This window comes from Cryptomeria japonica, chromosome 11 (genome assembly GCF_030272615.1).
Source record: "Cryptomeria japonica chromosome 11, Sugi_1.0, whole genome shotgun sequence".
In the NCBI taxonomy this organism is placed as follows: domain Eukaryota; kingdom Viridiplantae; phylum Streptophyta; class Pinopsida; order Cupressales; family Cupressaceae; genus Cryptomeria; species Cryptomeria japonica.
The window spans coordinates 20,090,038-20,162,126 of NC_081415.1; the positions used below are offsets into that span (position 1 = coordinate 20,090,038).

The 72,089-nt window shown below is 36.9% G+C and overlaps 1 pseudogene; it reads left to right on the top strand.

Moving 5' to 3' along the window:
* Positions 1-9,051: 9,051 nt before the first annotated feature.
* On the top strand, positions 9,052-53,780 carry LOC131049535 (probable indole-3-pyruvate monooxygenase YUCCA5; annotated as a pseudogene).
* The last annotated feature ends 18,309 nt before the right edge of the window (positions 53,781-72,089 follow it).

Below are 72,089 nucleotides of genomic sequence, written 5' to 3' on the forward strand. Positions count from 1 at the left end.
CCTTTTGCAGCCTAGAAATCCAACTGACTGCAGTTCCCCCTATAGTAAAAACATACCCTGTAGTACTCCTCCGTGAATCAATATCACCCGCCAGATCAGAGTCAACAAATCCACTTAGAGCAGCATTAGATCCTTTGAAACATAATGCCTTCGTAGTAGTTCATTTCAAATACCGAAGAATCCATTTCACAGCATTCCAATGTTCCATACCCGGATTACTCATAAACCTGTTCACAACTCCCACTGCATGTGCAATATCTGGCCTTGTGCATACCATTGCATACATCAGACTGCCAACAGCTGATGAATACAGGATGTTAGACATTTTATTAACCTCTTCATGTGCCTTTGGGCACATCTCCTTAGTCAATTTGAAATGACTAGCCAAAGGTGTACTAACTGCTTTTGCATCTTGCATGTTAAATCTTTTCAACACCTTCTTTATATACTCACTTTGGGACAAATTCAAGGTTTTATTTTTCCTGTCCCGTGTAATCCTCATACCGAGAATTTGCTTAGCTGCACCCAAATCCTTCATAGCAAATTACCTGGCTAATTTCTGTTTAAGATCATTTATATGTTGCATGTTAGACCCAGCAACAAGCATGTCATCAACATAAAGCAACAGGATAATATAACTGCCATTATCAAATCTCTTAAAATATACACAATGATCAGAATGACATCTATGATAACCGTGTTCATCCATGAAACTATCAAATTTTAAATACCATTGTCGGGGTGCTTGCTTTAGGCCATACAGACTTTTCTTCAACCTGCACACCAAGTTCTCCTTACCTTTGACCTCATATCCCTGTGGTTGCAACATGTAAATTTCCTCCTCCAAATCTCCATGGAGAAAAGCTGTTTTGACATCTAATTGTTCAAGATGTAAATCATCTGCAGCCACAAGACTAAGTACAGTTCTAATTGAAGTCATTTTTACAACTGGAGAAAATATTTCATCATAATCTATACCCTTTTTCTGTGCAAAACCTTTTACCACAAGTCTGGCCTTATATCTTTTCTGACCTCCTTCCTCCTCCTTCAGTCGATAAACCCATTTGTTAGGCAAGGCTCTTTTTTCTGCAGGTAAAGGAACTAAGTCCCAAGTCTTATTTTTCATCAAGGAGTCCATCTCCTCTTTCATGCCTAGCTACCACTGTTGTTTGACATCCACCTGCATTGCTTCTTCATATTCTTCTGGTTCACCAGAATCTGTTAATAAAATAGAATACAAAGAAGGAGAAAATCTTTCAGGGGGTCTACTTGTCCTCGTAGAACGTCTAACACTTGTAGGAGTTTGTGGGACAATCTGTTGTTGCTGAGCATCAGGTACCTGTGGCATTTCATTTTCAAGAATCTCATCCAACACCACATATTCTTGTTTGTCCTGTTCATGCTTCTTTTCCTGCATCTGTTCTTTATACATAACCTTCTCATTGAATATAACATCTCTACTTCTAATTATTTTCTTATTTTCAAAATCCCATAACCGATAGCCATATTCATCTATCCCATATCCAATGAAGGTACATTTCTGAGATTTAGCATCAAGCTTGGTTATGTTTTCTTTATCAACATGGACAAAAGCTTCGCAACCAAAAGTTTTTAAAAAAGAGTAATTTACCTTTTTACCAGTCCATGCCTCCTCTGGAATACCATCATCCAAAGGGGTTGAAGGTCCTCTATTTATCAAATAGACAGCAGTATGTACAACATCTGCCCAAAAATGTAAGGGCAATCCAGCATGCAATCTCATGCTCCTCACACGTTCCATGATGGTCCTATTCATTCTCTCTGACACACCATTTTCCTGTGGAGTTCCTGGAACTGTCTTCTGCTTTCGAATCCCATTTAAGGAACAGTAATCTTCTAATGCTTTGCTGCAATACTCACCTCCATTATCCGATCTGAGACACTTCAACTTTTTTCCTGTCTCATTCTCAACCAAAGCTTTCCATTTCTTAAAAGTTTCAAAAACATCTGATTTTTGTTTTAGGAAATATACCCATGTTTTTTCTGGTTGAGTCATCAATAAAAATAACATAATAACAGGAGCCACCAAGAGATGATACCTGAGCTGGTCCCCATACATCTGAATGTACAAGCTCTAACTTCTCACTCTTCTTCTCTTTCCCAACCTTGAGAAATCTGACTCTTTTCTGTTTACCATAAACACAGTTTTCACAGAACTCTAAATCAATCTTCTTTAGTCCTGGCAATAGATTTTTGGAGTGAAGGATTTTCATCCCTTTCTCACTCATGTGCCCAAGCCTATGGTGCCACATTATCGAATCTGTTCTTGCAACATTTATTGTTGTTGTCCCTGCAGTAACTTTATCTGTAGCAGCTAAGGTAGAGTAAGTGTTACCAGTACATAGATATAATGTGCCTACCTTCGCACCTTTAGCTACTACTAATGATCCTTTAGTGACCTTCCACATACTGTCTGAGAAGGTAACTATGCAACCTTCACTACCTAGTTGCCCTGCAGAAATTAAATTTCTTCTTAAATTAGGAACATGTCTTACCTCCTGCAGAAACCAGTCATTACCATTCTACAACTTGATCTTTATCTTTCCTTTTCCAACAATTTGATAGGGCTCATCATCACCCAAATATACCTGTCCAAAATCACCTTGAACATAATCTAGAAAATATTTTCTATGGGGTGTAGCATGAAATGAAGCCCCAGAATCTATTACCCAGGAATCATTAACATTATCCAAACATAAGATTAAAGCATCTTGTAAAGTATTACTTGCAATATTAGCTTCCTTACTGTCATTTTCATTTTTGTCTCCTTCTTTGCTTTTCCGAGACCAACAATCTTTCTTTAGATGACCAGGCTTTCCGCAGTACCAGCAATCTTTCTTTCCTCTAGATTGAGAGCGTCCTTTCTTTGACTTCCCTCGTGACTTCTCATTCCCAGGGCCTTTTCCTCTTTCCTTTGATCTTCCTCTGTTCTCCACATTCAAAACACTACCCGATGATGTTGGAGTCTCACCTGTGCTTTTCCTTCGCATTTCCTCGCTTAGGATAACACCAACAATATCATCAAATACCAAAGTATTTTTACTAAAGACAGAGTTACTTACAGCCATAACCAAGCTATTCTAGCTTTCTGGCAAAGAACATAAAATCAAGAGAGCCCTAACCTCTTCTGCAAAGGTAATTTTTACCGAAGACAATTGACTGGTAATTGTATTAAATTCATTTAAGTGCTCCGCTACAGATCCTCCCTCACTCATTTTCAAATTAAACAAACGCTTCATAAGAAATACCTTATTCGAAGCCGAGGGTTTCTCATACAGCTTAGCCAATGTTGCCATCAAATCTACAGTCGTTTTTGCTTCTGTTATATTGAATGCTACAGACGCTGCAAGACACAATCGAATGGATCCCAGTGTCTTTCTATCTAAAATGTCCCACTCTTCATCTGATATTGTGGTTGGTTTCTTTGCCTTTCCTTCCAATGGCCGCCACAAATCCTTTTGATACAGATAATCCTCCATCTGCATTTTCCATAACTGATAATTCTGGCCGTTAAACTTTTCGACCTTGAATTTGGAATCCTCCATTGCTCCCACTCAAATCTGAAAGTCCTGCCAATTTACAAAAAACCTCGCTCTGATACCAATTGTTAGGGTTTCAAGCAGATCCGAAGCAAATATGAACTAACAATTACATGCAAATTTAAATACAAAAGATAAAGAAATAAACAGGACACAGATAACACAGAGATTTAACGTGGTTCACCCAGAATGGGTTACGTCCACCATACACAACCGTCCAATCTTTCTTATTATCCAGCAAAAACAGTACATCAACCTTACAATGCCTTGAGCATCCCAGCCGCTTATAACATGCGTTTTTAGGGCAACAAACAAAGTCGGCCTTTTTTAGGGTTTTATTACAATGTCAGTTTTCATCAACAAAAAACGGCAAAATTTTTTTTCTCAGGGGCTGCCGCCCTCGAACCCCTGCCCGGAGCCCGGCCCGGCCCCGGACCTTGGCGAGGATACATGCTGAGTGTACAGTACTTTGCTGATCAGTCGCCACATTTCAACAAAGCCATCCATAGAGGACATGGTTAGTCGTATGTCACTTCACCGCCACGTCTCACTCCAGAGGACGTGCTTCAAGCTGTCTTTTCATCGACCAAAAAAAAAAGGTTAGTAGGATGTGGTTGTTGGTATGTCAATTGATCGCCACGTATCACTCCAACACATCAGTAATCGATCGGAAAACAGAGGTTTGTCAGGAAGTTGCTAGAAATTAAACGATCACCGAAAGGATGACACTTTGGTAGGAAAAAGCCTGCACAGATAGCCTATTGGCTAAGTAATTATAATAAACATGTATATCTATTATTGTGTAAACATGTATCTCTTTGCAAGCGTGCATCTCTTTTTAAATTATACATTTAGTATTATAATTATATATTTATCTTAATTATATATATAGTAATAAATAAAATATATTTGAAATAATGTGTAATAATATGAGTATTTTTAATAAGTATAAATATGATATTGGTGTTTGATTGTTGTAAGGACTCAACTGTATAGCTTTTGAGTCAAACTCATTGACCCATGTTTAATGAGTAGTTGTCCATCTCTCATGAGAATGAATGACACACTTAGCACTCATTAACATCTAGGTGATGCTAACAGAGGTGAAGCATTGGGCCTTCCTCATAGGTCATCCATCCCAATTTTACTCCAACTCAAGCGCACTTAGCCACAATTCAACTCTAGGTTTTGAGTCAAACTTATTGACCTGCGTTTAATGAGTAGTGGTTGATCGCTCATGAGAATGAATGGTACACTTAGCACTCGTTGCATCTAGGTGATGCTCACAAAGACGAAGCATTGGGTCTTCCTGGGCGGTCATCCATCCCAGTGCTAATCACACTCAAGCACGCTTAGCCATGGATTCTCCCCCAATGTTTAGCCCACTTAGCATGCTACCCCATTTAACTTGCCATAGAAAATATCTCTTGCTTATCAAACATAAATATCGTAAATGTATCTAATTTAAAAATGACATCTTTTGTATCTTTTAGATATAACTATTTAATACATTTATACTAATGATAATGAAAGCCACAAAGTAAAGTCCTAACATTCACCACTATAACCTATATGAACTGTCCTTCACCGAACATTATAAACTATATTCAATCAATCGTAGAAAAGAATCTACACAAAATCATAACAGTAATGCCACATTCAGCTAATAATTCTTAATGTACGATTGAACTAATAACTTCCATTTATATGAACTGTCCACCCAAATAAAGATAATTTCGAAAGGACTGTCTGATTGATCAACCACCTCGAGACATTAAAAATCCAAATTCATTATATTCATTTAATTGCTCAATGTTTTCCTCTACTATTAATGTCATATTTAACTAGTAATTCTTAATGTAAGATTTAACTGATAATTTCCAATGTAATTTTTTTACAGTCCATGAAATATTATAGGCACTTTCAAACTCTCAACTCTGTATGTTTTGTTTTTTGTTGTCTTCATCAGAATATAGGCAGGTAAATCCAAAAACTTCTGAAACATATAAAATATATATAATTTGGAATGAAAAAACAGTTCACGTAAATAACAAATAAAAAACTCAGCCATGATAAACTTCTGTTCCCATGGTTGCCTCTCTGCGAAATGATTACCTACTACATGATTACCACTTACTAAACAAGATTACTTTTTATGATGAATAACATGATTTCTAAAGCTTTCCAATAAAAAAATACACAAAACCCATGTGATTAGTCATTTCAAATCATGAAATTGTGCTCTGGTTAGGACATCAATGGTTCTTTAAGTGAAAATCACAAGCAATCAGAAAAAGTTTAAACAAACTCGGGGTCCCTTCCCATTAGGGAATAATTTCATGGCGTAATCGGTGAAATTTCAGTGTTTGATGATTCTCTGGCATATAAAAATCATATTTTTTTATGCAAGTGTTGATGGATTCAGCAAACAAGATCAAATTTTTAGTGTGCAAAAGGGAATAAAAATTTCATGGAGTGGGCACTTAGTGCTTCCACATCTTGTCTCTGTCAGAGGGAGGAGTCATTCAGTCTTTCATGAAGATTGAAGAAAATGTTCAATCATTTTCACCGCTATACGCACCAAACAGAGGAGCCTATCAAGTTTGCGCATCTGAAATGTTCCCCACCGCCTTGCAAATGCCTCCTGACTCATTTAAATTTCTTGTGTACATCTTTCGTCTCCCACTACCATCGTCAGATAGCATAAATCTTGGTTTTCCTTTGATCTTGTTCATATGGGTCCTCCCACAGTGGTATTAAATAAAGAAAAGCTAACCACCTTTCAGAAATTCTATTGGAGTTCATTAGTTGCTGTGTTGTCTAGAATCCATTCCCTCAGAGTGGTGTCAAATCAAGAAAAGCTAACCACCTTTCAGAAATTCTATTGGAGTTCATAAGTTGCTGTGTTGTCTAGATTCCTGGTGGGTCTTCCCCCCTGTCCCTCTCTGTTCTTGTCCTGCCTCTGCATCTTCAGGGTCTATAATACATGGAGGATTGTGAATCAGAGGGAGCATCCCAAATCTGCTTTCTGGAGGAAGCTCTTGCTTAGTTTAGTTTCTGCATATCAATGGGGATGGAGTTGTTTGAGAAGCAAAGCCCTTTATTGCAATGACTTCCATTAAAAAAAGAATGCTTATGTAGTACATATAGACTGCTTCTGTGAGCAAGTTGGGAAGGAGGCAAACGATGACTACCTGAACAGGAAGAGGCGTTTTTGGGTAAATGGCCCTGTAATTGTTGGAGCAGGTTCTTCTGGTCTTGCTACTGCAGCCTCTTTGAAAGAGCAAGTATAGCCCTCAATCATACTAGAAATGCTGATTGTATAGCCTCTTTGTGGTAACATAGCTTCTCCAAGCATGATTGAGGGCACTCCTTGTTCTTTTAAAAGTCAGTCCAGATCTTGCTAATCACAATGCAAATTTTTTAATGGTTGTATGCAGTTAGGTAAAGTTCTTCCATTCATTCATTTATTATTTCAATTCTTTAAAATGTATCATGTCAGTTTTATTGGTCACATTAAAAAAATTTATCTAGCACATTGCAGTTTGTAGGAAACCATCCAATTCCTACAATCTTTATTCATTCATTCATGTTTCAAATCTTTTAAAAATGTTGTACTGACATTAAAAATTTACTTAACACAATGTAGTTTATAAGAGACTACCAATTCCTACAATCTTAAGAAGGTGCATTTTATGAGATGGTCATCAAAGCTTACTAACAGTTCACATGTTTTAGTAACATCAATAAGCTGCGAAAGTTTGAAGTCTTAGAACAAACTCTCAAGCATTTCTTCTCAAATCTTGGTTTTTCAATTTTATAATTCAACATTTTTACATCTATTTTGTAAGGAATATATTTTTTTCATCTTTCTTGAATTCTTTTTGTTCTACATGTTTTTCAATTGAATTTGTTGTGAAAATTGATCCTTAGGTACTTGTACTCATTCACCACTTCTAACAGATTACTCTAAAAAGAAAGTTATTTTGAGTCTTCTATTTCTTTTCAAAGAAAAGATCGTCACTTTAGTTTAGTTAGTCTTCACTTGCATCCCAACCTCATGACAGAGGGTTTCAAGTGCTCTCTCAAATCATAAGCAGTTTTTGCAATTAAAATGAGGTCATTTGCATATAGAAGTAATTTTTTTTTACGTAACTAGCCAGTTGTAATCCTCAGTTTTTGCAATTAAAATGAGGTCATCTGCATATAGAAGTAATTTTATTACGTAACTAGCCAGTTGTAATCCTCCACTACTCTTGTTTAACCATTCTTCTAACTTGTCAATATATGATTCAAACAAAGTTGGGGAAAGCAGACAACCTCGCTTTACATCAATATCACTGCCAAAACACTCTGACATCCCATTCATAGTTCTGATTTTAGTCTTGACATGTTCATAAAGCCTATGAACCACTGCTCTAAGCTCATTTGAAACTCCTAGTTCCTCCATTCTATACCAAAGTTTGTTGTGTCGCACCTTTTCAAAGACTTTTTTGAAGTCTACAAAGCACCAAAAGCCCTTATCACCTTGTGTATCCCATATTTACTCAACCAAAAATCTAAGATTAACGCCATAGTCAATAGTAGAATACTTTGATTTAAAACTAACCTGGCCTTTAGCTCTATTTCCTTCTTTTTCTACCAACTGCTAATCTTAACATGCTTCCAAAATGTTTTCCCAAAAAGAGGTTAACCATAATAGTGCCCTAGTTTGATGGGTTGTTTATATCTCCAGTATTGGGGCCGTAAGTACTGAGTACTAAATTGGAGTTGTAAATTGTAAACTAACAAGTGGGTATGTTCATTTTTGTATGCAGAAATGTGATTTTTTTTTCCCTAAAAGTGGAATGCCCGAGACATCCTTTCCTAATGGATGGAAAGGAGGATGTGGTCTGTATGCAGTGAGGTTCATGAGAAGAGGATTGCTAGGCACATCGCTAGGTGCAAGGTGTATAGCCAAAAATAGAGGAACGACATGGAAGGAAGACAATATGCAGACCAAGACCAATCAGTTCAAATCTTGTCATAGAAGATGCATCTCCCAGTTGTTGGCAACTGACAACATCTGTTTGACAATTCCTGAATGCCGATTGCCATCTCTCCAATTTCTATTTTGGTAGCATTCAGAAATTCCCAGAAGTCTCTTAAATGGGCATAGTAATAATCTCTATTTTCAATTTAATAGTTTAGAATGTTTCCATTGTTGCATAGAGATAAGACTTTATTTCTGTTATAGCTTACTGTGATGGCAGAGATCTCCTTTTATCTATCTATGTGTTTTTTATGTGTTGCAAGCATTCTATTGAACACTGCCTTTATGAAGCTGGCTCTGTTGTGTGTTCATATTTTAAAGATACAATTGCGTGATTTTTGGGTTAAGAGTCAAGGATTTAGGAGTATTCATTTGTCAAAGTAGTTAAGGCATAATCTCAATTGCATTTCTTATATCATACCTTTAGAGGTTTGAACTTTGATGGATGGGGTAATTAAGAAACATACCATCATCTTCATCAATTGTGCTCACTTACAACCTTACGCTAAGAATGCCTCGTTCGATTGCCATATTATCATACAATCTTAATAAATTTTGAAATGTTTATATTAATTTGAAAGTCTATGACATGCTTTATGACTTTCATTACATTTAAATTTTATTAAAATATTACTTCTTTTATTTCTAAAAAACTAAAGATGTAAAGTTTATTTGGTCCACTTTTATGATTTATTTATATTTATCATTTTTAAAGATAATTCATTTTAATAAAAGTAGCTTTCCTATTATTGGTTTATTTGATTCTAACATTATTATTTTAATAGCTTGCTAGCTATCCCTCAGCTGCTGATTTCCCTGCGTTAAATTCATTGGAGTGGCAAGATGAGGCTGCTAAAGTTGAAGATGGCTGGATAACGGTAAAAGGTAAACGGTCTAAGAGGTCCTCACCTTCTTTTGACATGACCCTTTGATCCCACATGAAGGGTCCCAAAGGGAAATCTTAAGTGAGGGGGTTGTCTTAACCCTTGTGGGCAGTTGTGCTCTGTTTGTTTTGGGGTGCCTATAGTTCATCAGACAACTTGTCTCTTTGGGGTTTCTACCCTTTCTTTATCTGGTAGGCTTGCTGATTTTCTATGTCTATTCTTTTTCACAGCTTCGTTGCTTTTGTTGGAAGTTGTTGGGTTAGCTGTACTGGTTTTTGGTTGTGGATTTCATTGTTAATATCTTTGCATGGCCTGCTTTGTTGGGTTCTAGATCCTAGTAAAATCTTTTGGGTTTTGGGTCCCTTCAAAACCTGTTGTATGGGGTTTATGGTCCCCTTAAAACATGTTTTCCCTTATTCAAAAACATTATTATTTTAATAATTATTAAAATAATTTTACCTATAAACCAAATTTAGACATATACTCTCATTCTTTTTAAACATTGACTCTTAATATTTTTACAATATGAAATCATTTAATTTGAAATAACAGCTTTTACTTTAGAAGAGTTTTTTTTAATAATTAAATTAAAATAAAAAGATACAATTCTTAAATTATTTATTTAAAGAAATCAAATTGGAACTATATAAAAGGTCTAGTTCAATAAGGATAGATGGGCACAGTGAGAGTAGATAAAGGAGTCTAGAATTAGGTAGGGGTAGACACACACTGGCCACATGGTCTTGTGATTGGGAAAGAATGGAACGCATGGAACTAGCATTCTTTAGCAAGAAATTAACTCTCATTCTTTTTAAACATTGACTCTTAATATTTTTACAATATGAAATCATTTAATTTGAAATAACAGCTTTTACTTTAGAAGAGTTTTTTTTTAAATAATTAAATTAAAATAAAAAGATACAATTCTTAAATTATTTATTTAAAGAAATCAAATTGGAACTATATAAAAGGTTTAGTTCAATAAGGATAGATGGGCACAGTGAGAGTAGATAAAGGAGTCTAGAATTAGGTAGGGGTAGACACACACTGGCCACATGGTCTTGTGATTGGGAAAGAATAGAACACATGGAACTAGCATTCTTTAGCAAGAAATTATCTCTCATTCTTTTGACCTATTCTTTACATAAGGGCCTAAGTGAGTGAAATATTCTATTTGTATTCATTTGACTTCACTTCCTTTTCATAATTTATTGGAAGTTAAAACTTTATTTAAATTGTATTTCAATCATTACCCTACCAAATAATTATTAATTCTTCTATCTCAACTTCTTAAAGATAGAAAACATAAGCAGTATGTTTTTTTCTCCAATTAAAGAGGTTCTTCTTATGGAAGAATATAGACCAAATATAAAATTATTGATATATAACAAAAGCTAAGTCTCAAAGAATAGGTCATACTCCTTGAATCATAGGTTGACAAAAAATATCTTTGATCCTAGATAGTATAGGAAAAAACTAATTGGCACCTACATGCATGTACTTATAAAACTTGTTATAGGAGGAAATATGGAAATATGGGATTAAAAAGTATAAATTCATGAATATTTGTATCCAATAGAGCATATCTACATAATAATGCATTAGTGTCACAAATTGATGTAGCAGTTTCAGAAGTGGTGGAGAAACTAGTATACAACAACCTAAACTAAACTACTATTGGTGAACATATCTGAAAGCTAAAGAAATAATAATAGAATAAAGATAATATTTAAGTAGAAGTTAATAGAATTTAGGAGATAAAAAAAGCTCATAATAAGAAATGGTAAAGGGTAGTACCAAAATTGTACAATGTTAAAAACTATGGATGGAAATAAGCAAGCACATCACTCTAGAGATGGAGGTGCTTGAGACGGGATCCAAGGCAATGCGGAGATTTTAAATATGACAATAACCCCACTCATCTAGCTATCGAGATCTATATAAATGTACGAGCTAATGAATTGAATTAGAGAATAGAAAATATGAAAATAAGAGAAAATAAAAGGCACTAGGATAGAAGAAATGTTAAGTTTCAAAGTAATACTAGACTTGAAGACAACAATATGCTCAAGGATCGATCGGAAAAGCTATTAAATCTTGTAAATGTTAAGTAGCTTGAGTGGTGTATTTTTAAACAAACCAACCATTGTCCAACAAATACAAAGGTAGACAATGAAAAGGAAAATGTAAAAAAATGAAAGGAATCTAAGAAGCACCCCAAAATATGGAAGAGTGAGAAAAATAGATTTGAAACTGTAGTCACATGGGACCCTCAACCTTAACCTCTCTGGTGGTTCTCTCACCAACAGTTATAACTTTTAGTGTAGTGGCAGATGGTTTGTGTTAACAAAACTAGCGACTTTGCTAGGGAGGATTTGACTCCCACCGACGACAACTTACTCGCCTCATGGTTGATTTCACATCTAATATGGATCTCTCTGCTTGTGGGACCCTCAACTCTCCTCGACACCCTAACCTATCCACTGACTCTCTCACTAATTGTTCAAACTTTTGATGTAGAAGTAGAAAAATTAGACTTACAACAGGTAAATGATAAGTATGATGATCTAGAACAACATGTTAAAGAAAAAGAATTAAGTTCTAATGAGGAGGTTCTAACTATTTTATTTAATTAGCTACCTAGTTATGTTGAACAAGATGATAAGATAATGTTTGATTTATTTCATGAACATCCTTTGTATGTTGTTGATGATGAAGGGAATACATCTATACCAACATCAACAATGAGTTTGGGACAATAATAGAATGCAAATTAGTTTGTTAGGGTGCTAATTCATCAAGAGACAAATGAAGATAGCATGATTTTGAAAGATGATATGGATGAATGTTTAATTCAAGTTGAACAAGATAAAATACAAGATCTTATTTCTCAACAACAAGAGCTCATTTGTCAAGGTAAAAGCTTTAATACATCGTTAATATTCAAGAAAGCAATCAGAAGATTGAAATAGGACATATTATGCTTGAAGAAGCTAATCATGATGAGAATATGTTCTTAGACATAATAGAGGATAATTTATCAAAGATTGATGCAAATTGTGAATAAATTCACATATAAGAGCTTGTGCCTCAAGTTGATATTTTTAATGTCTCATCAAATCTTGAGAAGAGCTATAAGTTGAAAATTAGTCTCATTGTGCAGAATAGTGAAGAAGATTCATTTTGAGATGAGCTGGAAAGATTTTGTTCAACTTTCAACACTATGCCAACTTCTCCTAAAGATATAATTCATGAAAAAAGAAGAAATGGAGAGGTCCTTAATCAGCAAGGGAAAAGTGTGGATGCAACCATGTTTCCATTTGAACCAAATGAGATAAGTGTTCCAGACCAGCAAAATGACCAGCGATTACTTTAGTGGCGAATATTCGCCAATGGCGAATTTTTCACGTCGGCCCTGTCGGAAATGGTGAATATTTTGTACCGTATGGGGGTGGCCATGTCGCCAGAACATTATCAATTTTTGTCAACGTCACGGCACGATCGCCATATGTTTTATGCAATTAAATGTTTCTATGCGATGATTTCGCCAATACAATATATGGTGGACACACGGTAAACTTAATTATTTCGCCTACACTCTCTGAGGTTGCCTTAATAGATGACCTTAATTCGCCTATAGGCATGTGAAGATTTGTTATCTGGGGGGACCCAATTCACCCGACATCTTGCCGACGCGTGTCTCCAGTCACCCCAACTTTCGCCAACTATATTGTATTCGCTATTCGCCTATTATTTGGACGACCTATAATCGCCTCGAAAATTACATAAGTCGTATTTGGACGACCTATAATCGCCTCAAAAATTACATAAGTCATGTTATAATTACATGGGATTCGCCAAATATTTGTATACTGGTAAATTCCCGTGGAATTTGCCATATAAGGATTGGTATAAATACATGCAAAGATCAGATCTATCTCAACACAATCTGGTGGGTTCTAGGCTCTGAATTCTAATCAATAGCGAAGTTTCAGACCAAGGAAAATCATTATTGTTGACTGTATTGGCGATTGCCTGTTACCTAAAGCCTAAAGGTGAGCGATCATATTTTTGATCTGGTATATTATACATTATAGTCTATTATTGCTTCTTCAACAAATTGATATTTTTTTGGCAGCCTTTATTTCGTTGGAGATGTCGAACAGGAAGAGTGGTAGGAAACCTGAATGTGGGGAAGGCCAGGAGAGGCCAACAAAAAGCAGAACGTTGTCTTCATACTTTGGCATTGGAAAAGATTGTGGTACAGGTGAAAATCAGGAAGGTACATCATCACAAGTACAAGTACAAAATTCGCCACCTGCACCGCATGTTGAAGATGGCGGCGAACCTGATATCTTAGATCAGGATGATCTTGAAGAAGATTATTTGGTAGATACCCAAGTTAGCCGGAATGATATAATCGACTTGGGTGATAATTCCATTGATGATAATGCATGGAAGGGGAAAAGAAAAGCCATATCAAAAAACGGTGAACCACAATCAAAAAAGGATCGGGAGTGGGATATATCAGTCAGGAATTTTCAAATTAATTGGGCATCGAAGTATCCATTCATTGAACCAGTGGAGAATCCAATTGAAGGCGAGCCTCCAATATAATGTAGGTGTAAGATTTGCACTTGGAAAAATAAGAAGGAATTTAGGTTGGAGCTAAAATTTGACACCATAGAAAAGCATATGGGTAAAGTTTATGAAAAACAAATGATAGACAGGGTTGAAAAATCAGTGATAAGATGGAAAACAAAGAATGAATGTAAGCATGTGAGGAATGCCGAAGAGTATTATTTTCATGAGAAATTACAGACGAAGCCTGCTGAAGTTAAAGGTTCTATTGAAGCTGTTTTTGGAAAAGCAATGCAAATAGAACAACTAGGAAAAGTTGTTTAGTTAAGCGTTGTTTTTCATATTTTGAGCAGAGGGCGTGCTATGACAGATTTCCCATCAACTAGTGGTTTATTACACTTTTTGAAAGTTCCTAACTATCCTAATAGACACTGGTCAGTAAACAGTGGATGGGAATGGGCAAGTTGTCTTGCTGAGGTTGAAATAGAAGATGTACAGGAAAAAATAAGAGAGTCAAACTTCATTGCATTTTCTTTAGACGAAGTTACGGCAGTAGACAATACTTCATGGGTATGCATGCATGTTTATACTGTAGAGAATCATACCTGCCAACCTCATCTACTATCTGTTGCTAAAATGAAGAAGAGTGTGACAACGGAAAATTTATTTCAACTAGTAAAGAGAAGTTTAATTGAATATGGAGGTATGGATGACATGACGGTAGCCAAAAAATTGGTTTGTGTTGGAGCAGACGGAGCTTCAGTAATGCAAGGTCACAGGAACGGTCTTTGTACAAAGATTGAAACTTCATTTGCACCGTACATTACTGCAATTCACTGCATGGCTCACAGAATGAATCTAGCTTTTGGAATTGTGAGCAAGTTTGCTTCGGTTAAAAAAAATGAAATTTTAATCAGAGAGCTCTACTCACACTTCTGTCGAAGTCCCAAGCGATTTATGGAATTTCAACACTTTGCTGATGGATTAACTGATGGGATCAAGCTTCTCAAGGATAATGATACTAGATGGATCTCTTTGGATGGTCGAGCGCATCGAGTGTTTTTAGAATATCCATCCTTGATTGGACTATTTCACACAACTCGCGACGAATCGGATCAACCAAAATTTCCTGAACTTCTTGGCAGGTTAAGTAATTTAGAGACACTCTTAACTTTAGCGGCTCTTCTGCCCATGCTAGAGGAAATGAGGAATATTATGAAGGCTGCCCAAAAAAGAGCTCTGTATATTGTAGAACATGCTACGTTGCGTAAGATGACATGCATGACCCTCGACAATCTCTATCGAAATGAACCAACACTATCTGATGAAAAATTTGTTAAGTGGCGGACACTCACAGATTTGAACAATCCTGATAACTTTTTACAAATCGGTGTAGACGAGGAGGTATGTGCCAATGTATGGGGAGTTGAGATACCAATGCACTTCTATGCCACGGTTGACCCGAAGGAACCAGGAAAGCGCCCCAGGAAGAAACTAGCAAGAGTTACAAAGGAAGATTTCGACAAGATTGTTGAGACTGTAACTACTTCTGTGAAGAAAATTGCATATGATCTTTCCTCAGAAATTAGAAGCAGATTCCCTCCTGACAACCTACTCGAAGCCATGTCTATTGTGTTTCCTCATTATTGGAGCCTCAACAGTGCATCTGATTTTCGAATTAAGCTACTGACTTTGATAAATTTTTTTTGCACATCTAGAGAATTGAATGGAGTAACTATAAATGGAATATTAGATGAAACTCATCTTCGAGAGAAATCATCTCGTTTTGCATACACTATGAAACAACAATATGCCAAAATGGAGAACCCTTGCGAAGAGGGATCAGTAACAAGGGTTTGGAAATATATAGCTGAGAACGCATCCTTGCGTGATTCAATGCCAGAATATGTGAAGCTTGCTGATTTATGTCTTACCATGATATTGGGTTTGGTGGAAGATGAGAGAGTTTTCAGTGCTTTGGGGTTCCTAAAATCAAAGCTAAGAAACAAACTAGACAAAAATTTGGAAAATTGCTTGAGGCTCTATACATCTAGGTATGATGTCCACACTTGTCCTTACGATAGGGCACTGCAAATCTGGAGGTCCAAATGTGAAAGAAGAGGTTTGGGCAACACTTCAAACCAAAGTGCCAGTGGGACTAGTGGACCTACTAGTAGCATTGAGATGCTGTTCGGCGAAGATATGCAGACTCAGTCTTAGAGTAAAGAAACCACAGACGAGAATCAAGAAAGCACTGAATTTGATGAGGATGAATGGCAACTGTAAGAGATTGGTATTTATTAATCTTATTACTGTATCTCATCATTCATATTACAAAAGCATATTACTTTTTGCAATTAGAATTTAATATTGATTTGTAATTTTATTTTTCAACTTTCTATTTCCAGATTTAAAATAGCATAATAAAAAAAAACCATAATGTGTTTATTGATACAAAGATGTTTATTGTTTATTTATACATGTTTGAGTCTCAAATCTGTGTGATATATTTCAGAACCATATGATAAATTTCATTCAATAGTAATACACATGTCGAGAACTTAGATTTTCATTAATTCTTTCAAAATATAGCCATATGATACATTTCATTCAATAGTAATACACCAATCTGTGTGATTCTACATGCCAATTGCAAAAGTGAATACAAAGTTTCAGAACCCTTTGCAAATGACCCTGAATTCCCTTTTATAGAAACAAGAGAGCAACAACAACTCCTGTGTGATTCTCCAATGTCCATGCAAAAGTGAATACAAAGTTTCAGAACCCTTTGCAAAATAGCAAATTACCCTGAATTCCCTTTTATAGAAATAAGGGAGCAACAACAGCTTCAGGTCGAATTGCAAGTTTGCAACATGTGAACACTGAACATCAAAATCACAAACTTAGCAAATATTTATATGGCCATCACAGGCCATATTAGCAATTTAACATCTGCTACATGTTTGATGTCTCCTGTTCAAAAAACAGAGTTCAAAATTAAATATTAATTCACGCCATGAGTCATGACAAATTAAACATAGATACTAGCTATAGGAGTGCCTAAAACCTACTAATCAGAAATAGAGAAATGCATAAATGTTAAAGCAAGGGAGAATTTGAGAATACAAATTTACTGGCTGAAGTTTTGCAGTGTGCATCATAGATACATAGGCTGGATTAGCAAAATAGCAATAGCGAGTGCTGTTTTTTTCCTATTCATAAATTAGATTCATAGGCTGGATTAGCAAAATAGCAAACAGGAAAAAAAAAACCTTGAAATTAAGAATAAAAGAAGAAAATTGTGCAATACATACTATGATTCTTAAGATTTCTATGCCAGTTTTTGTAGGGTGCTCCACTCTTCGTCTGATGGAAGGTCAATATTCCGTAAACTATGGAAAGTCAACTCCAACTTCGTCAACATTCCATATTTAGAAGATTTACTTGACATCACTGTTTCATCCAATAGCGAATTTAGAGTTGTAAATGGTTGGATGAATTCCAGAAAGCTTTTGGGAGTTATGTCCTTTGGAAGCAAGTCTAAATCAGACTTCATTTTTTTCTCCATGATTTCTTTGTAAGCTTCTTCTCCAATGAATTTATTTTCTGTGTCAACAGGCTTAGGCAAACCAAGTTTAATCAAATTATTTTTCTTTTCTTGCAGCTTCATTATCTTTTGTCCACAACTGTCCATAACTTCTGATGTTTCCCTTAGCTTCTGGCATTTTTGAATGATAGATGATGTCTTAACTGTGGCATCAATGCGACTCTTAATTCCCTTAGATGCCAAGTAGCTGTCACTAGAACTGTAGACTACTTTCAGAATCTTTTTTGCCATTTCCTCTTTTGAATAAACATGTGTGCTCTTCTCATAGTGCCGTTTGATTTTTATAAAAATTTGTCTCATATTTTTAGTCAATTGAAACCATTCACACAACTTCTCACTCCTCTGTATTATTTCCCACCAAATGTTTTCTTGTATATACTTCATTGTATTTTTCATATTATCTTTGAATCTATCATCCAAAGTTTTTATTTTATCATTTGCATTGTGCAAGTCTTCTTTCATTTGTGCACATTTTTTTCTTTCTTCCTCTACTTCCTCTTGCAAATGTTTTTCTTTTTCCTTCCCATGATCCAATAGGTCCTGTAATTTTTTCATTTCGGCAGCAGCAGACTCATAGCTTCTGTATAATTTTTGAAAACTGGCTTTTTCCTCAACAATTTTTTTACTGCTTTTAGCCAATTTTTCTGTTAGGTCCTTCAATTCTGCATCCTTCTTGTCCTGCTCTGCAATTTCTACTGCAGAGCCCGAATTTTTTATCCTTTTCTGTAATTCATCGCACTTGCTATCTGTTGCTTTCCTCCTTGATTTTTCATTTTCCAGGTCTGCCTGTAACTTTTCTATTTGTTTCTCCAGTTTAATTTTTTCTCTCTCCACCTTTAGTAGTGAAGTGTAGACCACTTCGTTAGTCCTTTTTGACACACTAATTTTTTCCACATTATGTACTTTGGAAAAATCCATTTGGAGGGTGCTAACTTGAAATTGAGAGGGATCTATCTGACTATGTGGTGGATTTTTATCTTTAGATGTGTCCGGGGGCATAACAACCATGAACTCCATCATATCTTTTTGTGGGTCATATGTTGGAAATACCCTATTCCTTGCAGGTTGTTCATTTACAACTTTAGACACGAAATTCCTATGAAATGCTTTCTTTTTTTCTTTATTTGTTTTTGTTGTGTGTTCATATTTTTCATAGTAATCACGAAATTGAAAATTTGGGCTTGCTGAAGCAATTGAATGTTTGAAAGGTGACATAGGAATACCATAGACTCTAGTTCCACTTATTCTTGTGGTTTTAACTAATGCTTGACTAGGATTAGGATTACCAACAATAGTTCCTGATGCTGTCCCACTCCCACTGACACTTTCATGTGTAGTTTTCATAGTCTTTTGAGGTGTGTGATCTAAAGCTGGAAATGATTGATTTGTAGTGTCAGTGGCACTTGATATAGGATTCTCAATAGTATGAGATTGAGTATCTACCTCTAGTGGCTTCTTGCGAGAGATATTTTGTTGTTGCCCTTGTCCAACACCAAGACAACTAGTATCAGTAGTAGTACCCATGCCAACATCACCAATCATAGTGGCACTTGACTGAACAATAATAAGAATACTATCCCCAGATTCCCCACCAGTGGCAGTGGCACTTGATTCACCACCAATGGGAATACCATGATGTGATGGTGGTTGTGGATTTGAACCTGAAACAAATGTAGGTGGATTCTGAGGGTAATGAGTAGTACCTATCGATGACGAATCTGAAAAATCAAGTCCAATGATTGGTTTATAAGGACCTTTTGATTTTGACCCACCAATCACAGTGGCACTTGACTGAACAATAATAGGAATACTATCCCCAGATTCCCCACCAGTGGCAGTGGCACTTAATTCACCACCAATGGGAATACCATGATGTGGTGGTGGTTGTGGATTTGAACCAGAAACAAATGTAGGTGGACCCTAAGGGTAATGAGTAGTACCTATCCCTGATGAATCTGAAGAATCAAGTCCAATGACTGGTTTATAAGGACCTTTTGATTTTGACTGTGATGGAAGTTGTACCTAAAGTGGATACCAAATGCCCTCTCCTCTGGGACCTAGACCACCACCTTCAAAACCCATTTTTTCCACAAGGTTTGCCCCTTTGCTATATTTGTCTTTCATGGACTCACTGACTCCACCTAATATTTTAGGCACTGTAGTAGTTGTTGGAGGGGGCTCAACGACAACCTCATGCTCATCATCATCACCTTCAGTCCCACCATGCTCCATATCCCACAATTTGCTAAACTCTACATCCTCGTCGATGCTCTCAAATTATGCACTTGTCTTTGGTTCACCGAGATTCCTCCTCATAGTCCAAAAATCATTTATTTTGGTTTGAGTCCAACAATTCTCTTTACATTCGTGCAGAATTGATTTGGGAATAGTTTTCTTAGATGGATTAGCAGATTTTATGTATAAATTGTAGGACCTCCTATTTTGGATGCCCTCATTGCCCTGGCCCTCCATAATTTGTGATGAAATTTCTTCTATTGAAATGTTATTGTCAGCTGTAATTTTCTCCATCTCTTTTTTAACCTCATCCCAGGAGTCCTTGTTTTTAAGCTTTTCTAGCAATGGTTTACTTTCATGTTGACATAATGCTAAAGAGTTCCCATTTTTCTTAAGCCCTGCTTGAACTACACCGATTGGATCATACTGCCAGAGACCCTCGTCACCAAAGTTAAAAACTGTCAAGAAATCATGTGCCACAATGAATGTTTTTCTCTCAAATGTGAACCCTCCAGATGAGAAAGGCAAGGAAGGAAATATGCTCTTCTTTTACTGACCATGGAAGTGCCTATCTGTGCTCTCCAATTTCCGTACATACTCTAATGCAAATACCCTCTCTGTCACATGTATTGGAAGTCTGTATGGTTTTACTACCGATCTGTAAAACCTTAACACAGTGAATTCTTCCATGAAGAACCAGTCAGCCAATTCTATTTGACTTCCGAGTTGAATGCAATCTCTACAAGACATAGGAAACCTAGGCATTGGAGTGCTTGTAATTTCATTATACATTGGTGCCAAAAAGAAGTCTACAAAATGGTTGTAGTTCTTTTTGTTATCATGCATCCTTATCTTTGGGGTCCAATCATATATTGGACAGTCTGTTCTCTTCCAAGTCTTCTCATCAATCTTATAGCTCACAATTTGAAGCTTGTTGGTCTCAAATATTGCACGATACTTGGATAGAAGGAGATAGCACAAGTAGGATGAGAACCTAAATGTCTTACAGGAACCTTTTTTGATCATAAGTAATTGTTTTTGCATGGATTTTACAATGTGATCAATAAAATTATATCTTACTGGCTGACTTGCACAATGGATATTATAAATCATTTCAAGAAGGCTTGCACCCACTTCCCTATCATTTTCCAATCCCAAGCAAAATGACAGCAAGGAAATATTGTCCTCAACCCATGGAACAAAAATTTTAGAATCATAAGGAGGCTTATGATTCTGATCCAACACAATACTAGTACCAATCTTTATTAGACCTTTGATAAATGAATCTCTACGACTTGGATCGAGACTCTCATAATTCCCTGCCAGCTTTTCAAGGTCAATTTGGACGTTTGAATTTTGGGCTTCAAATTCTAGGTTCAACAAACGAGCAAATTCTCCCTTGTTTATGGATAGAATTTCCTCTTTTGTATTTTTATTGACAATTGCTTTTTTATCTTCATCATAATTTTCGGCGCAGACCATGACAAAATCAGGGCAAGGGAATACTTCAGGTAACACCATGCTTCCCAATCCAACATCCCACGATGTGATTTTATTTGTTATTTTTTGTAACATTGGGTCGAAAATAGAAAATTTTGCCCTGGATGCATCTGCCGCCTTACTAGACAATGTATATCTAATATCTATGATACGCTTTTCACCATGGATAGCAGGGTCATAAATATCATGGTATTCATCAGTGAAACCTGGTGTTTTAACTAGTTCGGTTAGGTACATTTTGTTTTTCACTTGGCTTCTTGTTGAACTACTGCTTCCCGTTTTCCCCATCACTATTATTGTTAATAATTCAAAATAATGCTAGGCAGCTAGATAAAAACCTGAAAATGCTAACCCTCAAATTGGACCACGAGATTACCAAAAGCAATAAAGGTGGGATGTAGGTGTTCTAGATGTTACCCGGAAATTGGAATTTCTATTTCACTAGATTGGCGCAGACAGTCTCTGTTGCAACTTGCATTCCTCAATCTAGTAGCTATTTCTGAATCTCCCTCGATTTACAGGTTTATCCAAGAAATGAAAGACGATTATGATTTACGAGTCTCTTATTTTGAAAACTCTAAAAAGTAGAAAAGTAAAACCTAAAGGGCAAAATATCAAGAATCATGTTTTAATTTTATTAATTACTATTAATAACTATTGGATGCTGAAGGACAAAACATTCATTACTTCAGTATAAATTATGAGGACATTAAGAATCATGTTGTAATTTTATTAATTATTATTAATTATTCGATGCCGAAGGACAAAACATTCAATACTTCAGTATAAATTCTGAATTTCTAAGGACATTAAATGTAATACATTCAATTCCAGGCAAAGTTCTCCCAAATGTGTTCACTTCCCACATTTAGGCCGAAATCCACCCTAAGTCATTGATCTTTGCTCATCCAATGGACGAGGGACCAAGGTACCTGTTGTGACTTTATGGGTGAGTTTTTAAAGTCTGTTTAATAATTTTAAACTTTCGTCCGAAAAAGTGCTTTACAGACTTAAATTTAAATAAATTTAAAACGTTTCAATTCTGGGCGACGTTCTCCCAAATGTGTTCACTTCCCACATTTGGGCCGAAATCCACCCTAAGCCGTTGATCTTTGCTCATCCAACGGATGATGGTACCTGTTGTCAGTTGTCATGGGTCCCATCACTTCTGCCAGTTTTCAGGCACGTCACCATACTCGTGTCACTTTTCCAGTTTGATTTTTAGTCTATTTAATCATTTTAAACCTCCGCCCGAAAAAAAGCTTTATAGACTTAATTGTATTTAATTACATTTAAAATGTCCAATTCCGGGCGAAGTTCTCCCAAATGTGTTCACTTCCCACCTTCGGGCCGAAATCCACCCTAGCCGTTGATCTTTGTTCATCCAACGGTCGCGGGTCGATCTTACCTGTTTTAAGATGTAGTGGGTCCCACAACTTCTGCCATTTTTCTGGCACATCACCATACTCTCGTCACTTTTCCGATTTGATTTTTAGTCTATTTAATCATTTTAAAATTCCACCCGAAAAAGAGATTTTTAGAATTAATGATATTTAATTAAATTTAAAATGTCCAATTCCGGGCGAAGTTCTCAGAAACGTGTTCGCTTCCCACATTCGGGCCGAAATCCACCCTAGCCGTTGATCTTTGTTCATCCAACAGTCGATGGTACCTATTTTTCGATGAAGTGGGTCCCACGACTTCTGCCATTTTTTCTGGCACGTCACCATACTCGTTACTTTTCTGGTTTGTTTTTAAAGTCTACTAAATCATTTTAAAATTCCTCCCGAAAAAGAGATTTATAGTCTATAGAGTCATAGACTATAAGTATTAAGTATAGACTTTCACTTAATTCTATTTAATTAAATTTAAAATGTTCAATTCCGGGCATTGGACAATAGTTTGAGATAACTATTAAAAATAATGTTAATATTATTTGTAAAAATTTTAAATTCAAAAATAGTATTAAACATGAAACTTAGTTTCTAGAATAAAACAAATAACTAAATAAAAATATAAATTTTGATCTGCAATTTGAAAGGTAAAAGTTTAATATTAAAAAGAAAACATTCAATATTAAAAAGAAAACATTCAATATTAAATCTAAAATATTAATTTAACGTTTAACAAAATTCTTTGAAAATATGTTTACGATAAATCATTTTCAAAAATAGTTAAAAAATATATATAAAATTTCAACATAAATTTAGTCTATTAATTTAAAAAAATGTGCAACTGCAGTCCTCAACTTGTTAAGGCGAGAAAATTTGGAAAGTACAAATGCCAAGGTGGCGATTAATTGTTGCGCAAGGAGTTGTCTACGGCATGCCACACGAAAGGAGGAAGGGGAGGATGGCAGGAAATCTTTTTCGTGATCTCATGGCATTAATGTCTTATTGTGCACATTCATTACCCGGCCTATAAGAGTTAAGACGAAGGCAGATATTTTTACCTTTTCATCTGTGTACCACTTTTTGCTTTGAAGCAGCTGCAAGTGCAGAACAAATTTGTAGTTCGTAGTTCGTAGAATCATACCTTCTGTAAGACAATGGAGGCCAATTTCACACTTTGAACATACAAGAAGTTGGTGCCCTTTTTGGGCAAAGTATCTGATAAACGAATGCAAGGACTATTCAGGTTTAAGGAGGAGAAGTTGTGGGCGGCAACTCGACTGATGCTTGCGGAGGAGGTGGCACATATCAATCACCGGTATTGAACTAACATGGAGGTTTACTCTCTGATTATGGCGTGGGCCTGTGAATTCGAACCGGAGCTGGAAAAGGTAAAACTCACATTGGTCAAATTGATTGATGGGGAGTTTTTGATTAACTTGGATTCAATCTTGGAGTGGGTGGTGTCGGGAGTTGGCATTCGAATTATGGAAGGGGACGATTAGGAGGAATTGCTTCCTTTTATTCGTGGCCCAGAGGATGAAATCAAATACCAGTGCCGTGAACGAGCCCGAGTGGGGTGGGAAGCGATGAAACTCTTTGTTAAATTAACGAAGGTGGATGAAGTCCTGAATGCTTTGCATGTGGTGGCAAGGATGGAGGTTGGTAGGGCATTGAGAGATAGGGCTAAAGAAGGAAGGGCCATATAGCTACTGGCAAGCTTGGAGGGTGACCTCGACTTCAGGTTCCTAAACTGCATTCCAAAAATGAAAGCTGAAGCGGCAAAAGGGAAAGCCAAAGCATCGACCTCTGAGGAGGGAAGGGACTGGGAGGACCAGGGGGATAGTGAGACCAAGTGAGCGGCCTATCGACAATGAACTAATTTTTTTGTTTGCTTGCTATAAGCTGTGGACAAATTTTGTATCTTGAAACGTTTCAATTAATTGAATGAAAAAACCTTGACTGATAAACTTTTGTATCTTGCAACTTTTGAAATTTTGTATTTTGAATTACTATATAGTAATAGTATATATTTATAAAATTATAATCAACCATAATCAATGTACAAATAATTAATGGAACGAATTGAATTTTTTTTTTATAGCATTACATAAAAAGATCACAGTATTAAATTTATTTCCATTGTTTAACAAATAATTGAAATAATGTAGCCGGTAGCTCATATACAAAAAGCATTTGAAAGAAATTAATTAATAAAAATGAAATAGAATTATAGAAAGCATTTTTATATCCATAAGAATGTAAGAGGCAAAGTGAAACAAACTGGAATTTGAAAAATTATCATTAAATTATTTATGCTTTTGAAATTTACAATTTTTTCGTCAGAGACTTGAGTCCCCCAAAAACTTAAAAGCCAAAATGAGTGAGCCTCTGGCACTCAGCCTGTTAGGGTTCAAGGACATAGGAAAAAAAAACTATAGGTAGTGGAATTGTTTACAATTTTTCCCTATGAATCTGGCCCTCCTTCCATGTAGAATTCTTCAGACAGCATAAGTTGAGAGAATTCTTCAAGCCACATGTAGTTTGGAAAGTCGTCCAGGAGGAACCATTTCCGGAGGAAGTCCCTGCCAATCTGCACCCATTTTCTGTGACGCGTCAGCTGCTTCGCATTCAGGTTTAGGAGAAACGGCTGTCTGGCCACTGGCAGTGTTTGGTCAGGGAGGAGAAGCTTAGATAAATCACTCACCCAAGGGATCCCCACCCCTACTTCTGCAAGAACGACAAGAGTAATGTCATCTCCGAGGAAGTCTTCCTTAAAAACCTTCCTCAACAGCATCAACATATCCACCTTGTCTCCTCCCAAGTCCAAAAGAGATGCTAAGAAGCGGGATGTAATGTCCATGTTAACACGATACCTATTTTCGTTTCGCAGAAATTCTCTGCCCAACACCATCCACACAACTTCATTGGTGAACGACCCAACCTCCTTGCAGACTGATTGGAGGGTTGGGTCTCTAATGGAGCCTAGAAAGGCCCTTTGGTCCTTTGCAGAAATGCTTCTCAAGTGGATGGGAGTGTCCATCTTGAGAAAATAGATTAACAAATTAAACAACCTGAGCACTGAGCAGTAAGCCTATAAACCTAAAATACCGTGAGCTCTGACGATTTATCTACTAAATGGCAAAGGCTAATTGAAGATGAAAGAAGCAGAGATTGTATATAAATTTTTGAAGCTCTTGATTGTAATAATTACTTCTTTAACAGTATTAATTGCTATAAAAAATTTTAAATCTTTCATATCTCTGCAAATCTTTCCCATAAATGCACGAGTGTGCGAAATTGGAAACAGCTATGAACTAGTACCAAATTGGCAAGTATCACATTGGAAGTCATGGGGACAGAGTGGATTGTCGTAAGTGAAAAGATATATATTAAATGAATGAAATTATGGATCGTGATTCGTGACATTTGATACGTGTCTATTGAATCCAATTCCATTCCGGGCACTTTCTGGTGAGCTATGTTCTCTTCAGAAAATTGGGCCGAAATAAAACTTCAACCATTGATATACGATCATTGAATGGTTTAAAATCATTGATAGATTTTAGGTATGTGTCACCCTTTACGTGTCAAAGAGGCCGCGCTTATTGATACATCGTGTAGAGTCCGGACTCAATGTATTATGTGATGTGATGTACTGATGTGATGTGATGTGCCTTGTCTATTAATGGCAATGAATTTATGAAATCGCCAATGAATTATATATTATACCATAAATAACAAAATATTCGCCAATACATTTAAATAATTTTCAAGCGGTGGATAAAAATCGCCAATACATTTAAATAATTTTTCCTTCAAAGTAAAAATTTTTGCTCATACAATTATATATTTGTTCCTTTTAACAATAATTATTCGCCTCCCACAATAAATATTTTCCCCATAGAACAAGGTATTATTCGCCAAAAATTTATGGCATTTTCGCACACTAGAAAAAAATTCGCCAATACAAAATAATTTTTTCGTCATTTAAAAAAAAAATTTCGCCATCAATATGAAAATTTCCCCCCAAAAATAATGTCTGATTCACCAGGATTTTACACAGTTGCCCGGGGGGGGGGGTTTATTAAAGTTATCCCTGAAAATGACATCAAATAAGCATTTCATGAGTGTTAGTGTAGGTTTTTATTTTCCTTATGTTATGAGGTATTTATTTTTCCTACACATATATTATTTAAGCTTGCTTAGGTTAATAGGAGTGGTTTATATGAGGACACATGGTGAAATATTTCAACTACATGTGTAACTCTCCACCTCATATGGGTAGTTGAGTTACACACCTTCTTTTGGCTTGTTGTGCCACCTCTCATAACCACTATTTTGTCATTTCCTAAGTGGGTTATGGGGTAGTTGGGTTACACACCCTCCTTATGTGCCAACTTTCTCAACTCCTTTTTTGTCTTCATGTAAGGAGGTTATGCCACATGATTTGGCATTTACCAAGAAGGTAAACCTCCAACATTTTATGGGGAATAGGAGTTAATGCACCCCTTGATGTATATGCTTATATTTTTCTATATAATAAACACTATACTCTCACCTTCACAAGTTATGTGATAGCTCGGTGAGAGTCTTCTCCAAATTCTCTTCTTTGTCTCTATTTCTCTCTCATATCAAAATTATATTCATTTAGCTATTTTGATCTTCGATCATCTATTGCATGGGGAGTTACATGTGATCTACGACGAACATTAGATCTTGGCTCGGTTCTCGCTTCTCACAGAATCTCACATGGTATTAGAGCCAAGTTGTCTAGTATAGCTAATTGCTTTTTCTGATTTATTTGAGGGATTTGAGACTTTTATATAGCTAATATTCTCCTTAAAAACTAAGTATGCTCTTCTCCTGCATTCTCGTGTGATCTGGAGAATCAGAATAGTTTAAAGGAAAATAGCTTCTAGTTAAATCTGATTTACAGGGTATGTGCAGGATCATGGTGTGCCAAAACAGGCCCTTAAGTGGCAATGAAATTTCAAAAAATGAGAGTTATGCAACTTGACATGTAAAATTGAATAAGTTATGAACATTGTTTTTAAAATATGTAAGAAGAGAATCTATAGAAAATTGAATGTAGTTTCTAAGCTACTAGTTGTTTTTTGAAAAAAAATATCCTATTTGATGAAAATTTCAAATTTCAATGCAGTGGTACAAAAATTTCAGGAAAAAGATAAGAAGTAGGTGTATGTTTGACCACCCTAATCACAATCAAATCATAATATTTTTTTTTAAGATTTATAATATAAGTATTAGACTCATGTCCGGATGTGACACATATTTTTTTATAATTTTTTATAAAGTAAATAATTGTTTATGAATTTTTTACTACTGCTTTTCAGAAATTTAGAAACTCCTACGTCTGACCACCTTAACTTGGTCAAAACCTTATGAAATTCATTTCTTTTAAATTTTTCCATATAGTAGATGAAGCATAGGATGTGACGCATGTTTCAGATTCAAAAAATGTTATGCGGTTTGAAAGTTATGAGTATTTTTCAATTAGTCTATCAATTAAGACTTTTGTCAGAATTCAATTAGAAAATAAATAATAATTATTTATTAGAGTCTAAATAAGATAAGCCTTATATTTTTGGAAAGTTGAGAACGTCCTTAAAAAACCCTTTTTGTTTTATCAATTTTGGTTGTAAAAAAAAGTCGTCAGCCACCAGTGTAAAGTCTGGAAAATCAAGGAATACTGAAAAACACGTTTTTTTAATTGACTTTCCAGGCTTGTCACTTCCAAGCCAAATCCCAAAGCAAACCCGAACCAAAATATGGAGGGAAAAATTTATGTTTTAAAATCAGATATCCGATTCTTGAAAAAATAAAAAAATATATTTTAGTAAATTGGGCATAACTTTTGCGTTTTATATCGAAATTTTGATTTTTTATAGGCCTTGGAAAGATAATTAAGAGATATATGATATGTAATAGGTATATTTTAAATTATTTGTTTTAAAAAAATAATTATAATTCATTTAAATTCATCCTTCATTTTTAAAACATAAAAAACTCATGACTTTTTCATATGATTTCCCTATTGCATGAATTTTTGTAACAATCATCTCAAAATAAACTAAATAAGTAATTAATTAATAATAGAAAATTTATGAATTTTATTGTGTTCGATAAATTTTGATAAACCATGTTATCTATGTTTGTTCTTTTCTCCACCCATCTCTCCTAAACCTATCACTCCACCTTTTTGTTTCTTCCTCCCTCTCTTTTGTCCATATTTATACATCTCTCTCTAGATCTATATCTCTAACTATCAATGAATACCTCATTAAATCTCTCAAGCTCTACAAGGTGCTTATATTTCTACCTCTTCATAATTTCCTCCTCTATGTCACTCTCTCTTCCCTAAGATCTAGACTAGTCTCTCTGCATTTCCTTCCCATCTCTAGCAACAAAATTCAGAGGGGACAAGGAGAGGCGTAGGGAAGTATCAAAAAAAGGAGAGGGGGAGAGAGGTGAGAAGGAGAGATTAATTGGGGGGAAGAGAGAGTGTGTGAGAGATAGCTATAGGTAATTAGGTGGAAGGCTAAGAGAGAGAGGGAGGGAGTGATTGGGGTGAAGAGAGAATGAGAGGGAGAGTTTGAGATTATTAGGGGGTAGGAGGAGAGGGGGAGAGGGGAAAGTATCAACAAAGAGAGAAGAGAGATGGGGACAGAGGTGAAGAGAGACATAGAGAGTAATTAGGGGGTGGGTAGAGGGGGAGAGGGAAGTATCTATAAACCCATAGGAGGAGAGAGGTGATCAAGGGTAATTGAGGAAAAGAAATAATGTGAGAGAGAATATGGTGTCCTAAAGGGTCATATGGTGTCTCATGAACCTTTAGGACACCATATGACACCTTAGGACACCATATGATGTTGTTATAAGTCTTATAGTGTCCTAAGGGGTCATATGGTGTTCTATGAGCCTTTAGGACACCATATGGTGTCATTAGGGGTCGTATGGTGTGTTAAGGGGTCATATGGTATCCTATGACCCCTTAGGACACCATATGACCCCTTAGGTATTGTTAGGGGTCATATTGTGTCCGAATGAGTCATATGGTGTCATTGGGGGTTGTATAGTGTGCTAAGGGGTCATATTGTGTCCTAAGGGGTCACAAGACATCGTATGACCCCTTAGACACCATATGATCCATTAGGTTTTGTTAGGGCTCATACTATGTCCTAAGAGGTCATATGGTGTCCCATGACCCTTTAGGACACCATATGACCCCTTAGGACATCATATTGTGTCTTTATGGCTCTTATGGTGTCCTAAGGGGTCATATGGTGTTCTATAACCCCTTAGGACACCATATGACCCCTTAGGACATTATATGACCCCTTAGGATACCATACGATACCTTGGGACACCATATGGCGTCGCAAGGAGTCGTATGGTGTTCTAAGGGGTCATATGGTGGCCTATGAACCCTTAGGACACTATATGACCCATTAGGTGTCATCAGGGGTCTTATTATGTCCTAATGGGTCATATGGTGTCGTATGACCCCTTAGGACACCATCTGCTTGGAGACTATATGGTGCTATGGGTCGTCTGGTGTCCTATGACACCTTAGGACACCATATGACCCCTTAGGATACCATTTGGTTTTGCTATGTGTTGTATGATGTCCTATGACCCCTTAGGTGTCATTAGGGTTTATTTTATGTCTTAAGGGGTTGTATTGTGTCCTAAGGGGTCATACCGTGTCATATGACCCCTTAGGACACTATATGACGTCGTTAGGGGTCATATTATGTCCTAAGGGGTCATATTGTGTCTTATGACCCCTTAGGACACCATATGGTATCGTTATGGGTTGTATAGTGTTCTAAGGGGTCATATGGTATTCTATGACCCCTTAGGACACCAGTTTTATGTTGTTATGGGTCATATGGTCTCCTAAGGGGTCATATGGTGTCCTATGACCCCTTAGGACACCATATGGTTTCATTATGCATCATATGGTTTCCTAAGGGGTCATATGGTGTTCTATGACCCTTTAGGACACCATATGGTGTCATTAAGGGTCGTATGGTGTGCTAAGGGGTCATATGGTGTCCTATAACCCTTTATAACACCATATGACCCCTTAGGTATAGTTAGGTGTCATTTTGTGTCATTAGGGGTCATATGATGTCCTATGACCCCTTATGACACAATATGACCCCTTAGGTGTTGTTAGGGGTCATATTGTGTCCTAACAAGTCATATAGTGTCCTACGACCCCTTAGGACACCATATGGTGTCGTTTGGGATTGTATGGTGTGCTAAGGGGTCATATTGTGTCCTAAAGATTCCTAGGACATAATATAACCTCTCAGGACACAATATGACCCCTTAGATATCGTTAGGGGTCATATTGTGTCCTAAGGGGTCATATGGTGTCTCATGACACCATATGACCCCTTAAGACACCATATCGTGTCGTTATGGGTCTTCTTGTGTTCTAAGGGGTCATATGGTGTTCTACGAGGTCATATGGTTTTATATGACCCCTTAGGATACCATATGATGCCTTATGACACTATATGGTGTTCTAAGGGGTCATATGGTGTTCTAAGGGGTCATATGGTGTTCTATTGGGTCATATGGTTTTGTATGACCCCTTAGGATACTATATAACGTTGTTAGGGGTCATATTGTGTCTTATGACCCCTTAGGACACCACATGGTGTCGTTATGGGTCGTATGGTGTTCTAAGGGGTCATATGGTGTTCTATGACCCTCTAGGACATCATATTATGTTGTTATGGGTCGTATGGTCTCCTAAGGAGTCATATAGTGTCCTATGACCCCTTAGGACACCATATAGTGTCATTATGCATTGTATGGTGTCCTAAGGGGTCATATGGTGTTATATGACCCCTTAGGACACCATATGATCCATTAGGACACCATATGGTGTTGTTAGGGGTCATATGGAGTGCTAAGGGGTCATATGGTGTCATATGACTCCTTAGCACACAATATGACCCCTTAGTACACCATATAGTGTCCTTAGGGGTCATATGGTGTCCTATGACCCCTTAGGACATAATATGACCCCTTAGGTGTTGTTAGGGGTCATATTATGTCCTAATGGGTTATATGGTGTCCTACAACCCCTTAGGACACCATATAGTGTCGTTAGGGGTTGTATGGTTGGCTAAGGGGTCATATTCTATTCTAAAGGTTCCTAGGACATCATATAACCCCTTAGGACACCATATGACCCCTTAGGTATCGTTAGGGGTCATATTGTGTCCTAAGGAGTCATATGGTGTCTCATGACACCATATGACCCCTTAGGACACCATATCGTGTGGTTATGGGTCTTCTTGTGTTCTAAGGGGTCATATGGTGTTATATGACCCGTTAGGATACCATACGACCCCTTAGGAAACCATATGATGTCGTAAAGGGTGGTATAGTGTCACAAGGGGTCATATGGTGTCCTAAGGGGTCATATGGTGTCCTATGACCCCTTAGGACACTATATGATGTTGTTAGGTGTCATATTATGTCCTAAGGGGTAATATTGTGTCTTATGACCCCTTAAGACACCACATGGTGTCGTTATGAGTTGTATGGTGTTCTAAGGGGTCATATGGTGTTCTATTATCCTCTAAGACACCATATTATGTTGTTATGGGTTGTATAGTCCTTTAAGGGGTCATATGGTGTCATATGACCCCTTAGGACACCATATAGTGTCATTATGCATTGTATGGTGTCCTAAGGGGTCATATGGTGTTATATGACCCCTTAGGACACCATTTAACTCCTTAAGACACCATATGGTGTCATTAGGGGTTATATGGTATGATAAGGGGGCAAATGGTGTCCTATGACCCCTTAAGACACCACATGGTGTTGTTATGGGTCGTATGGTGTTCTAAGCAGTCATATGGTGTTCTATGACCCTCTAAGACACCATATTATGTTGCTATGGGTTGTATGGTCCTCTAAGGGGTCATATGGTGTCCTATGACCCCTTAGGACACCATATAGTGTCATTATGCATCATATGGTGTCCTAAGGGGTCATATGGTGTTCTATGACCCCTTAGGACACCATATGACTCCTTAGGATACTGTATGGTGTCATTAGGGGTCATATGGTGTGCTAAGGGGTCAAATGGTGTCCTATGACCCCTTAGAACACCATATGACCCCTTAGGTATCGTTAGGTGTCATTTTGTGTTGTTAGGGGTCATATGGTGTCCTATGACCCCTTAGGACATAATATGACCCCTTAAGACACCAAATAGTGTTGTTAGGGGTCATATGGTGTCCTATGACCCCTTACGACACAATATGACCCCTTAGGTGTTGTTAGGGGTCATATTGTGTCCTAACAGGTCATATGGTGTCCTATGACCCCTTAGGACACCATATGGTGTCATTATGGGTTGTATGGTGTGCTAAGTGGTCATATTGTGTCCTAAAGGTTCCTAGGACATCATATAACCCCTTAGGACACCATATGACCCCTTCAGTATCGTTAGGGGTCATATTGTGTCCTAATGGGTCATATGGTGTCTCCTGACACCATATCACCCCTTAGGATACCATATCATGTTGTTATGGGTCTTCTTGTGTTATAAGGGGTCGTATGGTGTTATATGAACCCTTAGGATACGATATGACCCCTTAGGTGTTGTTAGGGGTCATATTGTGTCCTAACAGGTTATATGGTGCCCGACAACCCCTTAAGACACCATATGGTGTCATTAGGGGTTGTATGGTGTGCTAAGGGGTCATATTGTGTCCTAAAGGTTCCTAGGACATCATATAATCCCTTAGGACACCATATGACCCCTTAGGCATCGTTAGGGGTCATATTGTTTCCTAAGGGGTTATATGGTGTCTCATGACACCATATGACCCCTTAGGACACCATATTGTGTCGTTATGGGTCTTCTTGTGTTCTAAGGGGTAATATGGTGTTATATGACCCCTTAGGACACCATATGGTGTCGTAAAGGGTGGTATGATGTTGTATGGTGTCCTAAGGGGTCATATGGTGTCCTATGACCCATTGGGACACTATATGACATTCTTAGGGGTCATATTATGTCCTAAGGGGTAATATTATGTCTTATGACCCCTTAAGACTATATGGCATCGTTATGGGTCGTATGGTGTTCTAAGGGGTCATATGGCGTTCTATGACCCTCTAGGACACCATATTATGTTCTTATGGGTCATATGGTCTCCTAAGGGTCATATGGTGTCCTATGACCCCTTAGGACACCATATAGTATCAGTATGCATCGTATGGTGTCCTAAGGGGTCATATGGTGTTTTATGACCCATTAGGACACCATATGGTGTCATTAGGGGTTGTATGGTGTGCTAAGGGGTCATATGGTGTCCTATGACCCCTTAGAACACCATATAACCCCTTAGGTATCATTAGGTGTCATTTTGTGTCGTTACAGGTCATATGGTCTCCTATGAACCCTTAGGACACAATATGACCCCTTAAGACACCATATTGTGTTTTTAGGGGTCATATGGTGTCCTATGACCCCTTAGGACACACTATGACCCCTTAGGTGTTGTTAGGGGTCATATTGTGTCCTAACGGGTTATATGGTGTCCTACGACCCCTTAGGACACCGTATGGTGTCATTAGGGGTTGTATGGTGTGCTAAGGGGTCATATTATGTCCTAAAGGTTCCTAGGACATCATATAACCCCTTAGGACACCATAACCCAGGTCATATGGTCTCCTATGAACCCTTAGGACACAATATGACCCCTCAAGGCACCATATTGTGTCGTTAGGGGTCATATGGTGTCCTATGACCCCTTAGGACACACTATGACCCCTTAGGTATTGTTAGGGGTCATATTGTGTCCTAATGGGTTATATGGTGTCCTACAACCCCTTAGGAAACCATATGGTGTCATTAGGGGTTGTATGGTGTGCTAAGGGGTCATATTATGTCTTAAAGGTTCCTAGGACATCATATAACCCCTTAGGACACCATAACCCCTTAGGTATCGTTAGGGGTAATATTGTGTCCTAAGAGGTCATATGGTGTCTCCTGACACCATATGACCCCTAAGGACACTATATTGTGTCGTTATGGGTCTTCTTGTGTTATAAGGGGTCATATGGTATTATATGACCCCTTAGGACACCATATGGTGTCATAAGGGATCATATGGTGTTATAAGGGGTCATATGGTTTCCTATGACCCCTTATAATACCATATGACCCCTTAGGTGTCATCATGGGTCGTATTGTGTCCTAATTGGTCATATGACATTCTTTGACCCCTTAAGACACCATATGACCCCTTGGGACACTATATGGTGCTATGAGTCATATGATGTCCTAAGGGGTCATATGGTGTCCTATGACCCCTTAGGACACCGTAAAACCCTTTAGGACACCACATTGTGTCATTAGGGGTTGTATGGTGTCCTAAGGGATCATTTGGTGTCTTATGACCCCTTAGGACACCATATGGTGTCATTAGCGGTCTTATTGTGTCTTAAGGGGTCATATGGTGTTTTATGACCCATTATGACACCATATGACCCCTTAGGAGACCATATGGTGTTGTTGGGGGTCATATTGTGTCCTAAGGGGTCATATGATGTTCTATGACTCCTTAGGACATGATATAACCCCTTAGGAGACCATATATACTATTTTTCAAATAAGGAGAGATATAAGGGTGAAGAGAGATGAAAAACTAAAGAGAGGGAAAAGAACTAAAGGACAAGGACATAAATAGAGATATAGATATTAAGGAGTATGAAGTGAGAGGGAGAAAAACTAAAGGACAAGGATGGATAGAAAGAGGTAGACATATCTAGATATTGAAAAGGAGAGAGGAAGATAGAGATAAAAAATGAAGATAAAGGGAGAGGGAGGTGAATAGATATAGAGAAAGAGAGAGGTAAAGACAAAGATAAATATATGAAGAGATGGAGAAAAATGGATAGAGAGGGGTAAAGAGAGAGATAAAAAAAGGAAGAGAAATATCGATAGATAAAGATATATAGATAGTGCAAGAGAGTGAGAAAGAGAGATAGAGATTATAGATAGGGATAGATAGAGAGGGAGAGAGAAAAAGAGGAAGATATAGAGATATATAAAGGCACTATAGAGAAGGATGTGGGGAGAGAGAAAAAGATATATAAAGATGGAGTAAATAAAGAGATAAAAGTAGAGAAAGGGAAAGATACTTCAAGAGGGCGATAGAGGAAGAGATAGAGAAGTAGATTAATCATGTATAGAGGAATATATATAAAGATAGAGGAACATATAAAAAGAGAGATTGATAGGGAAAGAGATGGAGATGTGAAGATGGAGATAGAGATAGATATGGATAGAACGTGATAGAGAGAGTAAGCCAAATGGACGGAGAGATGGAGTGAATAAGTGAGATAATGAGATATAAATATACATAAAGACAGATCTAGGGATATAGAGAGAGAGGGGACAAGATAGGGAGAGAAAGGAGGTGATAGAGACAAGTAATATATAAGTGTAGGTAGGATAAGGTAAAGGAGGGAGATAAATAGAGAGAAGAGAGATTAATAGAGAGGAATATAGAAATAAGGAGTGATAATGATGGAGTTGGAGAGGGAGAGATATGAATAGAAAGATGGAGATATATGTAGAGATGCATGTAACTTGGGGATTTATTTATCTACATGGAATGAGAAAATAAGTGACATAAGTAAAGAAGAAAGAGATATATAAAATATATTATACAAGTATAGATAGACAAGTGATAGATAAAGGAGGTGATAGGAAAAAAAAATGAGACTTTGCAAAATTTGTGAGTATTTAAAGTTTTAAAATTGAAGGACTAACTTCAAATTATTATAATTAATTTTTGGTCCATAATATCATCAAACTACCTCATCCATTTGATAGGTCTATGAATTACCTTTCCAACGCCTATAAAAAATCAAAATTTCGATAAGAAACACAAAAGTTATGCCCATTTTACTAAACTATATTTTTTATGTTGATAAAATCGGATATCCGATTTGAAAAGTATGATATCACAATGGTAACATCACAATAGTGACATCACAAATCGGATATCCAAGTTGGTTTGGTATCACCAAACCAAATTCAAATTTTGCCTGTCCCAAACAAAAAGTCAAAGTGGATTTTGGCATGTTTGGAAAGGTTGAAAACACATTTTTTTCTCCATTGCCACTTTTTGGCCCCCCATGATCTTGCACATACCCTACATGTATGTGTTCTTGTAAGATATGGGTGATTGCAGCTTTGTGGTAATATTGGAAGCTTAATAAGAGTTTCCAGGGTGTCTAGAAGGCTTGAGAAAGTCAAAAGTGACTTTTACTTCACCAAAATTAGAGTTTGGAGGACATAGTAAAAAGTTAGAGTAAATTTTTTTTACTGGAGCTGTTTTAATTTAGGCTTTATTTTTCCAACTTTCGTTCATTTTCAGGAAAAATGATTTCTGGGTTTTCTTCCCAGCATCGAAAAAATTCTAGGTTTTGGATGGTATTTCCAGTAAACAACAAAATTTGTAGAAATAAAGATTGAATAGGGCCTAAGATGTTTTTCTATCAGGCAAATTCATGAACCTTTCTTAAAAGTTGCACAACTCTTGCCTCGGGTGTCGGATTTTTGCAAACAAATATTTGATGGAAAGATGGAAATGAGCACTCTCCATTATTGTAGGTCTAATTAAATTTTTTTGCCTTTTTCTATCAGATATTAAAGGTTGTATCAACTGCTTCTTTTCCTCTTCAACTGGTCATATCTTTCTCCTCACAACTCCGTTTTTCAAAAACTAATAGTTGTTGGAAAGGTATTGAGATAAATTAAGCATTTATAAGGATAATTTGTTTCAGATATTGTCTCAAATTATTTGTATTGAAAATCCCTATTGGTTCCTTAAAAGAATTGTAATCTGATAAAAAACCTTGTAAATGCATTAATTATAAAGTGCCAACCTTGTAATATTTGGGGGGGGGGGGGGTGATTTTTTGAGACTAGTGAAAAGGGGGGGGTGTCTTTTGTGTCTTCTTTCTTGCACTTTTCCTGATTCTTTGCAATCTTCTTTTCTGCTATCATGGATGCATCTATAGTTCCACTTTTAACACCATATAATTACTTTGAATGGTAATCTAAGATGATAATATATCTGAAAAGACATGGATATCATCGTGTTACTATGGGACTTGAAACTGAACCTCAAGATGCTGCAGAAAAGATTAAATGGTTTAATAAATGTGATGAAGCTTTTGGTACTGTATGTATGTCAGTCTCTCCTGACCTTTTTTTCCACATTGAATCTACCACTACACCAATGTAGTGTGGACCACTTTGGAAAACCTCTTTGGTAAGTAGAATGAGCTAAGAGGTCATCAGTTAGAGAATGAACTCATGGGGTTGAATCCAACCAATTTTGATACTATACAAGAATTCTTCACTAAACTTAAGTCTGTAAGATTGCAGTTGGAACGGTGTGGAACTAAGAAAGATGATAAGCAACTGATCTTGAGTATTGTTTCTAAGCTTGGTCCTAACTATTCAGTGTTTGTTTCTACATTCTATGCTATAAAATGTGCCCTAGGTACCACATTCAAAATGGCTTCTCTAGATGAATTTGCTGCAGAACTCACTAGGGAGAAAGACAAATTGGTTCAAATGGGTACAATAAAACCCTCTAAGTCACATGCCTTAGTTGTAAATCAAGGCACAAAAGAACAAAAAGGGTCTAGTAAGTAAGATAAGAAACAAAAGAACTAAGGAGAGAAGAAAAAAGATCAGAAATCTGCAACTTCAAAAGTAGATAATCAGACCTCTTCATCAGAAGGTGAACAACCTATGAAGGAGAAGGTCAAGTGTTCTTATTGTAAGAGGCCTCCTCATGATGAACATAAGTGTTTAAAGAAACAAATTGATCACCTTTCAAATCTTCTTGAAAAGAATAATATCAAGGTACCTAATTCAGTCAAACAGAGTTCATCAAAAGGATCTTCTAAGGACACATATAAGCGTAAAAGGAAAGGAAAGGGTAAGGCCCTAGTTGTTGTTGCTTTACAACCCAATTCTTGGATAATTGACTTGGGTGCTTCACACCACATGGATTCTTCGAAAGATGATTTCACCTCTTTAGAGGCATGTTCTATGCCTTCCATACTAATGGGTGATGACACTCCCGTTGAAGTACATGGGAGAGGGTATGTTGATGTGGGTGAAGGAACATTTAAGCAAGTTGAGTTCACACCAGATACAGTGGTAATCAGTGAAATACATAATAGGTCTACTATTGTTGTGGGAAAAGAAGATCATCAATCCAGATTATATCAGTTTTCTCACTTTGTTCCTGACTCTCCTTCGATAGTTTTACTCACTCATGCAGATGAGATTAGTTATTTGTGGCATCAATGATTTGGCCACTTGAACTATCATTACTTGCAACAACTCAGTCAACAGGACATGGTTTTAGGGTTGCCTTCTATTCGATTTTCTGATGGAGTTTGCCAAGGATGTATTCTTGGTAAGAATCCCGAGGAGAAGTATGATAAATGCAAAGCATGGAGAGCTACACAACTATTGGAGTTGGTACATAGTGACTTGGCAGGACTATTTCCACAACCATCCTTCAGCAGGGCTAGATATATCTTAACATTTATTGATGACTTTTCCAAATTTACATGGGTTTACTTTCTCAAACAAAAGTCTGAGGTATTTGAGAATTTTCTTGATTTCAAAGCTTTTGCAGAGAAACAATCTGGGAAGTTCATCAAGATTTTACGTACAGATAATGGGGGTGAATATGTTAATAATCAGTTTGAACAATTTTGTGCTTCAGAAGGTATCAACATGTAGCACACAGTTCCATACAGTCCTCAGCAAAATGGTGTCGCAAAATGCAAGAATAGGTCTTTGAAGGAGATGGCAAATTGTATGATTCACTCCAAGTCTTTGGCACCTCAGTATTGGGCAGAGGCCATCAATTGTGCATGTTACATCCAGAACCAATTCCTCATAAAGTTGTGAAGGGGGTAACTCCTTTTCAAGCTTGGACTGGTCGGAAACCTACAATTAAGCATTTCAGAGTATTTGGTTCTCTTGCATGGGCCCACATTCCAGCAGAGAAATGCAAGGCTATGGATCTGCAGAGCAAGCCTTGCATATTTGTTGGGTATACAGATGATGTCAAAGGGTATAGACTTCTCCATCCCTCTACACATGAGTTGTTCATTGAGAGGAGTGTTCGTTTTGAGGAGAGTTCTTCTATTTCTTCTCATACCACTTCTCCATCCACTATCACATTGGAGATATTGCATGATGGTGACAGTTCTTCTCAGGATCTTAATCCTCCTAATCCTGATGAGGAGTTTTCTTCCTCCACTTCAGATGGTGACAGTGATGGTGAGGATTCACATTCTTCTCATAATCATCTTTGAGAGGTTGATGATTCTCCCCCAGACTCTCCATCTTCAGTGCCTCTTTGGGCTCGACAAAATTTTGAGTCAGCAGGAGATTGGCTTGGTGATCCATCAGATACTAGAAGGACCAGGTCACAATTTCAACAAGCTCCACATCTCTTCATTGCTTCAGCTTCTGGTCCACAGTCTTTTCGAGAAGATTCAGGTGTTCCCAAATGGGATGCTGCAATGCTAGAAAAGTTTAACTCCTTGGAAATGAATCACACATGGGATTTAGTTTCTCTTCCCAAGGGAATGAAACTTGTTCGATGCAAGTGGATCTATCGAACAAAATTTGTAGCAGATGGGTCAGTTGGTAAGTATAAGGCTCGCTTGGTAGCAAAAGGCTTTTCCGAAGTTCTAAGGGTTGATTAGTCTGAGACTTTTGCTGCAGTTGCTAAGATGAATTCTATCCGGCTTGTCCTTGCTATTGCTGCAGCCCATTGTTGGGAAGTTAATCAGATGGATGTGAAGAGTGCATTTCTTCATGGTGACCTTTGTTGGCAAATGCACACTCCAATGAGATATTGTAGGTGATTGAAGGTTTTGTCATTGATGGCAACCTTGCAATCTTATGACACCGGCAAGACAATTTATCGGCACCAGCAAAGACAGACTCTACACCGACATATAGACCACCGACAGTGAAAGGAAGTATACCGGCACCCAGGCCGACATGAATTTTGTTTATAATATATTTTGTAATTATTGTAAAATCATTGTAAGCCGACTTGGCAAGTTGTAGAATGACTCATATATGTATGAGATCATTATAAAATATTTGTAAGGAAGTAGATAGGCGAAATTAGGCAAACCTATTATGCGAATTATAGGTTAAGGGTTTATGTATAAAGCAGAGCTAAAACCGATACTGGATCTGGCAAAGTAGATGCTATTGTGAAGCAGTACAAGACATTGGATTTGCATAATCCATTTTGTAAGTCAGTGAGACTTCCTATTTTGTAATTGAGCAGTGAGCTCTAGGCACTTGGCCTTCCTGCATGTGCAGGCCCCTATTGTAAGAGTAATATTCACTTATTGGCCTGTAAGCGAATATTGTGGGTCACAAATCCCACTAAGGTTTTTCCCACACCGAGTTTCCTTGTTAAACTACTATGTTATGGTGTGTTTTCTTGTGGTTATTGTTATTCTTATTTACTGCACTATTTCTATTTACCAGTAGATAGTATTGATATGCTTTTCATGTTTTAATTGAAGTAAAATTCACTAACCGGTAATATACTGATTCACCCCCCTCTCTCAGTATCTTTGGGAATCCTAACAATTGGTATCAGAGCCTGGTTTTCTATTTTTAGAAGCCTAACAACTTGAGGAAGATCTTGACACCGGTAGAGATGGAAAACTTGATGAAGCAATTAGAAGCAACTCTCTCAGACTATGATGCAAAAAAGTTGAAAAATATCAAACTTGAAGATGATCTAAAGGTTGTACAAGATATTATTCAAGCACTTCAGGAAAACCTTACCATTGCAAGAAACAAGCGAAGAGAACTTTGTGAAAAGATGCAAAATGAGAATGATGAAAAGGAAACTCTTAGTGATCTGATGAACAAGCTAAAACAAGAAAACATGGTAACAAAGAATGAGATGTAGGATATGACTATGAGATTTTGTAAAGAAATTGAAGATAGAAAGAAGAATGAAGAAGATTTGACTAGAAGACTGAATGATGCTGCCAATGAAAACACAAGACCTAGTTATGAAAATGATATGTTGAAGACAGATTTGATGCATGCACAAAATGACTCAAATGAACTCATGAGATAGAAAGGTATCTTGGAAAGAGAACTGGCTACTGCTAATCAACACAAGGAAAAATTCAAGAAAAGCTTAGAAGAACTTGGTCACTTGTTGGCCAGTAAGCGAATATTGTGGGTCACAAATCCCACCAAGGTTTTTCCCACACCGGGTTTCCTTGTTAAACTACTGTGTTATGGTGTGTTTTCTTATGGTTATTGTTATTCTTGTTTACTGCACTATTTCTGTTTACTGGTAGACAGTATTGATATGCTTTTCATGTTTTAATTGAAGTAAATTTCACTAATTGGTAAGATACTGATTCACCCCCCCCTCTCAGTATCTTTGGGAATCCTAACAACCTTCAGGAGGAAATCTACATGGAGCAGCCACAAGGGTTTGTTCAGGATCCTTCACTTGTGTGTCGACTTCGAAAGTCTCTCTATGGCCTCAAACAATCTCCTCGAGCTTGGTATGCCAAGATGGACTCCTTCCTTCTAACAGTTGGTTTTAATCGATGCCACTTTGATCCGAACATCTACATTCTACAGCAGGATGATACTCTCACATTTCTAGTTCTCTATGTTGATGACTTGTTGATCACAGGGAGTCACTCATCCACCATCAAGGTAGTGAAAACTGCTCTACATGATAGATTTCTGATGTCAGACTTGGGTCTTCTACATTACTTCTTGGGAATTGAGATCACTCAATCTTCTTCAGGCATCTTCCTTGGACAACCCAAGTACGTACTTGATATGCTCTCCAGATTTCACATGGCTTATTGTAAGCCTGCCCCTACTCCTTTTTTGTCTGTGGTCAAACTTGAGGCTAAGTGCTCTTCACCCTTGGTTGATAGCACTTTATATCGACAACTTGTTGGGAGCCTCATCTACTTGACTCATACAAGACATGACATTTCATATGCAGTGGGCATGGTCTCTAGATTCATGCAGGAGCCACATGAGTTGCATTGGAAAGCAGCTAAGCGAATTCTCCACTACATTCAGGGTACTCACAATTATGGAATTCATTATGCAACAGGCATGGATATTGACTTGGTGGGATATACAGATTCAGATTGGGCGGGTGATTCTCAGGATCACAAGTCCACTTTAGGGTATTCCTTCTCACTTAGTTCTGGTCCAGTTTGTTGGTCGAGTAAGAAGCAGTCTGCTATTGCTCTTTCATCAACAGAGGCTGAGTATCAAGAGGCAGTTAATGCCACTACTGAGGCTATTTGGCTTCAGAATATTCTCACTGAGTTTGGTATTCCAGTTAGGAAGCCTACTATCATATTTTGTGATAATCAAAGTGCTATACAAATCTCAAGAAATCCAGTTCATCACCAGAAAATGAACACATTGAGATACATATGCACTATATTTGGGAGCTCATTTAGGAAGGCATCATTGATCTTAAGTATTGTTCTACAATGGAGCAGACTGCAGACATCTTCACCAAACCCTTCACTGAAAGCAAGTTCCTTCATTTGCAATCTTTGCTTGGGATACAACAGGTGTCTACTTCAGGAGGGGCTTCTTAGTCCTTCTTTCTTTCTCTCCTTATTTAAGGGGGGGCTATTCCTCTTATGGGGGGCTTCTTCTTTTGGGGGGGCTATCTATGTACATGGGTACCTAACATGGTTGCATTTGCCGGGACCCATATTTTCACCCACCTAAGCTACGCTTAAGGGGGGCCGTTAGTGTAGGTTTTTTATTTTCCTTATGTTAGGAGGTATTTATTTTTCCTACACATATATTATTTAAGCTTGCTTAGGTTAATAGGAGTGGTTTATATGAGGACACATGGCGAAATACTTCAGCTACATGTGTAACTCTCCACCTCATATGGGTAGTTGAGTTACACACCCTCTTTTGGCTTGTTGTGCCACCTCTCATAACCACTATTTTGTCATTTCCTAAGTGGGTTATGGGGTAGTTGGGTTACACACCCTCTTTTGGCCTTATGTGCGAACTTTCTCAACTCTTTTTTTGTCTTCATGTAAGGAGGTTATGCCACATGTTTTGGCATTTACCAAGAAGGTAAAACCTCCCACTTTTTATGGGGAATAGGAGTTAATGCACCCCTCGGATGTATATGCTTATATTTTTCTATATAATAAGCACTATACTCTCACCTTCACAAGTTAAGTGATAGCTCAGTGAGAGTCTTCTCCAAATTCTCTTCTTTGTCTCTATTTCTCTTTCATATCGAAATTATATTCATTCTGCTATTTTGATCTTTGATCATCTGTTGCGTGAGGAGTTGCATGTGATCTACAACCAACATCAGATCTTGGCTTGGTTCTCGCTTCTCGCAAAATCTCACAATGAGCAAGAGGTTAGTACTGGTGTTTCAAAGTTTGTCTTCTCAAGGGGTTGTCCTATCAGATATCTTTCAAGAAAGAAGCACCATTTGTCTCTACATCTAAGAATGAAGTTGTAGCTCAAGAGGAACAAGCTCCACTTACCTATCCACTACAAGAGACTTGCATGCATAATCATCTTAAAGAAATAGGAGACATTGTTATCATACTTGAAGAAGCATTGCAACAACTAGAAAGGTGCTTCATTATTCTTCATCTTTTTTTTAGTTTCTCATAAGCATGTAAAACACCCTCAGTTAGGAAGAAGAGGAAATTATTTCCTACAACCACTGAATGGTTTTATTTGAGTCCCCACCCTGTCAGTTAGTGTAGGAGTAGGATAGATTTGTTTTGCCAATCAAGTGTTGTAGCACGTGCTTTTTTTTAAGTTTTCATTTTCCCAAGTGTTGTTGCACATGTTTTTAGTCTTGTTAAGTAGGTTAGTTATTATTGTTCACTGCTTCTAACAACTATATATAAGTTATGATTTGAGATTTTCCAAGCAATGTATTGACTCATATGCCCAATAGATGCTAAGGCTACTATTTCCTCATGTTTATCAAACAAACACCCCTAAGAGGTTGCCAAGATGTTACCAATTTTCTCTCCTTCGGGTAAAAAATGATGCCACACAAGGTTCTAGGTATTAATAGTAAAAATATTGAAGAATTTTAATGGTTAAAGGAGTTAAATATCAAAACAATAGTCTTTGATTTATTAAAGATAAGTTACAACAATTAAAATCTCCCTTTAATGGCCAAATTTTTTCAAAAAAATGTAAAAAAATATTATGCTCTCCACGTTAGGTGAAGTCAAATAAGATTCATGCTTTAAATTTTGGAGGGAAACAAAAGTTGAAACTATATTCCTATGTGGCACTTAAGGTTTTCTTTCAATTTTACATTGAGTTTCTCCTTTTGATCTTGTGTTTCCATCAAGAGATAAGTTTTCTTGTGATAAGCTACAATAAACTTGTGTTTACCTCCATGCAAATGCTTCCATGCCTCTACTTTATCATCAAAGAGTTGTTATGGTTTATTTGCCCAAGAAATACAAATATTCTTACATATGAAGAGCAGGGACATGAGTATAGATAGGCAAAACCGATGTTGAGGTAGGGTTTCCAAGGATCTACTTTGCAATACAAGTGTCTTGTCAATTGATTCATTAGATATTCTCATGATCTTGCCTAAAGTAATATAATGGATTAGACAAAAGAGAAAATACTTCCAAGGTAGGATTTTGTTAGAAGACTCCATTTGTAGTCCTAGGAAGAAACACAATGATATGAATAAGGCCATCATTGATTTTGAGGTTTAAAGAAAAGAGAAAATATAGTATGTAGAAAGCTTGATGGTAGTAGCCCCTTAAATGACAAAAATGACTCAAAACCCTTCTAATCCATGGCGAGAACATTAAATTTTATATATAACCCAGTTACAATTTAATTGCTTAACAAATTTCACAAAATAGAACCAAAAATAATTTGATTTGTAATAGCTGTATGCGGGAAAAGTGGGTTGATATAATTTAATATGTGAAAATATTGTCAAATACTAATCCACACACACACAGAGGACTTCTTGGTGCAAGCTATGGAGTAACGTAGTATTACTCAGCTTCCCAAGGTAGGTCCCATGGTTCTCTATCTCACAATGTCCCTCAAACCAATGTTTTTGCTCTCAGATCTCTAAGAAAAATGGTTTAGGGATGGCAAATGCAAGAACGAGGGATGCTTTGATTGATTTTAGAATGAGATGTGTTATAAGCTATGCATGATTCTAGAATGCAATAAACTAAATGATAAGATGACAAGGTTAGTATGAATACTATCCTAGTATACTATATTTAGTCTATGATTGAATTAAAATGATAAAGAAATTATTCTAAACATGTATATTTAGTCTAATTCCTGATTTAAAAGAGGCTAAATGATGAGCATATATGAAATGAGAAAGCTTGAATGTATTTGAGCATAAGTGTGATGCTACAAATTTGAAGGATTCTATATGTGAACATGGAGGAATGAGAGCTCTATTTATAGCAAAAATAGGGCAATGGATGGCTAGGATTGAATGGTTTAATCAAGGGTTAGGTTTGAAAGTTGGGGATCCATGTGCATGATTTGCACCAATGAAATGATGACAAGTGTCAACATAGGGTTAGTTTGAGAGAAGGGGTTGGAGACATTGAATGCCTGAGAAGACCTCATGGTTATCTAGAGGCTAAGGGTCAAGTCTAAGTTAGGATTACCCATTGGATTAAGAATTAATCCAAGGATAAACCTTTGTGCAAATGATTAAGAGATAATCATGGTCAAAGCATTAAAGGCCTGATGAGACCCTTGGGTTGGATAAAGGTTGAGTTAAAAGGAATAATTTAACCATGTGGGAGGGTTTGAGTTAACCATTAATGGTTATTGGAGACTTTGGGGGATTAAGTGGTTGAAGGTTGAAAGCCTTCAATGGTTATCAAAGACTTTGAGGAATTTAGTGGTTGAAGGTTGAAAGCCTTTAATGGTTATCAAAGACTTTGAGGGTTTGAGAAGTGACTTCCCTTTGCTTAGGGATGTGACAAAGTTTAGAGGAGGGGTTAGGTTAATTAGAAGTGATTAGAAGATTCTAGAAGGGATTAGAAAGGGGTTTGGGATTTTGCAAGTGGATGGAGGGATAATAGGATTTAATTGAAATAAAGTAATTTAATTCAATTTGGTTGCAAACTGGGGAAATTGAATAAATTAGATTTATTCAATTTTAGGATAACTATTTAATTAAATTTGAATTTAATTAAAAGTGGATAGGGGGGATTTAATTGAATAAAATGATTTATTCATTATAGTGAATTTTATTTAAATAAATTGAGTAATTTACTTAATTAAATAGAGGAATGCGGTTAATTTAATTTAATTGGATTTAATTAAATAGAGAAATGAACATAAAATATTCATTTAGGAATATGGTCATTTTTATACGTCTACAATAGCAAATACTTCGGTTTAATAAATAGTAATAATCAGTAGAAGTAAATTCATATGAAACCAATCACATTAATAAAGTAATATAGATCTACCTAGGAAACCCTAGTGTGATGAAAAATTGCAGATGTTGGCTATTCTATTTAGCTTGAGGAGCAAGATTTATCAAGACTGCTACAATAGTTATATACACAAATTTTGATCTCAAAATTCTCTCTTTGTTGGCCCTCTCATACAATTCACTGTCAGTCCTCACTATCCACATATGCAACCCAATTGATTTACTCTAGTATACAATAGAAAGCTCTTGATCTTTGAATAACCCCACTCATCTAGGTATCAAAATCTACATAAGTGTAGCGTCCTAAAATTGTGACACTTGCAATTTTGACTACATTTGGGTCTTCACAATGGCGGCGCAACGTTGAACCTGAATGGAGACCCCGAAACCTGTTTGCGACATCAAAAGCTCCACCTTTCTGCACCTTGGCCTGATCCTCCTTGCACCTTGCTGTCCCGGGAGGTGGGACCATGGCGCCTAGCGCTCTGGTCCCTCAGGACCATGGCGCGCAGCGCCCTAGTCCCTAGCCCTATTTTGGGCCCGGTCTCTTGTTGGGCATCGGGTCTTCAAGTTTGCAATTTGGAAAATAATGTTCCTAGGTCGGCCTAAGATCGGAAAAATCAGTCTCCTAACCCTAATTGATAAGTATATAAACTAGTTTTCCCCTCCTAGAAAGGGTAGTAAGTAAGTAAGCAAGTGCAAGACGTGGAAGCGATAGGCAAACATTCAAACATTCAAGCATTCAAGCATCCCTTCAAGAAATTGAACATTCTAAGTCTCCATTCAAGGCTAGGTGTTGCATTCAAGACAAGGATTCAACCATTGAAGAGGAGATCACCTACAACATATAACATACAACATCATTACACCTTCGCATGTAAGAATACAAACATTCTTACAACAAGGTATCAGTACTTGATTACATTACAAACACTTACATTTACAACATTCTCATTTCTTGGTTAATTCCAAAACTGGGGTTTGACCTAAAGGCAAACCCCTAATCCCTAACCCCCCAATCGTCCTCTCTTCTTTGTGTGTAGGTTGCAGGTACGCGGCTGTAATTGAAGATCTGGAATCCTTGTGCAGAGACGAACAGATCCCCCTTCATTTCGCAGATTTTTTGGAGGACTGTGTGCACTCCGGGCGCCATCGTCCCGTCAACTTTCACTCAAATTTGCAGGACAGCATCGTCTCGACATTTTACTGCTAATTTCAGGTCTGTAGCTTCATCCCGTGTCCCTATCTCTGTCTACAAGCGAATATTTCTTACTTTACATGCACTCCTAGTTCAACCCTTCTATCTACATTCTTTACAAAAGAGGGTATCCTTGATGTCTCAACCCTTGAAACTCATTTAGAATTCAATCTTGCATTGTGTGGGATTGGATCTTGTGAGTTTCAACCCCTCTTTTGAATGTAAAGTCTCTCCTAAGTGAAAACCGTCAACCCTAGTGACCTCCTTTCTCTCTCCTTGGAGTGGGGGAACACCTAGGGTTCGATTTTCCGCTTTACAATAAGAGCTAATGAATTTGAAATAGAGAATAGATAATATGAAAAGAAAAATAATACAATTCACTCTCAGTCCTCACTACCCACATGTGCAACCCAATTGATTTACTCTAGTATACAAGAGAAAGCTCTTGAACTTTGAATAACCCCACTCATCTAGGTATCAAAATCTACATAAGAGCTAATGAATATGAAATAGAGAATAGATAATATGAGAAGAGAAAATAAAATACATTAGAGGATGAAAGAAATGATAAGTTTCAAAGTAATACTAGTAGAAGACCAAAATATGCTCAAGGCTCAATTGGAAAAGCTATAAAATCTTGTAAATGTTAGGTAGTTTGAATCAGATATTTTAAAGAAAACTAGCCATTGTCCGGCAAATGCAAAGGTGGACAATGAAAAGGAAAATGCAAAAAAATGAAAGGAATCTAAGAAGCACCCCAAAATATGGAAGAGTGAAAATAATAGCTTTGAAATTGTTGTCATGTGGGACCCTCAAACCTAACATCTCTGGTGGTGCTCTCACTAATAGTTCAAACTTTTGGTGTAGTGATAGCCGATATGTGTTGACAAAATTGGCGACTCTATTGGGGAGGGTTCGACTCCCATTAACAATAGATTACTCACCTCGCTGTCTGTGTCTAATACAAACCTCTCAACTCGAGGGGCTAAATTGTTGTCTTGTGAGAACCTCAACCCTCCTCCGCACCCTAACCTCTCCGATGGTTCTCTCAATAACAATTTAATTTTTTTATGTAGAAGTAGAAAAATCAAAATTACAATAGGTAAATGATAAGTATGATGATCTAGAACAACAGGTTAAAGAGCAAGAATTAAGTGTTGGTGAGGAGGTTCTAACTATTTAGCAAGCAATAGGAAAAGGCAAATGAGGGTGAAGCTATTGTTGCTATATTTCTAAATAAAATTGAGGTTAATGCACACTATTCAAGAAGCTCTAAAAACATACAAATGTGTTCAAACCAGAAAGAAAAAAATAAACAACTTCGAGCGAAATAAACCCATGAAATGTTCAAGAATCAAGGGAAACAAAAAGGGTGGTAAATAAACTAGAAAATAGAATAATAGATAACCAAAAAATGTACAAACAATGCATGAGAATAAAAAAGAAGAATATACCACCGATATTGTTTTAAGTTAAACTTGTAAAGTTGTTTTTCTTTCTCCTTTGGCTTTTGGATAATTATTTTTGATATGGCTTTCTCTTGAACAATAAGACCACCATAATTATTTAGCTTTGTTTTCCTCTACCGTGGCCAAAATACCAACTCACTTTTAAAAACTAATATAACTCAAGTTAATTTTACAAAAAAAAAAAGAATTTAGCTTTAAAATATGAAATGATTTGCATGCCAAAAAAATTAAAAATATAGAAACATTTCATTCATATCTAATTTTTTTTAATATTGTTGAGGATGCTATTAAGGTTCAACTAACACATATATTTGATAATATATATAAAGTACGTTTTTTAAACAATTTTTTTATATAAAAGCACATAAAAGTTTCGAATATCTTTAACACAGTAAATAAAGGTCTCAAATAACTTTGACACGTATATATTCGAAGCTTCAAGGATGGTCAAGTCGTCAAGGAATGCACGAGGAAGAGCATAAAGGAAATTTCAATGGATGTTAAGTAGTACAATAATAACGAAAACATATGAGAATTTAGGAAAATAGATAAAGAAAAAAGATAGAAAAGGATTAAAAAACAGAGAAATATTTGGAAAGCCTACTTTGGGTGTGGCGAAGGCAATGATGAAGATCGACGTGCCACCCACTATGGCTCGTGGATAGCTTGCTTTTGTTTATACTTGGCAATATTGGAAGATTTAGTCTGCCAAGACCCAAAACTTAGTCTTTAGATTTCTAGAACGTGGCAGAAAAAACCCTTGAACAAGATAAGAAACGGTCGAAAAAAAATAGAAAAAGATTATAAAACATAGAAATATTTGGAAAGCCTACTTTTCGGTGTGGCGAAGGCAATGATGAGATCTCACCTGCCACCCACTATGGCTCGTGGATAGTTTGCTTTTGTTTATACTTGGCAATATGGAAGATTTAGCCTGCCAAGACCCAAAACTTGGTCTTTAGATTTCAAGAACGTGGCAGAAAATTTTTTTGAAAAAGATAAATAGACGGTCATGTAAAGATTGCAATTTGTACATGCTCTACATTGCTTTACAGCCCATGGTGCCAAATTTGCCGATGAGACCGGACAGTATTTTGATGTGATGATGCGGTGCAGGCCACAGCATACAAAGAAACTAGAGGTGAATCCGTTTTCTCAAGATCCCTTGGCCTGTACGTCTTGCATTGGTCTTTAACAATTTTCATGGTTGATATGCCAAAACAGTTGATCCATTAAATTTCATATAATCCAATGATCCGTGCTGATTATTATTGGCAGAGATAAAGTGCAGAGGTACGTAGGAGTCATTTGTCTGGAGGCGGTGACAGTGGTACTTGAACAACGTCAAAAGAATTTCGGGCATACTTTTTTCCATCAACTTGCCTTTTGTTTTCTTCTATTCTCACTCCATGATTTTAGAAGTGGTTCCCACTATTTGCTTTAGGGCGAAGCCCTATAAACATTAAAAGAATCTAGCTTCATTTTTGTCTCGTAGTTGGCACGTTGCGTATGGTGCTTGAACTCTTGTTAGAACCATTTTACAGTCCTATCCTTTGTTTTTTCAAATTAAGATTTTACTTCCCTGGCAAGTAAAGTTCGTCCAACGCCCAGATGTTACAACGTCTCTTTCCATTTCTATTTTAGCCTTTCCAGTGATTTTATAGTCCGTGTGTCTTATATAAGCACCACCTCTCCTCACCCCACACATCATAAGCTCCCTCCCCCCCACCCCAATCTCTACGAAGATGTTTCATCCTGACTTCAATCCTCTGGAACTACTTTTTGTATAGTCATCTAGCTGGTTACTTTCTCCACAATCTCTGCACTACCCAACTGTGGTTTGTGATCATTGTGAACCTTTGGTCCAACATAACACAACTCAGTCTTTTGCTTCATTCTTGCTTTCTTTCTGTCTCCAATGTCTTTGAGCATATATAGTGCATATAGACCGCTTCTGTAAGCAACTTGGGAAGGAGGCAAATGATGACTACCTGAACAAGAAGAGGTGTGTTTGGGTAAGTGGTCCTGTAATTGTTGGAGCAGGCCCTTCTGGTCTAGCTACTGCAGCCTGTTTAAAAGAGCAAGTAGTGCCCTCAATCATTCTAGAAAAAAACTGATTCTATAGCCTCTTCCTGGCAGCATAGGACTTACAATAGACTTAAGTCCCATCTTCCCAAACAATTCTGTGAACTCCCCAAAAAACCATTTCCTGAAGATTTCCCCACATATCTTTCCAGTCTGCAAAGTATGATGAGACCTGTGGTCTGTGGAGAGTTATCACTAGGAGTTGTCCCAAGGCTGGTTTGGCTGTGGGTGAGTTTGAGTACATTTGCTGTTGGCTGATTGCTGCTACTGGAGAGAATGCCGAACCAGTGATTCCAGACATTGCTGGAACGGAGGCGTTTAAACAATATGTCCATGGCTTCAGAACAGCACAGTAAGTATGTTCAGCCATTAGATGTGAAGTTTACTTGATTAGAACTGGGAGATGCATCTTCTATGACAAGATTTGAACTGATTGGTCTTGGTCTTCTTATTGTCTTCCTTCCATGTCGTCCCTATATCCTTGGCTATACACCTTGCATCTATTGATGTGCCCAGCAATCCTCTTCTTGTGAATCCCACTGCATACAGACCACTTCCTCCTTTCCACCCATTAGGAAAGGGTGTCTTGGGCATTCCACTTTTAGGAAAAATATCACATTTCTGCATGCAAAAATGAACACACCCACTTATTAGTTTAGAATTTACAATTCCAATTATTCATCTCTGGAACGGAGGATTTTAAAGGGCAGATTATTCATGCCTGTGAGTACAAAAATGGTGCAAGGTATGAAAGGAAGAAAGTGTTCGTGGTGGGATGTGGTAATAGTGGAATGGAAGTCAGTCTGGATCTTGCTAATCACAATTCAAATTCTTCAATGGTTGTCTGTGATCAGGTAAATTTCTCGCACCCATTCAATCATTGTTTCAATTCTTTAGGACTTGTCAGCTTTACTGCTTGACTGGTCACGTTAAAAGTTTATCCAGCGTATTGCACTTTATAGGGAACTGCCCAACTCTTACGGTCTTTATTCAGTCATTCATTATTTCAACTCTTCAAAAATATTGTACTAACATCGTACTCTAATTTATAAGAAACAACCCAGTTCCTACATTCTTAAGGTGCATTTTATGGGATAGTCATCAAAGCTTATTAACAGCTCACATGTTTTAGTCAAAGTAACATCAAGAATCTGCTAAGTTTGAAATCTTAGAACTAATTCTCCAGCATTTCTCTTCGAATCTAGATATGACACTCGAAACAAGGCAATAAATTTTGAAAATTTTGAATCGTGCCATTTTACTTTTTTCATTTTTGACATGTTTTTAAACTATGGCATGTGGATTATTCACGAATTGTGGAACTGAAATATAGTCTTTGGAATGCGCAGGTACATGTGCTGCCAGGAGAAATGTTTGGAAAGTGCACTATGGTATGGCGATGACAATGATGAGATGGCTCCCATTATAGCTCGTGGATCGCTTGCTTTTGTTTATTGCCTGGTTTATGCTTGGAAATACTGGAAGATATGGCTTGCAAAAACCCAAAACTGGCCCTGTTTCAGACATCGGAGCCTTTAAAAAGATAAAGGAGTGGTCATATCAAGGTTGTAGGTCTGCTGTAAGTGTAGAATGCTTTACTGGCTAGAGGTGAATCTTTTTCCTCTGATAAAAATTCCTTTTCTTTTTCTTATGATTGCAGAATCTTTTCCACTTGGGTTGGGGGCTGTAAGCACTGAGTACTAAATTGGAGTTGTAAATTCTGAACTAATAAGTGGGTGTGTTCATTTTTGCATGCAGAAATGTGATTTGTTTTCTAAAAGTGGAATGCCCAAGACACCCTTTCCTAATGGGTGGGAGGGGGAAGTGGTCTGTATGCAGTGGGATTCACAAGAAGAGGATTGCTGGGCACATCAATAGATGCAAGGTGTATAGCCAAGGATATAGGGACGACATGGAAGGATGACAATAAGCAGACCAAGACCAATCAGTTCAAATCTTGTCATAGAAGATGCATCTCCCAGTTCTAATCAAGTAAACTTCACATCTAATGGCTGTACATAGTTTCTGTGCTGTTCTGAAGCCATGGACATATTCTTTAAACGCCTCCATTCCAGCAATGTCTGGAATCATTGGTTCGGCATTCTCTCCAAAAGCAACAATCAATCAATGGCAAATGTACTCAAACTCACGCACAGCCAAACCACCCTTGGGACAACTCTTAGTGCTAACTTTCCACAGACCACAGATCTCGTCATGCTTTGAGACTAGAAAGACGTGGGGAAAAGTTCAGGAAATGGTTTTCTGGGGAGTTCACAGAATTGTTTGGGGAAATGGGTTTTGAGTCTATCGTAAGTTCTATGCTGCCACGAAGAGGCTATAGAATCAGCTTTTTCTAGCATGATTGAGGGCAATCCTTGCTCTTTTAAACAAGCTCCAGCAGCCGGACTAGAAGGGCCTGCTCCAACAATTGCAGGGCCATTTACCCAAACACACCTTTTCCTGTTCAGATAGTCATCGTTTGCCTCCTTCCCAACTTGCTCGTAGAAGAGGTCCATATGTAGATATGCTCAAAGATATTAGAGGAAAAAAGAAAGAATGAAGCAAAAGACTGAGTTGTGGAAAGGATTATGTTAGATTGTGGCAGAAAGTAATCAGCTAAATGACTATATAAGTAGTAGTTCCAGACCGTCCTGTTCGCAGATTGAAGTCAAAATGAAACAAGTTCGTAAAGGTTGGGGGATGCTTATATACATATGAATGGATGAAAGGATTTTAATGATTTCTACGGGATTCAGCAGTCTAAAGGATCAAGAGACATCAAATTAATCTGTTTTCAAGTTCTTTAAATTGTTTTTTGTTATGGATCTTGAGTAAGAAACTTGGTGTCTTGTGAAGCCTTGTTTCTTCAAAAATTCATTCAAACTGTCCACCTTTAAGTTGCTATCAAATTGATTATGAATATCTTCATGTGCTGCTCACGCTTTGATAAAATGTCATTCCGTTTCCACCACCTCCTTGCTGCAAAAAGTGCATGTTCTTTCTTCCCAAACTTCTTTAGGCATCTTCCATCTGTTGGTTCCACATCTCAAATGATGAGAGCTAGTACTCAATTGTGCAATTAAAATTTTAGCCTTTCCATTAATCATAGATTTGAAATAAACTTTTTCATCATGCTTCCATGTGAGATTAAATTATTTGATATAGTATGCTTTTTTTTGGCCTAAGTGTTTTGTCCACATGGCATTCCTGAATTTTTCTAACACCCACTTTTTTAATCTCCTCATTAGCATTAGGACAATCATATAGGTTTATTTCTCACTTGTTCAACCACTTGCTATTCTACTTCTTCCAAGTCTTTTTCCTACAATTTAGCTCTTCTTCAATGATTTTTTGAGGCCACCGATACTTATCCATATTTCAACCTTTTTTTAAGTAGCATAACAGCTGAATAATCACTAAAGCCTCAATTGGGAACATACCAACCTTGGCTAAAAAAATCTTGTATGGTACTGTTGATTTGAATTTGAGGTTGCTAGTGATTATATGTTTTTGAATTCTTTCTTTTTGTCACCATTTGTGGTTTGACATGCTATTCCCCTTAACCTCACACCCATAAAGGATAATTGACACTACTAATAAACCAAAAAGGGTTTTTCAAAGAAGGTTTAAATCTCTCCACCCTCCTTGAATCCTCATTGATCTACATGTCTCCCAACTAGGCTTGTTGTGAAAATCAATTCTAGATACCTTTTTATCTTCTCATTAGTTTTAGGATAGTATTGTAGGTTTGTTTCTCACTTGTTTAGCCACTTGCCATTCTACTTCTTCAAATTCATTTTCTATAATTTAGCTCTTCTTCAATGATCACTTTACGCTAGCGATGCTTATTCATATTTTCGACCTTTCTTAAGTAGCATAACAAATGAATGATTGTTGAAGCTTTAAGTGGGAACATATTAGCCTTGGCTAAAAGAATCTCACATGGTACCATTTATTTGATTTTGAGGCTACTAGTGATTAGATGTTTTTGAATTCTTTCTATTTGTCACCATTTGTAGTTTGGCATGTTATTCCCATAAACCTCACACTCATAAAGGATAACCAACACCACTAATAAACTAAGTCTTCCAATCCCACAAATTTGTTAGCCTACATCTGTTTTGATGAAGGTATAAATCTCTCCACTATCCTTGAATCCTCTTTGATCTACATGTCTCCCAATTGAGCCTATTGCGAAAATCAATTCCTAGGTACTTGTATTCCACCACTACCTCCAAGGAGTTGCCCTCAAAGATAAAATTGACTTGATACTACTTCTTTTTCAAAGAAAAGTCCACAACTTTAGTCTTGTCGATATTTATTTGCATCCCAACCTCTTGACATAAGAGCTCAAAGAATTTCAAATGCTCTCTCAAGCCATGCACTAATTTTGCAATAAGAATAAGGTCGTCTACATATAAAAGCAACTTCACCATCCATCCTACCAACTAGATGCCTTCTCCAATGGTATTGTTTAACCACTCTTTTATTTTATCAATGTATACACCAAACAATGTGGGGGATAAAGCACATCGTTGTTTGACCCCGATGTCACTACCGAAGCATTTAGACATACCCTCTTTAGTTCTAATTTTAGCTCCGACTTGCTCATAGAGTTCATGGACAACAACTCTAAGCACCTTTGGGGTCCTAATTTCTTCCATTCTACATGACAAAGCTTATCTCTAGGAATGATGGAAAACGATTTTTTGAAATCAATGAAGCAACAAAATTCTTGTCCACCTTAGATGTCCGAAACTTTTTCAATGAAATGTCGTAGAGTGATGCAATGATCAATGATAGAGTGTTTAGGTCTGAAAGCAACCTTCCCTCTTGCTCCTTTTCCCTCTTTTCTGCCTATCTACTAATTATATGCTTTAGCATGCTCCCAAAAATGTTTCCAAGAAGAGGGTTGACCATAATAGTGTAGGTAATTGGAAGGGTTATAGATGTCTCCACTTTTGTGAAAAGGCATAACAACACTCGTTGTCTATTCAATTGGAAATATGTTTTGGGTAACTCCGTTAAAAATCTTCTTGATATGTGGAGATAGAAGGTTAGCTCCCCACTTCAGAAATTTTGTTTGCAAACCATCAATATCTTATGTTTTACCACTTGCCAAATTATTTACTTGCTTGATGTCTTCCATTGAGAAAAGCTCAGTTGAAGTGTTAATTATGGGTGGATTAGTTTTCTCGTTTGTTCTTTCATAGAGGAGCTTCACATAATTTAACCATTGGGCATTTGTGATATTGTTTTCTCTTGTATTGTAGCTCTCTCATATTTAATGGATTACTTTAGAATGTGCACCTATTTAATGGGCCATGGATTGGACATATGGAAAGCAGTTGTGGATAACCATGTGATGCCATCTACTCCATCTACTAATCAAGCTCAAAAAAGAGCATTCAAGAACAATGTGAAAGCTATGAATGCAATTCTAAGAGGACTAACAAGAAATAAATTAGTCAAATTCATGTAATGCACATCACCAAAAGAAATATGGAAAAAAAAATCAAAATACTTATGAAGGAGATGGCAAAGTAAAAAAGGCTAAGCTCGATACCCACAAGAGGCAATTTGAAAGCTTAAAGATGAAGGAAGAAGAAAATGTTGCTACCTACTTTCAACATGTGGATGAAGTTGTAAACTCTATTGTGATCCCAGATAAATGATTGAGGATAAGGTTATCATGCAAAAAGTATTAAGATCTCTTCCCATGAGATTCAATGCAACATTTTTGGCCATCAAAGAAATGAAGGGTTTAAATACCTTGAAGATGGATGAGTTGCATGACATTTGTACAACATATGAAATGAGGATAAAGAGTGGAACGAAATCAAAGAGAGAAGCCACTTCTGAAGCATCAATAAAGATGAAGAACAAAGATTCGACATCAAATCAAATCTCAACTAATGAGGAAGAATACTACTTTGTGAAGAAATTCAATAAAGGATCCAACAAGTGCAAGGGTAAGTACACTCTTAAATATTTTAATTGTGGTAATATAGGTCATTATCCTACCAAATGTCCACAAGTTAGAAGTAAAATAAGAGAAGAGGAAAAAGTATATTGTGTTAAGAGAAAATAAAAGAAAAATCATCATAGTAAGAAGAAGCACAATCAAGGAAAATTCATTAAGGTTTTTTAAGACACAAGGAAGAGCCTATATGCTCGAGGAAGTAATAGCTCATTTGAAAGTGATGAAATCTTTATGGAAAGTGGAAGAGAAGAAATTATCTTCATGGCCATGGAAATGAAGAAGTTCTAAGACATGTGAAGACAAACAAAATGAAAAAACTAGAAATAAGGAGGACGCTATAGAAAATCTTGAGAAAGAACTTACTATTGCTATTGACAAAATCAAAAGACTCAAGAAAAGGAACTCAAAGATAAAACATCAAATTCGAGAGGATGGTGAAAAAAATAAGAAGACAATTTTGGACTTAAAGACTCAAGCTAAAAAAAACCAATCATATTGAGGATGTTTTGAAAGAGTAGCTAAAGTAAAAAATATTGGAACTCTTGGTATGCAAGAAGCTTAAATTAGAGATTGTTCCCTAAGGAAGGAGGTAGAAAATATTAAAGTGCAACTAAGAAGAAACATGAAGTTTGACAAGAGCTCATAAATGTTAGAAGACATTAATTCATAAATATCACCCTTTGTAAAAGTGGCCTTGTTTTTAATGGCGAATGTTCACATACAACAAAGCACTTGGATAGTAAGAATTATTTTCTGTCTCTCATTAGTCTCAACAAGGAATTAAAAATGAGGTGAACAAAAAAGAGACTAAAAAGGAAGAAAGTGAAAACAAAGCAATTAAGGAGGATAGTGTGTCATATTCACAAAGAACCAATCTCAAATGGTCATTCCCTAAAACAAAGCCACACACTACCAAGTTCAACTATTCCTTTCATGGCTATCATTTTTTATGCAATCAATATGGTCATAGAGAATTAGAATGTAGAGTTCATACAAGGAATTATTATATTTTTTCAAAAAGGAACTTCAACTCATTTTCTCCCCTAATGAATTATAATTTCATATGTTATAAGTGTAAAAATTTCAAGCACATAGCCAAGTTTTGTAGAAGTAATTTTTTTGAGCCTCTAAGATAGGAAAATAAATAGGATGTTTGTGACAATAAAAAGAATGAACCAAATAATCTTTGGAAGAAAAAAGAGCAAGAGTTAAAGGAGAGATCTATGCTTGTACAGGTTACTTTAAACACTCAAGATGAGTGAAATCAATGGTATGTTGATAGCAGATGCTCAATGCACATGACTAATGATGAGAAAATTTATCTCCTTGAATAAGGTGGATGAAGGAACGATAAAATACTAAGGCAATGCTGCAAAAAACATAAAAAGGAAAAGGTACACTAAGTCTAGACAATGAAAGAACCAAAACTAAAGATGACATATATATAGAATGACTCAAGCATGATCTACTAAGTGTGAGTTAAATGCGTGACAAAGGGCACATCTTTACATTTCATTCTAGAGGATGTAAAATTAAGAAAAATGGAAAACAAATAGCTAATACTTACAGAATGGATGGAAATGTCTATATTCTTAATGAGGTTAGAAGTAAAAATTGTTACATGGGGCAAGAAGATGAGAATTGGCTATGGCACAAAAGGATGAGACACCTAAATTTTTACAATATTGCGAAGATTAGCAAAAAGCAAGCTATAAGGGACATGCAAAAAATAGAAAAACCACTAAATACTATTTGTAAATAGTGTCAATATGGGAAACAAATAAGGATGAGCTTCAAATAAAAGGAATATTCTACATCAAAAACTTTGAAACTTGTTCACATTAACTTATGTGGGTCCACAATGACAAAAAGCTTGCAAGGTGAGTATTATTTCATGTTGTTAATTGTTGATTATTTTAGGATGATATGGGTAATGTTTCTTACAGAAAAATATGAAGCAATAGAGAAGTTTAAGACATCAAAGCCTTACCAGAGAATAAAATAGGGTTGAAGATCAAGTGTCTTAGATTTGACAAAGGAGGAGAATTTATATCAAATTAGTTTGAAGAATATAATGAGAGGTGTGGGATACGAAGACTTGATATTCAGCCACAAGAAGTCCACGACAAAATGGCACTTGGTGGAGAGAAATAATATAACCCTCCAAGGTATGGAAAGAGCCATTCTCAATGAATCTAGGATAGCTAACACGTTTTGGAAATAAGTTGTTCATATAATTGTATACATCTCCAATCAAGATCAAATTGGGGTAAAAAATAACAAAACTCCATATTATGAAATTTAAAAAGGGAAGGCCTACATTAATAAATATTGCAAATTTTGTGGAAGGAAATGCTACATAAGAAGGGATGGTGAAGATTTGCAAAAAAATTGATTCCAAAAGTGATGTAGGTATTTTTGTTGGATATTCCACAAGAAGAAAAGCTTATGGGTGCTATAACAAGAGACTACGAAAAATTGTTGAAAGTTTAAATGTGAGAGTTGAAAAAGAAGGGCATCAAAAGGAGATAGTAAAAGAGATTGATTATTAGAAGGAAGAAAGTTGTAAAGAAGAAGAAAGGGAAAATGAAGAAGTTGAGCAAGGAAATATAAAATCACCATCAAAGGCACCATCTAGATCTATTCAAAAGAACCATCTTGAAGATTTAATTATCAGAGGCAAAAGAAGAGAAATTCAAACATGAAGAAGATTTGTAAATACAACATAACATATAAATTTGTGTTTGCTTTCCAAAATTGAGCCAAATAACTTTGCAAAAGCAAGTGAAGATAAACTCTAGATCAAATCTATATAGGAAGAATTGAATCGTATAGAGAAGAATGAGATTTGGGAGCTTTTCCCAAGACCAAAGGACAATAATGTTATTGGACCCAAGTGGGATTTTTGTAACAAGTTGAATGAAGATGGGTAAGTCATAAGGAATAAAGAAAGGCTTGTGTGCAAAGGCTATGCACAAATTGAAGGGATAGACTTTGAGGAAACATTTTCTCCCATTGCAAGATTATAAGGCATCAAATTTTTTCTAGATCTTGCAAGGCTCAAGAATTTCAAAGTGTATTAATGTGACATAAAATTAACTTTTCTAAATGAAATATTGAAGAAGAAGTGTATATTGAATATCTTGAAGGATTCATTCTATCTAAGAATGAGGATTATGTGTGTAGAATAAAAAATACATCTAAAGACTAAAGAAAACCTTGAGGGCTTGGTATTTAGGGTTATACAAATATGTTCAAGAAAAAGGATTTACAAGAGGAATAGCAAATAATAATTTGTGTATCAAGAGTGAAGGAGATAACCTACTATTTTTTGTGGAATATGTCAACATGACATTTTTTTGGAGGTGATAATGATAAGATGTGCCAATATTTTGCTTCAAATATGTAGAAGGAATTTGAGATGTCATTAGTAGGTGAGCTATCTCTCATTCTTGGTTTGCAAATCTCCCGATGAGATAAAGGAATTTTTATTTCTCAAACCAAGTATGTGAAAGAAATGTTGAAGAAGTTTAGAATGAAAAAGTGTAAACCAATAAGTACTCTCATGCTTACTGGGTACAAATTGAGTAAAAATGATGAATCTCTTGCCGCATATCAAACTTTTATTGGAGACATGTTGAGAGAATGTTGGTAATTGTATTGTCATTAATGTCAACACTGATGTCTAACTATATGTGTTGTCACTCAGTTTCGACAGATGGAGAATGTACTATGGATACTAATGTATTAGGTAGTGGTATGTTGGAGATGTTTGAGAGATGTCTTGACAAATTTCTCATTGATATAGAAGACAATTAGAAGTTATATCAACTGATAGAATATCGATATGTGTGAATTCTCATGTTATGAATTATTTTCATGGTGAATACACTGTGGTTTGAGTTTTCATTCTTAGAGATATCATAATACTAGTCCTGGTTCAGTTTCATGATTGAAAGTTTGAAGAAAAATATCGAAGTGTTGTGACAGTGAGTTTCCTTACGTATTCAGGTTAGTTTTTTACTCCGCATCCTACTACATTGCATTATTTGATTGTGTGTATTTGGAGTCAGGATTGGTAATGGCATATGTATATGTACTATCTAGTTTGAAGCTAATTATGTTAGCTACACAAAAAGTTATGTGTCTGATAGATTTTGATTCCAATTTGATAAAGAAATAATTTTAGGTCAATCAGAAGAATGTTGGCATTATACACTCTAATGAGAATTGAAGGTGTTGTCATTGATGACAACCTTGTGGAAACCTTCAAGAAACCTTGTGGCAACCTTCAGTCAACCTTGTGGCATTCATCTGGTAAACCACTGGCAGGCATCAACACGGGCAAGCACTTCACCGACAGCGACAACAATGCATATCGGCAACCCAGCCAATAGGAACAAACTTTTATTTATTGTATTTAATTGTAATTATCTTTATAAAGCCGACATGACATATTTTAATAGACTCATATATGTATGAGTTCTTGTAAATAGTTTTGTAAGAGAGAGGATAGATAGGAGGAATGAGCGAATATTAAGGAAGATATATGCGAATGCATAAGGCAGATTTTGTATAAGGGTTATGGTTATAGTATGAGCTTAACCGATACTGAACCTGGAATAGAAGATGTTGAATTATAGTAGTACATTATATTGGATTCTTATAATCTATTATGTAAGTCAGTGAGACTTCTATTTTGTAGATTGAGCAGTGAGCTCTAGGTAGTTAGCCTTCCTGCATGTGCAGGCACCACATTGTAAGAAATGTTTATTCATTGGCCAGTGAGTGAATATTGTGGGTCACAAATCCCACCGAGGTTTTTCCCACACCGGGTTTCCTCATTAAACGTCTTGTGTTATGGTGTGTTTTCTATGTTGTCTTTATTGTTCCTTTTTACTGCATTAACTCTTATTTACCGGTACACAGTTTTGGAATGCAAAATACTTAATGTAAAGTGGAAAAAATCGAACCCTAGTTGTTCTCCCCTCCCCAACTCCGAGGAGAGAGAAGGGAGAGTCACTAGGGTTGATGGTTTTCACTTAGGAGAGACTTTACATTCAAAAGAGGGGTTGAAACCCACAAGATCCAATCCCACGCAATGCAAGATTGGATTCTATATGAGTTTCAAGGGTTGTGATATCAAGGATACCCTCTTTTGTAAAGAATGTGGATAGAGTGATTAAGCTAGGAATGCATGCAAAGTAGGAAAGATTCACTTATAAACAGAGATAGGAATATGATATGAAGCTGCGGACCTGGAATTAGCAGTAAAATGTCGAGACAGTGCTGTTCTGCAAATTTGAGCGAAAGTTGACGGGACGATGGCGCCCGGCATGCACACGGTCCTCTAAAAAATCCGCGAAACGAAGGGGGATCTGTTCGTCTCTGCACAAGGATTCCAGATCTTCAATTTCAGCCGCGTACCTGCAACCTACACACAGAAAAGCGAAGACGATTGGGGGGTTAGGGATTAGGGGTTTGCCCTTAGGTCAAACCCCGGTTTTGGAATTAACCAAGAAATGAGAAATGCTTGTAAATGTAATGTAAAACAAGTACTAATACCTTGTTGTAAGGATGTTTGTATCCTTATATGCGAAGGTATAGATGTTGTTGTTTGTTGTATGTTGTATGTTGTATGTTGTAATATGTGATCTCCTCTTCAATGGTTGAATCCTTGTCTTGAATGCAACACTTAGCCTTGAATGGAGACTTAGAATGATCAATTGCTTAAAGGAATGCTTGAATGCTTGAATGCTTGAATGTTTGAATATCGTTTCCACCTTTTTCCATCCTCCTCAAAATGAGAGAGGAAAAGTAGTTTATATACTTGCCGATTAGGGTTAAAAGACTGATTTTCCCGACCTTAGGCCGACCAGGAAATGTTATTTTCCAATTTGCAAACAAAAAGGCCTGAAGTCCCATAGGAGATCGGGCCCAAAATAGGGCCAAGGACCAGGGTGCTGGGCGCCCTGGTCCTGAAGGACCAGGGCGCTGGGCGCTCTGGTCCCACCTCCCGGGACAGCAGGGTGCAAGGAGGATCAGGCCAGTGTGCTGGAAAAATGCAGTTTTTGGTGTCATGAGCAAGTTTCGGGGTCTCCATTCAGGTTTAGTGTTGCATCACCATCGTGAAGACCCAAATGCGGTTGAAATTGCAAGTGTCCCAATTTTAGGATGCTACATTTAGCCCCCACTTTAGCGGGAGTATAAGCGTATGCTCATACTTCCGGTAAAGTACAAGGAAACAACATTGAAAAAAACTTTCACCACGTCAAGGAGGCAAGATACACCAAGCCCCCAGTGGACTCAGGATCTTACGACTTCGATTGACAAAGTAAAAGGGAAGATCACAAGGGAGAACCATGACTGTCAGTAGTAAGGTTCCCTCACTATGAGTCATGCAAGAAAGATATCAAAAATTTTCAAGGCAAGGCTAAATTTGCCAAGAAATTTTCAAGTATCTTGAAAAGATATGAACGGGATGTATGCCCCCCTATGTTAAAGTGATCGCACATGCCTCACCGGGGGTGATTTCTTTAAGGTAGTGATACATATAAGAAATGAGAAAGGAGCACGTTATCACAAGGATTTAGCCCCCAAGTGTGAGATAAGCCCAAGGATAATAGACACAAAACACAAAGCACAAGGTGACTTCGCTTTCCTCGGGGTCAGTATGCTGTATGATAATTCATGTATATCATATGTATGTATGCATAATTGTTCTTCATTCCCCAATCAAGGAAGGTCACCTAGAAGAAGGGAACACATGTGTCTTTTGAGTCAACATGAGAGAGATCGAGACATCTCAATGCTTTGCATCGTCCTCAAGTAGACAACACTAAGGACAACAAATAGAAGAATGAGAGTAACATATAGAAGAAGTAACAAAAGAGAGGAGGAGAGAATCTGCTATGCTAATGAAACTAGTCTAGCATGTCATCTACCCCCCGATCTTGCTGATCAATGTTTCGGGAAGGTAGGGAACACGCTAGAGGAGGAACATCCAACACAGCAGATGGAGCTATCACAAGATCCAAACAAGGGCTATGTTCATATCCCAAGCCGCGGTGTTCTTGTCTAGGAGCTAGGATAAGTGCTTTAGAAAATTCGTTAGATAAATGGTTATCAACATCAACAAGTTCATATTCACTATCAGAATGAACAGGAGTAACATTTGCATCATGAATAACATTTTCATCTATATCATCATCAAGATTTATAAAAATAGGATCTTTAACCCGCACAGGATCAAAACCATCATGCATCTTATGTTTAGGAGATTTCGGCTCAATCGTCGGCTGAGGAGAAAATGGAATAATGCTTGTTGAAGGTGTTTTTGGGGATTGCAAAGTTTGAGAAGCAGCTGCCTGAGCTCTAAGACGACGCTTTCATCGGCATTCACGTGCAGAACGATTTCGTCTAGTCTTAGTAGGAAGTTGAGAAGATTGAGGAGGAGGAATGTTCTCATCCTTATCACTTGGGTGTTTAGGTTGTGGTCTCTTAGGTTGAATAATAAGAGAAGAGGAAGGTCTCTTCTCTCCATAAGAGGAAGGAGGAGGAACTGCTCCATATAAGGGAGGAATATTTGGTTTAGGAAGGAGACCAAGTCCATCATGACGAGGAGGTATAGGTCTACTCTTAGGAAGTTTATTAGATATAGGCATAGTCACATCCATAGGAATGGGTTGGGAATCTTCTTGAGGAAAGACATTGGTTTTATCTTTCAAAGGAAGAACTTCCTTCTCAAGAATGATAGGAATGTCAAGTTTGGGTGTTCTAGGTTCACTTAGAGATAGGATCATATCTTTTTTCCACTTTTGATAAGATTTGAAAAGATGATCACTTCGCGGAGGAAGAGATTGGAATTGCTTAGGCCAAAAATAATCAATAGGAACGCTAGAAGTTCTTTCAGCTGGTTTAAAGAGACTATGATTGACAGTAACAACTTCACCATTATGGGGAAATTTCAAACACTTGTGAATAGGAGAGGCAATAGCTTTCATGGAAGATAGCCAAGGATAGCCAAGCTTCACACGAAATTGTTCGGAAGATGGAATAATAGCAAAGTTCACATCAAGGGATTTGTTACAGACCTCAATAGGTAATGTAATAGAACCAATTGTAGGAGAAGAAAATGCATCAAATAATTTCACAATCACATCTGTTTTGTCATAGATCACTTGATTCAATTGCAAAGTAAAAAGAAATTCTTTAGTAATGACATTAACCATACAAGAAGGATCAATAAGCACTCCACGACAAGGTGTGTTCTTGACTTTTGCAACTATATATAAAGGACCATCAAGTGCCCTGATAGTTTCACTGGAATCAAATGTGATGGAAGGTTCTTTAGGGATTTTCTGTTGCTCCACAAAATTAATCACATTCGGAGTCATAGACATGAGATCATCAGGTGAGATAGAGGAATCAGTAGTATCAATCGCATTAGAGGTATGAGAAGGCAATGGATCAGTAAAAATCTGAAGATTTTGGTTAGGAAGAGCTATAGATTTTTTGCCTTTATCATTCACACCAGAAACAGAGATAGTATTATTATCAATCAAATCTTGAATTTTCCCCTTTAAAGCAAAACATTTTTCAGTATCATGCCCAGGTTGACGATGAAATTGACAAAAAGATTTGTTATCAAAATAGGGTGAATTAATCTTTGCAGGATCAATTTGCCTTATAGGAGGAAGAGTAAGCACATTTTGTTCCAATAACTTATTCATAATACTATGCAATGATTCATTCAAAGGAGTAAACTTTCTTTCTTTCTTGAAAAACTTAGAAATAGGAGACACACCTGATGCTGCATTCACATTGTTGTTGATGATGTTTTCATTGAATTTAATGGACTCTCTGTTCGGTTTAAACTTCCCAAATGGTTGTTGACTACTATCACCCTTATCACTCGGAGCCATAGGATGTGATTGTTCCATTTGACTCACAGTCAGTTGATAATTGTGAAGAGTTGCGCACAACTGTTGGAAAGAAGTAAACTCAGAAAACAGGAGTTTTTCTCTAATGTCTTTTTGTAAATTAGAAATAAAGATTCTTTGAATATCATTGTCAGGCACTGGAAAAGAAATTTGAGCATACAAATGCTTATATCTACCAATGAAATCAGTCACTTTTTCTTTAACACCTTGTTTACAATGCATTAAATCAATCAAAGTAACTTTAGGACTTATATTGTTTTGAAATTGTTGAATGAAAGCATTTGCAAGTTGTTCGAAAGAAGTAATAGAATAGGAAGGCAACGAGCAATACCATTGTAGGGCTTTGTCTCTTAATGTTCTAATAAACAGTTTTGCAAGCAACCTTTGGTCATAAGCAAAATCAGTACATATTGTTTGAAAGGTCTTAACATGTGTTAGAGGATCACCCTTACCATTATAAAGCTCCAAATGCGGAATTTCAACATGTTTAGGGGGAATAGCTCGAACAATATCAAGAGAAAGTGGGCTCGCAACATCAAATGTGGGCACACTAAACTTGGATTGATTCATAGAGGCAATTTGTTGCTGTAAAGAAGAGATAGTTTGTGCAAGATTGTTAATGGGCGCTTCAGTCAAAGAGTTCATATTAGACGTGTTAGATTGTGATGGATGTGTTATGTTATTGAAAGAAGGTAGAGAGTAAGGTGGTGGGACACTATGATAGTTAGTCATAGGAGATGATTGGATAGGAGGAACACTACAAGGAGGAATGGAATGGTTAAATGAATTGCCCCCTTGCGTCATGTTCATTTGTGGTGATATAATAGGCACACTCATTGAAGGAATGAATGAAGAAATTGGATTGAATGAAGGAAGAGGGTTGATTGGAGAAGAAGGATTGCCCCCATGACTAGTGATCATAGGAGGAATGTCTTGTATTGAAGTAGTCATTATATTTGATGTAAAAGTAGGTATACTAGCAATAGGAGTCGTCAAAGGAATAGAATGATTGTCTTGAGTAGGAGGTTGTGTATAACCTAAGGTTTCGGCACAACTTTTCATAGGCATCACATTTGAATCCACAATGTGTGCAATACCACGCAAAATATCAATTCCATTCTTATCACTTTGAAGCATACGTTTTAGACCCTCAATTAAAGGAAGAGCTTGACTATCAGGGTATTCTTGAGACATCCACTGTCGAAAATCGTCAAATTGGTTATCCAATTTTGAAAGTTGTTCTACAGAAACCTCATGGAGAGCTTCTTCATCATTAAGAGGATTAGAGGAATTACCCATGTCCTCGTTAAAAGGGCCATTCAAATTAGGTTCCATCTCCTCGGTAATTAAACCTTGGAAGGACTTAATTCTAAGGCTTCGTCTAACGAGAATAGTGTAAGTAGGGCTTATTGTTGTAAAACTCATGCACTAAAGAAAGAGAGAAGATTTTAAATTTTAGAGGTAGCAAATTTTAGTAAAATCAGCCAATCTCCTAGATTTAAGCTGTAAAATGCAATCAGGACAATCTCCCGAAATTTCGGAAAAAATGTCTGGGACCGTGGCGCTTGGGGTGCACACGGTCCTCGCAACTTTTTTTGAAATTTGCAGGGATGAAAGTTATGATGATTTTACAGCTAACCTGAAAAAATTGAATGATTTTACGATCTGTAGATAGGCCAAATTAAAGTTGCAATCTCAAAATTGAACCCTACCAAGATTGTCGAAAAATGCAAAATTTGAATTTTGAAAAAGAGAGGGAAACTGAAATTTTAAATTTTATGATTTTAGAGGGAATACCAAAAGCAATGTAAGTTTTGAAATTTGAAAGTTGACTCAATTTCACGCAAAAATTCAATTTTGAAAGCGGAAATCAAAGTTGTTGTAATTAAGCACTTAATTTCAAAAGTCACAAATTGCAAAAATTTGAATAAGGCACTCAAATTTCGAATGAATGATAACACACTTTTCAGATTTAGGACTTTAAGAAACACAAATTTGACACAGATTTCAATTTCAACAATTTTTGAATGATTAGAAGCCTCAATCCAAGCAATCGCTAGACCAACTTTGACTGTAATTTTGAAGGTGTTAAAATTGATAAAATTAGCCAAAATTCTGGATTTTAGCAGAAAAATACAGTAAGATCTAGCTCCCGAAATTTCGGAAAAAATGTCGGGGATGATGGCGCTCGGAGTGCACACGGTCCTCGCAACTTTTTTCCAAATTTTTAGGGATGAAAGATATTATGATTTTATTGCGGAATCCCAAGTTACAGCTGATTTGGAGATGTTTTGATCAGTGAAATTGTCGGACAAAGGTTGAATCAAGAGGGTTTCAAAAATTAGGGTTTTGACACTTAACCACTTAATTTTTAAAATTAAAGCACAAATATGAATTGATAATTTGTAATAGAAGGGCAGATCTGAAACAAGCATTAACAATTAAACATTTCACAAGTTTAATTACTTAAAAAGAAAATTTAGGGTTTTTATGCAATTAACCTCTAAAATTTTGCAAAAGATCAAACATGGAAATGTAATCAAGGAATCCAATTTTCAGATCTAACTATGAATAATCAGAAAGGATGTTCACGTCGGGTTCACCAAAATGTAAAGCGGAAAAAATCGAACCCTAGTTGTTCTCCCCTCCCCAACTCCAAGGAGAGAGAAGGGAGAGTCACTAGGGTTGATGGTTTTCACTTAGGAGAGACTTTACATTCAAAAGAGGGGTTGAAACCCACAAGATCCAATCCCACGCAATGCAAGATTGGATTCTATATGAGTTTCAAGGGTTGTGATATCAAGGATACCCTCTTTTGTAAAGAATGTGGATAGAGTGATTAAGCTAGGAATGCATGCAAAGTAGGCAAGATTCACTTATAAATAGAGATAGGAATATGATATGAAGCTGCGGACCTGGAATTAGTAGTAAAATGTCGAGACGGTGTTGTTCTGCAAATTTGAGCGAAAGTTGATGGGACGATGGCTCCCGGCGTGCACACGGTCCTCCGAAAAATCCGCGAAACGAAGGGGGATCTATTCGTCTCTACACAAGGATTCCAGATCTTCAATTTCAGCCGCGTACCTGCAACCTACACACAGAAAAGCAAAGACGATTGGGGGGTTAGGGATTAGGGGTTTGCCCTTAGGTCAAACCCTGGTTTTGGAATTAACCAAGAAATGAGAAATGCTTGTAAATGTAATGTAAAACAAGTACTAATACCTTGTTGTAAGGATGTTTGTATCCTTATATGCGAAGGTATAGATGTTGTTGTTTGTTGTATGTTGTATGTTGTATGTTGTAATATGTGATCTCCTCTTCAATGGTTGAATCCTTGTCTTGGATGCAACACTTAGCCTTGAATGGAGACTTAGAATGATCAATTGCTTGAAGGAATGCTTGAATGCTTGAATGCTTGAATGTTTGAATATCGTTTCCACCTTTTTCCATCCTCCTCAAAATGAGAGAGGAAAAGTAGTTTATATACTTGCCGATTAGGGTTAAAAGACTGATTTTCCCGACCTTAGGCCGACCAGGAAATGCTATTTTCCAATTTGCAAACAAAAAGGCCCGAAGTCCCATAGGAGACCGGGCCCAAAATAGGGCCAGGGACCAGGGCGCTGGGTGCCCTGGTCCTGAAGGACCAGGGCGCTGGGCGCTCTGGTCCCACCTCCCGGGACAGCAGGGTGCAAGGAGGATCAGGCCAGTGTGCTGGAAAAATGCAGTTTTTGGTGTCATGAGCAAGTTTCGGGGTCTCCATTCAGGTTTAGTGTTGCGTCGCCATCGTGAAGACCCAAATGCGGTCGAAATTGCAAGTGTCGCAATTTTAGGACGCTACACTTAATAAGGTGAAATCTTCTGTCAACCAGTTAGATACTGATTCACCCCCCTCTTAGTATCTTTGGGACTGTCATTAATCCAAAAAAAGAATGCTTGACATTCTCCTGCATTGATAGATATGAGCATGCAAATTTGGGGACATTGTAAGGATGGTGGGTGATCTCACAATACTAGGTTACACTTTTTGGCCAACTTTGACACTAAATTCAACATTTTGCATCAGATCTTTACTTTCTAAAACCTATAAAAGCTAAACCATTAAGAACTTGAAGATTAAGTAAACTATTAATTTGTGAGGTTTGCATATAGATTCTAATTATTATTATTTTTTAATAATTAAAAATTAATTGTTCATATTATTATTATTTTTTGCTTGATAGTGGGTCGTAGCCATATATTTTATTAATTCAAATAAATGATTACAAGTTTATACAAGTTTGGTTCGATGTGGGCACTGGTAGGAAAGAACCGAACGAAGAAAACCTCTGGTCTTGCCCAAGAATAAATCTAGAATAACTTATAAATCCCCGAGAGCCAAGTAGTCAATCGTTGGTTGCTCGGGAAATTACATAAATCATTACACATATCATTAGTTCCTCTAACATCAATTTTAAACATGATCATCAGTGGTGAGATTCCAGAGCACAGGTCGAGAACCCCTAGATGAGAATAGCCGGTCTGAAGTATCCAAGAGATATGCTTTCAAAGCTGGTTGCTCTAATCAAGAAGTAGGCTCCTAATTGTCTCTGGAACTTGTGAATAATAGTAACATGGTTCTCTTGCAGTCTAGATGATCAAGTTAATTTGAAGAAAAGTTAACTAGAAATATGTAAAAAACAAGGGAAGGTAATAAGCCTGCTTGGATAAAAAAAAACAATCCAGGACATAGAGTCAAGTGTCCTTAATGCTCCTTGATGGTCCTGAACTGGCCAATGTTAAGTTACCCTGAAAGTAAGTGTAAAGGTTGAAACCTGCATCAACGTTTATCAAAAGAGCCTGAAACCAAAATAATATAAGAAGAAATAGACCAGGGACATTACAATTGTGGGCCATTGGAGAATAGAATGAAAGAGATAGATAACAACTCAGAGTAAGCCAACTCGCGAAGTAGATCGGGAGTACTTTTATAAGGGAGACCAGTAAAGCAAGA